The sequence below is a fragment of the Bufo bufo genome, chromosome 1, assembly GCF_905171765.1.
Source record: "Bufo bufo chromosome 1, aBufBuf1.1, whole genome shotgun sequence".
NCBI lineage: Eukaryota > Metazoa > Chordata > Amphibia > Anura > Bufonidae > Bufo > Bufo bufo.
Genome location: NC_053389.1, coordinates 290012956 through 290085044, shown reverse-complemented (window position 1 = coordinate 290085044; position 72089 = coordinate 290012956). Strand labels below are relative to the sequence as shown.

At 45.4% G+C, this 72089-nt stretch overlaps 1 protein-coding gene across 1 annotated transcript; it reads right to left on the bottom strand.

Annotated features, from left to right (window-relative positions):
- Window positions 1-12783: 12783 nt before the first annotated feature.
- Window positions 12784-59258, bottom strand: LOC121005388 (zona pellucida sperm-binding protein 4-like). The gene is made up of 14 exons (XM_040438153.1): window positions 59249-59258; window positions 50288-50409; window positions 49000-49093; window positions 46066-46218; window positions 44668-44849; window positions 44341-44438; window positions 41549-41676; window positions 23162-23351; window positions 22932-23082; window positions 22480-22558; window positions 22292-22405; window positions 22003-22131; window positions 21751-21881; window positions 12784-12933 (listed from the first exon to the last, which is right to left on the bottom strand). Exons 1-14 carry the CDS (start codon window positions 59256-59258, stop codon window positions 12784-12786), a joined length of 1731 nt encoding a protein of 576 aa, XP_040294087.1.
- Between the last annotated feature and the right edge of the window lie 12831 nt (window positions 59259-72089).

Below are 72089 nucleotides of genomic sequence, written 5' to 3'. Positions count from 1 at the left end.
TCATCTGCTCTATGAACCTGGAGCTTGCAGGAAAGGACGTCTGCTTAGTAGCTCTAAAACTGTGGCAGGAATTTGGCTTCTGCACATCTTTCTATCTTCTGCTTTATGGGGACTGACTAGCTGAGGAGGAATTTGGCTTCTCCTGGGTCTCAGGGAATGCTTTCTTCCTGGAACTGGAGGTTGTCTGCTGTCTTGTCATCCAGCTGAGGCTGCAGGGCACAGGCTGGGGGTTGTGATCAATGTCTCAGCCGAGACAAGATCCTGGCTTTCTTCCCTATATCATGCAGCTCCTAACTCATGCAGCTCCTAACACACACCCTTCCCCTGGGCTACACTCCTCACTAACTTCCTTCTCCACCCAGGGTGTAGGTTGTGGGAATAGTCCACACCTCCAAAGAGGGGGAGCTAAGCTGGAAGGAACCATTCCAGCTTAGAAATACTAAACTGTAGCTAACTCCTTACCAATCCATTGCTGCCACCTGCTGGTGAACATGGAAATTACAATAATACTTGTATTTAACATGGTTTATGCACATTTGTGAGTGACAATGTAAAATATCAGATGACAAGGTAAAGGCTCTTAACAGATTGTAGCGGGGTAGAAGAGTTTCGTAACACAACTCTGGGGTGTTACAGAATAATTAAGGGATTGAATAAAGTATAGAACTTTAGGGTTTTTGGCACCCGGACCCGAACCCTAACATTTACGTAAAAGTTCGGGTTCGGGTTCGGTGTTCGGCGATTTTTATGGCGCTTTTTGAAAGGCTGCACAGCAGCCAATCAACAAGCGTCATACTACTTGCCCCAAAAGGCCATCACAGCCATGCCTACTATTGGCATGGCTGTGATTGGCCAACTGCAGCATGTGACCCAGCCTCTATTTAAGCTGGAGTCACGTAGCGCCGCCCGTCACTCTGCTCGGATTAGTGTAGGGAGAGGCTGCAGCTGCTGTGAGGGAGAGATCAGAGAAAAATCTTATCAAGAACTGTTTTTTGTACTCAGCGATCTACAAAAGTGTTTTGTGGATGCAGTGCACAATTTTTTTAAAGGGTTGCTATCACTTCGTTTCACATATTTAGCTGTCAGACACTAGCGATCCGCTAGTGTCTGCTCTGCCAAACCATCCTAATATAATTGCTTTTGGTGCAGCCGTTTTGCTAAAAAAAGAACTTTTATTAATATGCTAATGAGCTTCTAGGTGCTATGGGGGCGTCATTAGCACCTAGAGGCTCCGTCTACCTTCACAAACTGCTGCCGCCCAGCGCGTCCCTCCAGCCCGCCCATCTCCTCCTGAATGCGATCCTCCCTGTGAGCGTATGTATTCGGCGCATGCGCGGTGAATGTCTGACCGCTTCCCTGCTCAGACATCTCCACTGCGCCTGCGCTGATGACATCATAGTGCTCCGAGGAACAGGCGCAGTGGAGATGTCTGAGCAGGGAAGCGGTCAGACATTCACTGCGCATGCGCCGAATACAGGCGCTCACAGGGAGGATCGCATTCAGGAGGAGATGGGCGGGCTGGAGGGACGCGCTGGGCGGCGGCAGTTTGTGAAGGTAGACGGAGCCTCTAGGTGCTAATGACGCCCCCATAGCACCTAGAGGCTCATTAGCATATTAATAAAAGTTATTTTTTTAGCAAAACGGCTGCCCCAAAAGCAATTATATTAGGATGGTTTGGCAGAGCAGACACTAGCGGATCGCTAGTGTCTGACAGCTAAATATGTGAAACGAAGTGATAGAAACCCTTTAAGCCTGCCCTGAGCCAACTACTGCTGAAAACGAACTTTTTTTTCTTCAGTTAGTCAATATCAACACATGATCGGCAGCCATTTTATGCAACGATAGTGCACCAGCAAAGGCTATTTGCAAGTCCAGAAATACAGCTTTGGCATACTGGGGTGAAAAAAGCCTCTGATATACTGCACATCTGGGATTAGACAAGCATAAGTGACTGTCACATTTAGGACAGAAATAAAGCTTTCTGGTTAGGGTGAAAAAACCCTCTAATATACTGCACAACTGGGATTACACGTGCATAAGTGACTGTCACATTTAGGCCATAAATACGGCTTTGGCATACTGGGGTGAAAAAAGCCTCTTATATACTGCACATCTGGGATTACACGTGCATAAGTGAATGTCACATTTAGGACAGAAATACAGCTTTTTGGTTAGGGTGAAAATACCCTCTAATATTCTGCACATCTGGGATTACACGTGCATAAGTGACTGTCACATTTAGGCCATAGATACGGCTTTGGCATACTGGGGTGAAAAAAGCCTCTGATATACTGCACATCTGGGATTAGACAAACATAAGTGACTGTCACATTTAGGACAGAAATACAGATTTTTGGTTAGGGTGAAAAAACCCTCTAATATACTGCACATCTGGGATTAGACAAGCATAAGTGACTGTCACATTTAGGACAGAAATACAGCTTTTTGGTTTGGGGAAAAAATCCCCCTAATATACTGCACATCTGGGATTAGACAAGCATAAGTGACTGTCACATTTAGGACAGAGATACAGCTTTTTGGTTAGGGTGAAAAAACCCTCTAATATACTGCACATCTGGGATTAGACAAGCATAAGTGACTGTCAAATTTAGGCCACAAATACAGCTTTTTGATTGGGGTGAAAAAACTCTCTAATATACTGCACATCTGGGATTACACGTGCATAAGTGACTGTCACATTTAGGCCAGAAATACGGCTTTTTGGTTACTGGGGAGAAAAAACCCTCTAATATACTGCACATCTGGGATTACACGTGCATAAGTGACTGTCACATTTAGGCCATAAATACGGCTTTGGCATACTGGGGTGAAAAAAGCCTCTCAAATACTGCACATCTGGGATTACACGTGCATAAGTGACTGTCACATTTAGGACAGAAATACAGCTTTTTGGTTAGGGTGAAAAAACCCTCTAATATACTGCACATCTGCGATTACACGTGCATAAGTGACTGTCACATTTAGGCCATAAATACGGCTTTGGCATACTGGGTGAAAAAAGCCTCTGATATACTGCACATCTAGGATTAGACAAACATAAGTGACTGTCACATTTAGGACAGAAATACCGATTTTTGGTTAGGGTGAAAAAACCCTCTAATATACTGCACATCTGGGATTAGACAAGCATAAGTGACTGTCACATTTAGGACAGAAATACAGCTTTTTGATTAGGGTGAAAAAAACCCTAATCAAAAAGCAGTGCATAAGTGACTGTCACATTTAGGCCATAAATACAGCTTTGGCATACTGGGGTGAAAAAAGCCTCTGATATACTGCACATCTGCGATTACACGTGCATAAGTGACTGTCACATTTAGGCCATAAATACGGCTTTGGCATACTGGGTGAAAAAAGCCTCTGATATACTGCACATTTAGGACAGAAATACAGATTTTTGGTTAGGGTGAAAAAACCCTCTAATATACTGCACATCTGGGATAAGACAAGCATAAGTGACTGTCACATTTAGGCCATAAATACGGCTTTTTGGTTACTGGGGTGAAAAAAGCCTCTAATATATATTGCACATCTGGGATTAGACAAGCATAAGTGACTGTCACATTTAGGACAAAAATACAGCTTTTTGGTTAGGGTAAAAAATCCCTCTAATATACTGCACATCTGGGATTAGACAAGCATAAGTGACTGTCACATTTAGGACAGAGATACAGCTTTTTGGTTAGGGTGAAAAAACCCTCTAATATACTGCACATCTGGGATTAGACAAGCATAAGTGACTGTCACATTTAGGCCATAAATACGGCTTTGGCATACTGGGGTGAAAAAAGCCTCTCATATACTGCACATCTGGGATTGCACGTGCATAAGTGACTGTCACATTTAGGACAGAAATACAGCTTTTTGATTAGGGTGAAAAAACCTTCTAATATACTGCACATCTGCGATTACACGTGCATAAGTGACTGTCACATTTAGGCCATAAATACATCCTTGGCATACTGGGGTGAAAAAAGCCTCTGATATACTGCACATCTGGGATTACACGTGCATAATTGACTGTCACATTTAGGACAGAAATACAGCTTTTTGGTTAGGGTTAAAAAAAAACCTCTAATATACTGTACATCTGGGATTAGACAAGCATAAGTGACTGTCACATTTAGGATAGAAATACAGCTTTTTGGTTAGGGTGAAAAAAACATCTAATATACTGCACATCTGGGATTAGACAAGCATAAGTGACTGTCACATTTAGGACAGAAATACAGCTTTTTGGTTACTGGGGTGAAAAAAGCCTCTAATATATTGCACATCTGGGATTACACATGCATAAGTGACTGTCACATTTAGGACAGAAATACAGCTTTTTGGTTACGGTGAAAAAAACCTTTAATATACTGCACATCTGGGATTACACGTGCATAAGTGACTGTCACATTTAAGCCAGAAATACGGCTTTGGCATACTGGGGTGAAAAAAGCCTCTCATATACTGCACATCTGGGATTACACGTGCATAAGTGACTGTCACATTTAGGCCAGAAATACGGCTTTTTGGTTACTGGGGTGAAAAAACCCTCTAATATACTGCACATCTGGAATTAGACGTGCATAAGTGACTGTCACATTTAGGCCACAAATAAGGCTTATAGGATACTGTGGTGAAAAAACCCTCTGATATAGTGCACATCTGTGATTACACGTGCATAGGTGACTGTCACATTTAGGCCACAAATACGGCTATTAGGTTACTGTTGTTAAAAAAAAACTTTTTTTTCATATACTGCACATCTGTGATTACACGTGCATAGGTGACTGTCACATCTAGGCCACAAATAAGGCTTTTAGGATACTGTGGTGAAAAATCCCCCTGATATACTGCACATCTGGGATTACACTTGCATAGGTGACTGTCACATTTAGGCCACAAATTCCGCTGTTATATAGAGTTTAAAAACAAAATAGAGTGCAATACCCTACATCAGGGTTTATATTGGTGGTTAATTACTTTTAACATACTTAACCACTTTTTACTTTGCTTTGTGAACGCTAACTATGAGGCAAACATCTAATAAGGGACGTGGTCATGGTCGTGGTGGTGGTGTTGGTGGATAGACATGATTTACAACATATATAAGTGAATAAGCAGGGACTGAACACAATCATGCACCACCCTACTGTCACCCCTATCACAGTGATGATAATAAATATACCCCTAATGATCAGTAAAAGATGGAACCAATATCCTAATAGATGTAATCAATCAGAGCGGTATAAAGTGTGTATACAATATACAAATACAAGCGTGCCCCCTATGAGTAACGGCAACACTACCAAGGCTCAAAACAGACAGGTCTAATGGCCAAGAGGTGCACTGAATAGTAGGGCAACATACCAGTATTGAAGGGGCTGACACCAGGGCGGAGGTGCTCCTCGACGTGCGTTTCGCGTATAGTTCGCTTCCTCAGGAGGAGTTAATGGCCAGGGGAAGGGGGCGAGTTTAAAAAGTGCCGCTTACCAATCAGGAGTCCCGATATAGATCATGTGATATATCACATGGCTACACATCACTGGAACGGCGCATGGCCAATCTGCGCCCGCCACGTCAGACAACTTCCGCCCTTCCCCTGAGGCCTATGGCGGAGAGGGCGGTCAAACAGCGATGATGCTGATCGCCGTCGCCACCATCAGACCTGCACAGGAGAGAAAGGGCGGAAGCGGACGCACGGGCCGAGCGGAGATGCGCACAAGTGACACCGGTAAATCACGGCAGTTAAAAACTTTTTAAAAGTTAATCTGTGCCACTTAGTTGTATCTCTATATATCCAATGCGGAGGTCCCTTCCATAGCAAACTGTTGGATCATCATCAGTTTAAAATAGCATACCGATTGTTATTAAAGTGCAATAAGAAAGTGCAAGTGCAATATAATAGTGCCAAAACAATTAATTTAAAATTTTGTCCATAAGGTGTTTGGACATTATTATTCACAATTCATAGATAATAAATAAGGTGATTCTTACATAATAATTTTTTAATGCAAAACTTAATTAAATACAGTGATAAACATGGGTTCCTGATTGTGCTAATTACATATATCACAATTGTGATGCATGATTATACAGTGCATAATATTATAATATAAAAACCTAACAAATGAAGTGTAACCTCACTTTTGAAGATAATTCATGAATAGTATATATTATTCGTATGCTATTAATTACTAAATACATATTTAAAAAAGACCCCAGCATAAGGCCATGGAAACTGGCTCCTCAGATAATATATAGAGTTCCTAGTGACGATAGATCATGGAGGGTATCAAAATTCATGGTAAGTCGGCAGACTAGAAAGATATAAAGAAAAATATATTAGTATACATGTATACATGTCAATCGCATCCCAAAAGTAATAGATATTAAAAATGGGTATTAGCCCCATTGTACCCCTAAAATAATGCCACTTGCTCAGAGAAAGGAGCCGAAACCAAAGCTTTCATTTAATCCTTTGGAGTCAGGGTCTTGAGTCTAAATATCCATCTGGTCTCAATCTGGGCCAGAATTTGACTATAGTTACCACCTCTGATCCCCAAATGTACTTTGTCAATGCCTCTGAACCGTAGCCCACTTGGATTACTTTGATGGTGAATTTTGAAGTGTTTCGGGAGAGTTTTGAGATCATTTAGGTCCAGGATATCTTTAGCCTTTTCAATGTCTCGCACATGTTCTCGTACCCTTTTGCAAAACTCCCTTGTAGTCAGACCAATGTAAATTTTATCACATGGACAAACAGCGTAGTATATGATCCCAGTCGACAAGTAGAGCCGGACTGGGGGCGGTAGCCTTTAGGGGAGGCGACCATGACGGGGGGGTGGTTAGCGAGACCCCCCCTCCTTTCCTTCTCCCCCGGGGTGGGGATTGGTGAGTTTGAGCTAGTGGGGGTGGCTAAGGGGTTAAGGGAGCCGAGCAGCAGACGGTCAGGGGCCATTTTGTCTGAAAAACGGGACGAGCGCCAGGTCCAGACTCACAGGCATGGAGGCTTTGATCCAAGAGCTGCGGAGGGTGGCGGAGGAGAGAGGAGAAGAGTGGCTGCAGGAGCGGGTGCAGCAGCTGTTGCAAGGGGAGGCGGAGGTTCCAGCTGTTCCTCCGCCTGTGGCATCCCGGCCGGCGCGCCCCAGCCCTGACATGGCGTCCCCTCGGGCTCAGCGCCGAAAACGGAGCCCCACCAGGGACCCTTCATGCTGATACTGTTCCTCCTTGTACCCCCGGGCGTGGGAGGAATCAGAGGATGCGGCGGAGCCCACCTGCAGGCCAGGCCAGATCTGCCCGGCGGTTGACCCGGCGTTTGGATTCCGGACCGGGTTCGGCGGCCCCAGCCCGCGGATCGGTGGCTGGGGGCCCCCTGCAGGGAAAGGTTGGAGGTCTGAACGGGGCTGCTGCGGGTGTGGAGGCCGCCTCCAGCAGGCCCTCGGCGGGAACAGGGAGAGAGGAGGAGGGTGGCTCCGCCTCCTCTGAAGATGGACGAGTGCGGTCTGCCAGCTACGTCCCTGGCTCCAGCGTGGTCAGGGGACACCTGGCTGAAGAGGATCCGAGGAGGCCAGAACGTCAGGATTCAGGATCTGCGGCTGGTGGGGTCACAGCACCCACGCAGCCAGGTGAGGCATCCTGGGGTTCTTTAGTACAGTTGGGGGTTGAGTTAGCTGGCAGGGATGGGGGGTCCCAGTCGGTTGTAGGTGGAGGGTCCCAGCTGGATTTAGGTAGGGGTTTGGGTCAGTTGCTGGGTGGCTTGGCGGGTTTGGTTGTGGGGTTAGGTAGGGGGGGGCTGTCCCCGTTACCGGCTTGGGGTGTTGGGGGCCTCGGCGGAGTGTGGGGCTGTCGGATCGGGGGCTCCAGATGCGCGGGCGAGTTCGGTCTCGGTGCAAACGCAGGCGGGGGGCGCCGGGGAGGAAGAGGTGGCAAGGTTGGATGACAGGGCTAAGGGGGAGGTGTATGTCTGTTTTGAGGGACCGTTGGGCGCTCATTTAAAACAGGAGTTGAGGGAAAAAATATGGAAAGGGGAGTATGTGGATATTTTTTCCCTGCTTCCCTTGGAGAAATTTAATCTGGATAGGGCGAAGCGGGATGAGGGCAAGAAGGAGGAAGAGGAGAGGCGGAGACACAGGCTGATTCCGCGGACGTTTGCCAATGGGTTGCAGGCGTTCGCGATTTTAGCCAGCGTTATCGGGGAAAAAGAGCCGGAGTGCTGCTCCGCACTTTTTTGTTATCTGGATGCGATAGGTGAGGCGTATAGGGTGTATGGGGGGATTGCGTGGCTGCGGTACGACGAGCAGTTCAGGCAGCGGAAGGCAGTGCGTCCAGGGATCAAATGGGACCACAAAGATATTGCTTTGTGGTCGAAGGTGACAGCGCCAGCTAGGGCCGGGCAGTACTTTCGGGGGGAATCTAGTGGTGGGGGGCAGTCCGGATTCGCGGTGGCATCCGCAAAGGGGCTGTGCTTCCTTTTTAAGGAAGGGAGCTGCAAGTTTGGGGCAAAGTGCAAGTTTAAGCACGAATGCTCTACTTGCGGCGGGTCACACGGAGCCTTGCGTTGTTTCCGGGGAGGTAGGCAGAGAGGGGGGGATGGTTTTGGAAAAGGGGGTGACGCCAGTGCGGCTGGAAAGGATGCGGCCTTACCTCGATAGGTACCCGGATAGGCAGGCGGCGGTTTTGTTGGAAGCGGGGTTTGCTTCAGGTTTTCGGATACCGTTTGTTCAGTCAGGGGTTCGTTTAGTTAAAAAGAATTTGCGTTCGGCATTGGAGCATCCGGGTGTTGTTACGGATAAGTTGTGGAAGGAGGTTAAGTTAGGAAGGATGGCCGGCCCCTTTTCGGTGCCACCTCTAGCGGACCTGCGTCTGTCTCCGCTGGGGGTGGTCCCGAAGAAGGAGCCCAATAAATTCTGGCTGATTCACCACCTGTCCTTCCCTAGGGGAACGTCGGTCAATGATGGCATAGACCCGGCTTTGTGTTCCGTGGTTTATACGTCGTTTGATGCCGCAGTGGCATTGGTGAAGAGGCTTGGGAAAGGGGCGCTTATGGCTAAGACAGATATTGAGGCAGCATTCCGTCTGTTGCCGGTGCATCCGGATTGTTTGCATTTGTTGGGGTGTTTTGGATGGGTTTTTTCTTTGTGGACCGTTGTTTGCCGATGGGTTGCTCCCTGTCTTGTGCGTATTTCGAGGCCTTTAGTTCTTTCTTGGAATGGGCGGTTAGGGATGCGGCAGGTGGTGACTCCGTCATCCATTACCTGGATGACTTCCTTTGTGTGGGCCCAGCGGGTGTGAGGGTTTGTTCAGTTTTGCTGAATACGCTGTGCGGGGTGTTTGGGCGGTTTGGAGTTTCGTTGGCAGGGGAGAAGACGGTGGGGCCTACAACTGAATTGAGTTTTTTGGGGATCGTGATTGATTCAGAGCGGATGGAGTGTAGGCTGCCATTGGATAAATTGGAGGATTTGAGGGAGGAGGTGGCTAGGGCGGGGAGGTTGGAGAAGATAAAGCTTAGGGAACTTCAGTCGCTCCTTGGTAAGCTGAACTTCGCCTGCAGGATCATGCCTATGGGCAGGATCTTTTGCAGGCGATTGGCTGGGGCAACATCAGGGGTGCGGGCCCCACATCATTTCATTAGGTTGGGGCGGGAGTTGAAGGCGGATCTAGCGGTTTGGGGTTCGTTTTTAGATAAGTATAACGGGAGGTCTTTGTTTATGGGGGAGGTTGTTGATGCGGTAGATTTAGAGTTATTTTCGGATGCGGCTGGTGGTTGCGGGTTCGGCGTGTATTGTGGAGGGCAGTGGTGCGCAGGAGAGTGGCCGGATAGGTGGGTGCACAGGGGTTGGGTACGGAACTTGGCCTTATTGGAACTTTTCCCGATTGTAGCGGCGGTAATGTTGTGGGGCGAGTGTTTTAGGGACAAGAAAGTCAGTTTTCATTGTGACAACTTGGGGGTAGTTCAGGCGATTAACGGTTTGTCGGCCTCATTGCCGTTGGTGGTTCGGTTGTTGCAGAGGTTGGTGTTGGAGTGCCTTGTACTCAATGCTTGGGTGGTGGCTGTGCACGTGCCTGGGGTTGACAACTGTATTGCTGATGCCCTCTCTCGTTCACAGTGGGACCGTTTTTCGTCAGCTAGCTCCTGGTGCGGCGGAGGTGGGGGTGGAGTGTCCAGCCTTGCTGTGGAACGTTCTGGAGTAGCAGTGGCAGGCCTGATTCGTTCGTCTCTGGCACCTGGTACGTGGGAGCGGTATGCAAAGGCCTGGGAGTGTTGGGAGCAGTGGAAGGGGAGTTTGGGGGTGGGCAATGAGGATTTGGAGATACCGATGTTGTTGTTCATTGGGCATTGCAGGGACGAGGGTTGGTCCGTTTCTAGGTTGTTTGGCGGGTCTGGCTTTTGGTTTTAGGCTCAGGAAGTTGACGGACGTGACTAAATCGTTTTTGGTGGCGCGCGCCATGAGGGGGTTGGCGGCGGGAGAAGGCAGGGGTGGACTCTCGGCGGCCGGTGTCATTTACGTTGCTGGTTACAATGGGGGAGCAGTTGGGGAAGGTGTGCAGGTCAGGGGGGGAAGTAAAGTTATTCAGGTTGGCGTTTTCATAGTTTTTTTTCTGGGGCGTTGCGGCTGGGAGAATTGGTTAGCCCGACAGTGAGTAGAAAAGGGGGGTTATTTAGAGATGACGTTGATGTGTGGCCAGATAGGGTTGAATTCGTGATCAGGCGATCCAAGACGGATATGGAAGGAAAAGGGCGGCGGGTGGTTTTGTTTGCAATTCCGGGTTGCTTGATGTGCCCGGTGCGTTGCGCGGGGAATTTCATGGGGGACAAGGTGGGTGAGGGGTTCAATCCGTTATTAGTTCATGATGATGGTTCTTTTCTTTCTCGATTTCAGTTTGTGGCAGTTTTTAGGAGGTGTTTGGCGGGGTTGGGTGTGAGGGAGTTAGGTTTTTCCAGCCACTCGTTTAGAATTGGGGCGGCAACGGAGGCAGCTAAGATGGGGGTTGGGGGATGAAGTCATAAAAAGGATCGGTAGGTGGGAATCGATTCGTTTTAGGTCATATGTAAAACCTGAGGGTGTGATTGGATGAGGGGGATTAGTGGTTTAGTGGTGGCTTGGTTTGCTTCTTGTTTTTCTTGTGTTTTTCTTTGTCGTTGCAGGTTCGGACCCAGCGTTGGTTTGGCTGTTGGGTCACTCGTATGTGTGGTGGGGAGCTGCCAGGGCTGCGGTTAGGCCGGACGGTTTACAGCTCGGGTTGGCTCGTGAGGTGGCGGTGGTAAGGTGGATTGGCAGGAGGGAGATGATGTGGAGTGGGGTTCTTCCGGAGTTCAATAGATTTGTCAGGCAAGACAGGGCACCTGATGTGTTGGTGCTGCATGTAGGAGGGAATGATTTGGGAGCTCGGCCCTTTAGGGAGTTGGTGAGAGACGTTAAATCGGATTTGTTAAAGTTATGGGTGTTGTATCCGGGAATGATCACGGTATGGTCCGATATTGTGCCGCGGTCGGTCTGGCGAGGAGCTCGGTCGGTGGAGAGTTTGAACAAGGCCCGGGTGAAGGTTAATAGGGCTATTGGGAGGTTTATGGTGAGGAATGGGGGATTTAGAAGGAGGTGTTGGGGGATTTTGGCGGAGTGACGGGGTGCACCTAAATGCCCTGGGTTTGGATATGTGGAGCTTGGCGATACAGGAGGGCATGGAGATTGCGGTACAGGTGTGGAGGGACGCACGGGCTTGAGGGAAGTCAAGCCTGTGCGTTTGTGGCGGTGGGAGGTCCTTGGAGTCGGTGTGATTTGATGGTAATGAGGATGGGAGGGCCCTACAGGTGGGGCTGGACTCCCAGGATTGTTGGGTGGATGTGGCGGAACTGTCAGGGTGAGCCATCAGGGGTGCCTCCGAGCTAGTGGTCAACGGCTGGGGGTAAGTTGGCTCACAGTTTTGGGTTTAGGGCTTCAAGGACCTCCCCCTTCGGAAAAAAGGGACATGTGTTTTTGTTGGCATTTATGAGGTTACAGTGTTATAATATTTGATATAATATTTTATGTATGTTTGTAATAAATAGGCTGCTGTGGCCAAAATTAATCCAATAAAGCAGTGTCAGTGTCTTTATTGGGGTAGGGAGAGCTGAGGGAGGCAGATGGTTAGAGGTGGGTTGGAGGTATGTTTATAGGGGCCGAGTGGTATTAACCAGTACCTCCGTCATGCAGGAGATATATTCTCTAATCTCATAGAGTTTACTTTTGTCAGAATCTGTGAACTGGGTGGACCTATCAATGTTGGCGCATGCCTTGCATGCGCCACAAGGGTAACATCCTTTGATCACTGTTTGACAATCCGTTTTTGCCCCAGGTACATAATGGCTGCGAACTAGTAAATCTTTTAGATTCTTAGAACACCTGGCAGTCAATTGTGGTTTTTCTTGAGAATACTCCAATGCCTATTTAAGATCTCATATAGGTTTTTCCACTGGTTGTTTTAATTAGTGATGAACCTGATGTCCTGGTTCATGGTGGATGTAGTTTTTTCTGTCTTATTCCCCTCATTTGGGCATAGTAATTTTTCCCTTTTGCGTGTTTTCGCTAATTGGATACCCTTTTTTATCTGCCTGTTGCTGTACCCTCTTTCTTTAAACCGATTTTTTTATTTTTCGGATTGCTCGAGGTAGTTCGTTTCACTAGAACATATTCTTTTAAGTCGTATGAACTGACCTTTCGGAATTACGTCAATTGTTGATCTTGGATGCGCGGAGTTGGCATGCAGAAGAGAATTTACAGCAGTTGTTTTTCTTTAAGTCTCGGTCAGCAATTTTTCTTCATCGTCTGCTTTGATCTTTATATCTAAAAAATCGATTTCGCATCCCGCTTTAAAGGAGAGCTTGATATTAGATGTATTGTTGTTTAATATACTCATAAATTTATTGAGATCTTCCATGGTGCCCTAACATATGAACAATATATCATTGATATATTGAATCCAATTGTTGACTATATCGATACCACCTTCAAAACCAAGAAAGGGCTCAGGCCCCTCCTGCTTCCTTTTCTGCTGCTGCCTCGGCCTCTTCCTCCGCCTCTGGAGGAATGTTGGCACCTGCCACCCAGCAAACAGAGGATGTGCCACCAACAACACCACCTCCGTCACCAAGCATCTCCACCATGTCACACGGAAGCGTTCAGCTCTCCATCTCACAAACCTTTGAGAGAAAGCGCAAATTCCCACCTAGCCACCCTCGATCCCTGGCCCTGAATGCCAGCATTTCTAAACTGCTAGCCTTTAAAATGCTGTCATTCAGGCTGGTGGAGACGGACAGCTTCAAACAGCTCATGTCGCTTGCTGTCCCACAGTACGTCGTTCCCAGCCGCCACTACTTCTGCAGGAGAGCCCTGCCCTCCCTGCACAACCAAGTAGCGGATAAAATCAAGTGTGCAATGCGCAACGCCATCTGTGGCAAGGTCCACCTAACCACAGATACGTGGACCAGTAAGCACAGCCAGGGACGCTATATCTCCCTAACTGCACACAAAAAAAAAAAAAAAAAAAAAAAAAAAAAAAAAAAAAAATTGTTGGCTACCTCCTCCTCCTCCATTGCAGCCTCCACCTACAATACCACATTCACTGCCTCCTCAACCTCCGACTCCATATCCACCTCCTTCTCTGAGTTGCAGGTTAATAATTTGTAATTTTTAGTTATTTTATTTCATTTTATTTCTCTATCCACATTTGTTTGCAGAGCAGTTGCCATGCTCTTAAGCACATTTTACTGCCTTTTACATCCCTCTAGCCTTTTCAAGGACTATTTTAGAGTCATTTTAATTCAAATAAAAAGTGCCAATTTTAGTGCCCTAAATTGAAAAAATTCTTATTTTCAATTGTCAGGTGACATTTTACCATTTTTGACGTATACAAACCCCTGCTGTGCCTGGGTGACAGGGGCCTAAATCTCTCAAAATCCTCTGTTGTATTGCTGGGTGACATGAACCCCCTTTTACCATGAATGAACCCCTGCTGTGCCTGGGTGACAGGGGCCTAAATCTCTCAAAATCCTCTGTTCTATTGCTGGGTGACATGATCCCCCTTTTGCCGTGAATGAACCCCTGCTGTGCCTGGGTGACAGGGGCCTAAATCTCTCAAAATCCTCTGTTCTATTGTTGGGTAACAACAACCCCCTTTTGCCGTGAATGAACCCCTGCTCTGCATTGCTGACAGGGGCCTAAATCTCTCAAAATCGTCTGTTCTATTGCTGGGTGACAAGAACCCCCTTTTGCCGTGAATGAACCCCTGCTGTGCCTGGGTGACAGGGGCCTAAATCTCTCAAAATCGTCTGTTTTATTGCTGGGTGACATGAACCCCCTTTTGCCGTGAATGAACCCCTGCTGTGCCTGGGTGACAGGGGCCTAAATCTCTCAAAATCCTCTGTTCTATTGCCTGGTGACATGAACCCCCTTTTGCCGTGAATGAACTCCTGCTGTGCCTGGGTGACAGGGGCCTAAATCTCTCAAAATGCTCTGTTGTATTGCTGGGTGACATGAACCCCCTTTTACCATGAATGAACCCCTGCTCTGCATTGCTGACAGGGACCTAAATCTCTCAAAATCCTCTGTTCTATTCAGGGCTGTGGAGTCGGAGTCGAGTCGTCGGAGTTGGGGGAAATTTTGGGTACCTGGAGTCGGAGTCGGCAAACAATGCACCGACTCTGACTTCTACTAAATTTAGATTGGAATAAAAAAAAAAAAGCAAGTTTAAATGTCCCAATTCACAAAAAGTTATAATTAATGACTTCTCTACTGTAAGAATAAAGACCAATGCATGCAGTGCCTCACGTAACCGCAAAACGAACACGTTAAGTGACCGTGAAGAAGCATGCTTTTCATGTGCTTCACTATATGGCACGCAACGCACAATTAGGAGCTGCAATACTTATACTTTCCATAGTGTTGGGTAAAAAAATAAAGTCTGACTTAAGAGCCTCTATGAAAGAGGATCTGGCAGAGGCAATTCTCTTCCTTAGAACTCTACATTGAATTGATTTGCATTTGCTAAGCCTATAACTACATTTCAAGATTAATATAAACCATTTCTAGGTTTTACAGATTTTGTTTTTGGTTCATTATAGATAAGCTTTGTTTTTATTCTAAAAAAACCAGATAATGTGGTTTGTATTTTTGAACTGGTAAAGATCCTGTTCCTGATGTTTATGCCTGCTGCTACTATCCAGCCACTTGATTAATTAAAAAAAACAAAAAAACAAAAAAAAAAAACTTTGTTTTCATTGTGTTTGTCTTTTGCTTAAACTGTGCAATACAGTAGACTGTTGGCTTCCCAGCCAGTAGTCCTGTGGTAGGTTGCGTTTCTTTCCCTCAAGGAATGTATAAAATACATTTGCATATTAATACAGAGGAGTCGAAGTCGGGGAGTCGGAATCGGAAGTACATAAAACTGAGGAGTCGGAACATTTATCTACCGACTCCACAGCCCTGGTTCTATTGCTGGGTGACATGAACCCCCCTTTGCCGTGAATGAACCCCTGCTCTGCATTGCTGACAGGGAACTAAATTTAGTGAAAACATCTGTTACTGATCGGAAGATGCGCGACTACAAGCGCATGCTGATGATAGCCCCTGACAGTGGGGGCACAGTGGAAGCACAAGGCGAAGGCAGAGGAGGAGGAAGAGGTCACCAACGCAGCTGGGGCATCACCAGCACCTGAGAAGGCAGGGTTAGCATAGCCAAAATGTGGAAAAGCTTTGTCAGCCTTGGAGGTGCTGACCTGCCCTGCAGCCAGTGTATAGTGTGAACGTGTGTTTAGTACGACAGAGAGCATTATTACAGGCCGCAGCCAATGTGGACAAGCTTACGTTTATTAAAAGGAACCAGGCATGGATCCCACAGGACTTGTCCGTACCTTGTGCAGAATAGACATTTATACCAGCCTCAACCATCCATTCTTGTACTCAAGTGCACTTATTCTTTGTTTTATTTTGTTATATGTCCCAATATTTTGGGGGATACCCCAATTTAAAAATAAAAAATAACACAAATCAGTGTTGGCTACCTATTCCTCCTTCACCGCCGCTTCCACCTACACCGCCGCATCCACCGCTTCCTCAACCTCCTACTCCTAGATCCAGATTGTTATTTTAAATTTTTCTGTATTTTATGTTATTTTAGGTCATTTCCCTATCCACATTTGTTTGCAGAACAGTTGTCATGCTCTTAAGCACATTTTGATGCCTTTTGCAGCCCTCTAGCCCTTTCCAGGACTATTTTAGAGCCATTTTAGTGCCCAAAAGTTCTGGTCCCCATTGACTTCAATGGGGTTTGGGGTCAAGTTCGGGTCCCGAACACGAACTTTTTTTCCAAGTTCGGCCGAACCCAAACATCCAGGTGTCCGCTCAACTCTAGTCCAGACCTTAAATAAAGTTGAACAGCAATTTTACTTTGCATGAACGTTCATCAGAAACGGTCTTCAAGTTTGATCTTGGTCCCAGCACGCTTTACCATTACACTTGGCAGGCAAACGCATCTCTACTAGAGCTGTTTCTCCCTTGCTCCGCTGTACTAACAGGCTAACTGTATGCTGCCCTTCTCTTTGTATGGTCTGTCTCTAGATTGGGCCAGGGAATTTTCCTCCTGGCTCTGGAGGCTTGAAGCTTGAGCCTCTATGGCCAGCAGAGTTGAGAGTGCTCTGGCTGGCATGGGCACATCCAGCAGAGACGTGCCCTGCACATCTGTCCCCTAGCAGGGGATAAGCTAGACTGACTCACTAATCCCCACCCCCTCCGGCAGGAAGCCAGTGTATTTTTTTTTTATTGCACAACCAGGTTAGAGTACTTTCACACTTGCGGCAGAGGATTCTGGCAGGCAGTTCGTCACTGGAACCAGCAATCCAGACGCAAACTGATCAGTCTGACAAACGCATTGAAATACCGGATCCATCTCTCCAGTGTCATCTGGAAAAACAGATACAGTATTAATTTTTCATGCACAGACCGGAAAGACAGATCCTTTTTGTTGGAACACTTATGCAGGATCCGGCACTAATACATTTCAATGTAAATTAATGCCGGATCCAGCATTCCGGCAAGTGATCAGTATTTTTGGCCGGAGAGAAGACTGCAACATGCTACAGTATTTTCTCTGTCCAAAAAAACATTAAGAGGGACTGAACTGATGCATCCTAAATGGAATGCTCTCCATTCAGAATGCATTAGAATAAAACTGATCAGTTTTTTTTTTCCAGTATTGAGCTTGTGACGGAAACTCAATACCAGAAAACAAAAACGCTAGTGTGAAAGTACCTTTAATGATGTACACCATCCAGGAAGCATGTGTTATTTCCCCCCAGGCTCAGGGCAGCCACAATGTTGCACCCATTATAGCAGATGACCTTGCCCAGGTGGAGTTGGCAGGGTGACAGCCAGCAGGATGTTTTCTGCTTGCTGTGGTAAATTTGTGTCAAGAGCATGGTTCTGGTGCTGTATTTAGTGAACTTGGTTCTGGTGCTGTATTTGACTCGCGGGTTCCAGCGGTGTATTTGTGTGTTAACATTGAGACTTTAAGGCCCCTTTCACACGAGCGAGTATTCCGCACGGATGCGATGCGGGAGGTGAACGCATTGCACCCGCACTGAATACCGACCCATTCATTTCTATGGGGCTGTGCACACGAGCGGTGATTTTCACGCATCACTTTTGCGTTGCGTGAAAATCGCAGCATGCTCCTCTTTGTGCGTTTTTCACGTAACGCAGGCCCCATAGAAATGAATGGGGTTGCGTGAAAATCGCAAGCAAGTGCGGATGCGGTGCGATTTTCACGCACGGTTGCTAGGAGACGATCGGGATGGAGACCCGATCATTATTATTTTCCATTATAACATGGTTATAAGGTAAAATAGCATTCTGAATACAGAATGCATAGTAAAAACAGCGCTGGAGGGGTTAAAAAAAATTAAAAATAATTTAACTCACCTTATTCCACTTGCTTGCGTAGCCCGGCATCTCCGTCTGTCTCTTTTACTGTATAGGACCTGTGGTGAGCATTAACTATAGTTCAAGGACCTGGGATGACATCACTCCGGTCATCACATGGTACGTCCCATGATCTTTTACCATGGTGAATCCACAAAATACAAAATACAATCCACAAAACACCGATCCCAAGCCCGAACTTCTGTGAAGAAGTTCGGGTTTGGGTACCAAACACTCATGATTTTTCTCACGCGAGTGCAAAACGCATTACAATGTTTTGCACTCGTGCGGAAAAATCGCGGGTGTTCCCGCAACGCACCCGCACATTTTTCCGCAACGCCCGTGTGAAAGAGGCCTAAAGAGGCTCCGTCACCCGGTTCAAGCCTACCCTACCAGACATAGAGCCTGGTAGGGCTGATGACAGACAAAAACCATACCTTTATTTCTCATGTAGTAGGTCCGGTATGGCTGAAAAAGCAACTTAAAAAAAATTAGCAAATTAGGAATTCAAGCACTTATGCCTTCCGAGCACCGCTTCTGCGACGCCTGTTACTTGCAAATGCCAGACTTCTGCACCTAATCTCACCCCCATGTCCTTTGACAGCGGCGATATCCCCCACCTGCACACTCTTCAATGATGGCACGTGCGCACTGGGCATACACAGAAGCCGGGAAGGAAAAGATCCAGTGAGCAAGCGCTGGCACGGATGAGAGTGCGCAGGTGTGGGATATCAGCACTAGACTGGTAGGTCTAGCTCTGTCAAAGGACATGGGGGCATGATTAGGTGCAGAAGGCCAGCATTAGCAAGGAACGGGGGGGGGGGGGGGGGCGTTGCAGAAGCAATGCTCGGAAGGCATAAGCCCACTTCTGAGTGCTCAACTTCCTCATTTGCATATTTTTATAAGTTGCTTATTCGGCCATACACGAGAAATAAAAAAGGTATGGTTTGTCTATCATCAGCCCTACCAGGCTATATGCCTGGTAGGGTAGGCTTGAACTGGGTGACAGCCTCTTTAAAGATGGCGCCCACTTGCATTTTAAAACAGGCACCTGGAGTTAATGTATGCAATTGATTGCACACATTTAACCATACCGCCCATCTTCTGAAAAGCACAAAGAGGGACCATGTGTGGCACGCGTGGCTATTTTTTCCTACTAGGCCACGCCTGTAACTCCATCCATACCATAACTATGCACCCAATCCTACCCAGTACTCTTAATGCCCACACATAGTAATTATTCCTCTTTATGCCACCACAGTATAGTTATGGCCAGATATGTGCCCCTTCACAGGAAGTAAAAAATACTAAGTTACTCCGATGGTACAGGATACATATCACACTGCTGGGCTGAGTAGCAGCAGCACAGGCTAACCCTCAGCCTTCCCGCTGCTCCTACACAGGCCAGCAGTGTAGAGCACAGACAGCAATGCTGAATGGTGAAAGGATGGCTCCTTGCTTCACCACTACAATCAGCTGTCTCTGCATCCTATGGCCCTGCACCACTTGGGGAGCACAGTACTGGGGCCACTATAGGGGGAATAATTATTGCTGAGGCACTATAGGTGCATTATTACTGGGTCACCTGCAGGAGGTTATTACTACCAGGGCACTATTTTGTCTGCAGTATAGTATTTGGTGTCACACCAAGCACAGTATTGGGGTGGCAGGATGGGGAGTGTGCGTTAAGGTAGGGAAGATGGGAAGATGAGGAATCCAAGATTTGTGTGTGGTAAGCTCCAGAGATGAGACAAAGCTGAAAAAAAAAGTCATCCTGGCAAGAGATGACAAAAAAAACAAAAAAACAAAACATACACTCACCTAAAGAATTATTAGGAACACCATACTAATACGGTGTTGGACCCCCTTTTGTCTTCAGAACTGCCTTAATTCTATGTGGCATTGATTCAACAAGGTGCTGATAGCATTCTTTAGAAACGTTGGCCCATGTTGATAGGATAGCATGTTGCAGTTGATTGAGATTTGAGGGATGCACATCCAGGGCACGAAGCTCCCGTTCCACCACATCCCAAAGATGCTCTATTGGGTTGAGATCTGGTGACTGTGGGGGCCATTTTAGTACAGTGAACTCATTGTCATGTTCAAGAAACCAATTTGAAATGATTCGAGCTTTGTGACATGGTGCATTATCCTGCTGGAAGTAGCCATCAGAGGATGGATACATGTTCTCATTCTGTTTACGCCAAAATCGGACTCTACCATTTGAATGTCTCAACAGAAATCGAGACTCATCAGAGCAGGCAACATTTTTCCAGTCTTCAACAGTCCAATTTTGGTGAGCTCGTGCAAATTGTAACCTCTTTTTCCTATTTGTAGTGGAGATGAGTGGTACCCGGTGGGGTCTTCTGCTGTTGTAGCCTATCCGCCTCAAGGTTGTGCGTGTTGTGGCTTCACAAATGCTTTGCTGCATACCTCGGTTGTAACAAGTGGTTATTTCAGTCAACGTTGCTCTTCTATCAGCTTGAATCAGTCGGCCCATTCTCCTCTGACCTCTAGCATCCACAAGGCATTTTTGCCCACAGGACTGCCGCATACTGGATGTTTTTCCCTTTTCACACCATTCTTTGTAAACCCTAGAAATTGTTGTGCGTGAAAATCCCAGTAACTGAGCAGATTGTGAAATACTCAGACCGGCCAGTCTGGCACCAACAACCATGCCACGCTCAAAATTGCTTAAATCACCTTTCTTTCCCATTCTGACATTCAGTTTGGAGTTCAGGAGATTGTCTTGACCAGGACCACATTCCTAAATGCATTGAAGCAACTGCCATGTGATTGGTTGACTAGATAATTGCATTAATGAGAAATAGAACAGGTGTTCCTAATAATTCTTTAGGTGAGTGTATATAAAGAATATTTACATCAGAGGACACATTGCTGGATGTAATAGATATGTAGTGATTCATTATCCTGTATGTTTGGTAGTGCTGAAAGACTAGGCAGAATGGTGAAGGCAGGGCTAGCTTCGTGATGTGGTCCATGTCTCACTTCCTCAGCCCCTTGCTCTGTATCTTAGAGGCAACTGGAGAAGGTTGAGGAAGACAGAAGGGCAGCTTCCAAGGGATTTAGTGCTGTACTGTGGTACTTGTTCTGCTGGGGAGTGCCCTACTAATAGCCTCTACTACTTGTGTTGTCTCCACCTACAACATGGCACTACTTTGTTTGTTTTTCCCAGGGCCACTTTAAGTTCCCTCAAGTCAGCACCTAGCTAAAGTGGATCCATTACCTCTGAAGATATAGATTGTTAGAAATCAAGTCAGGAGTGAAATCAGTTAAGGGTCCATTCACACGTCCGTTGTGTATTGCGGATCCTCAATACACCAGGCCAGCACCCCTATAGAAATGCCTATCCTTGTCAGTTATTGCGGACAAGAATAGGGCATGGTCTATTTTTTTTCGGGAGCCGCACACCAGAAATGCGGATGCAGACAGCACACTGCTGTCTGCATCTCTTACGGCCCCATTAAAAATTTATTAGTCCGAATCCGGACCCATTCTACGGACGTGTGAATGGACCATAAACCTGTTTTTTACTTTCAGCTGCATTCTCTGCCATCCTGATTTCTAACAGCTATAACTTCTGATGTAATGGATATAATGCCGTGACTTGGAACAAACCCCACAAGCTGATCTAGTATGTATGTTCAGAATGTTTGCAATTTGCTGTGGGGCAATGCTGTTCTACTGGTGAAAATGACACGAGATTCCCTTTAATGCAGAATATGAGTCAAATCTATGTTGGATATTATTTTATTCATATTCTTACAGAGTACATGGTAGGGGTCCGACTCCTATGACACCGCCGGAGACCAAGTAATGCAACGATTACAGCAAGGAACCCTCCTCCTACAGCTGCTGCTCTGAGCCACATCAGGGTGGATGAATCTGGATCAAAACCTGAAAAAAATTAATTATAGAAAAAAATTAACGAAAATTATATATCATTTTATACATATAATACGTAAAACAGCACACATCCAAGGTCAGGAAACAAGAATCCATGCATTGCCACCATTACCTTTGACTCTCCTGGGAAAATTCTTGCCCATGCCAATTAAACCCCCATCCATAGGGTCTTCCTTTTCAGCACCAACAAAGTCTGGTTCAGATGTCTCATTTTGCGTGTTGTAATCCCACATGTCCCCAGCTGGAATTTATATACCATATATAACTGGTTAGGAATCATGGGCGTGGCAGCTCTATAGATGACTATAGCTCTTATTCCCCAAAAACATAATACATCAGTCTATTAAGGATACATACAAGAATCCTCTAGCACATTAACAGGTTAGGTAACAAAGTTGTACCTTGAGTGCTAAGAGACAGGTCATTTCTCATGTGTGATGGCATTTCCAAGTCAATGAAGTTAACAGGACCTTTGCTTACAGTGATCTTCTCACCACTTTTCTTGATGTCTCGCTCTGTAGGTAGATAACATTGAGATCTATTAAGCTTGGCCAGTCGATAAACAGAGACTATTAAACAAAGACCTTACTTTTTCTTTGATCACAGAAAGTACTGCAGGATTCTGTAGCAGATGGGCCACATACAACAGCACTGCAGTGAATGTACACCTGGAGTAGAGTAAAATGTTAAAGTCTGTATGATAATGGAAACTATGCATAGACCACAGCATTGCTTACATGTAGACAAAACCATATACCAGAACTCATGGCAGTCGCTTAGTGCATGTTGTGGGCATCAGGGAACCCAGTAAACTGCTACATAATTACTCAATACTCTATTTGTATAATAACACTCCATTACCACTAAGTTCATTCTTAGCCCTACTGTACATGTTGGGCCATCAAATATGGTCCTACCTATGTTGCTTTTAACACTTTTAAACCAAGTTTTCACCATGCTCTTCCACAGTGATTGTTCACAGCATTTGTCAACTTAATACCACTAGTCAGACTTATGCAATAAAGATTATAGCAGCTTTACCAGTCCGCCAAGAGAATGTTGGTCATTTGGATCCACAAATGTGAAGGTGCTTATAACAAAACGCCGATAGTGTGTTGGGTACGGTACCGACTGTGAGGGAACTCCAATTTGGAGTAGCCCAGTCATATAGTTGTCTCCACGAAGGGCACATCTGAAATCATTTATTTAAAAAATTTAATAATTTAACTGTTGGGTTACTATTCATATATGAAACCATTTTCTAACCTTACCCATTTATAAGTATAGGCCACTGGACTTGTTGCGTGGGATCTGGAGTGGAAGTGGCCCAACAGTCATCCAACATTAGGACCAGGCTTGGATCTGTTCTGTTAATTATACGGACCTCCAAGAAGACAGGATCTTGAAGAATTTTTGTCACAGGATACTCATTCTCCGTGTAGTATTTTGCATAGTCCACATCTAAATGGAAATTTTTTTGAAAACCAAGATATGATAAGCCACATTAATAAATGTATTGTGAAGCTCAGCATCATGTGTTCTTGAGAATGTGTCTATGTGAAGACTGTGGAAACTGCAGGAGGTAATGTAATGACTACTGGTACAATTAGTTTTATACACGCTACCAAAAACAGCAGTAGTCTTTCAAGGTGGACATGACTTAACAGTTTTTGCAAGTTACCATAATTTAGAACTATGGTACAGAACTTTAAAGCCCCTTTCACATGAGCTAGTTTTCCGCGCGGGTGCAATGCGTGACATGAAACCATAGCACCCGCACTGAATCCTGACCCATTCATTGCAATGTGTGTGTACATGAGCTTTAATTTTCCCTCACGCATCTGATCTGCGTTGCGTGAAAAACGCAGCTTGTTCTATTCTGTGTTTTCCACACAGCCCTGGCCCCAAAGAAGTGAACGGGGATTCAGTGGAAAAAAAACGCATTGCATCTGGAAGTGAGGATGCAATGAATTTTTTTACTGATGGTTGCTAAGAGATGTTGTTAAGTTTTTTTTATCACGCACATTAAAAACGCATTAAAACGCATTGCACGCGCACGGAAAAAAATTAAAATTAACGCAATCGCAGACAAAACAGACTGAACTTGCAAAATGGTGCGAGTTTCACTGAACGCACCCTGAGCCAATCCGTCACGCTCGTGTGATAGGCCTAAGGGAATCAAGTCAACAGAAAAAAAAAAAACCTGTTCAAAAGGTTGCCCCTTAAATATTCAGCACCTGGATCTGAAAAATGTAAGAAATGCACGCAAATCAAAATGTAGTATACAATGGCGATCAAAATTACAGAACAATTTGTGAACACTTGATTTTTTCAGAAATAATGCAATCTACATTGATCATTTGAAGGATTTCTTGTAAAAGGGGTACACCATGCCATTAGAATAGTGTTTTCCAAAATAACCAAAGTATATCAACATAAAACTTTTATTTTTCAAAAAACCTGATGATCATAATTAGAGAACAGCAATGACTGTAGCACAGATAAAGATTCTAACTAAATTTTCTGAAGGTTACACCAGTCACCAATCAGTAGAAGTGTACAGGCCCTTGCTTTGAATGACTTTAGCACATCTGCGGCCACAGGACATCACTAGTCTCTCACACTGCTCTGGTGTGATTTTGGTCCACTCTTCTTCCAGTCTCAGTTCTGCAACTGTTGCGGGTTTCTTGACCATAACTTTGTCACCAAGGATTTTCCAGAGGTTTTCTATTGGGTTTAGATCAGGACTCTAGGCTGGCCATTTCATAGGTTTCAGTTTTAAGTAACAGCTTCACCCGTTTTGCTGTGTCACAGGGGCATTGTCCTGCATGAAAATTGACCCAAAACACAGCAAAAAAAAAACAAAACACGGTATAACGCTGTCCGTTAAAGCATCAATAATACACCCAAAACTAAACAGGACAGCAATTGTATGACAAAAGGTAACAATTTTATTGAACTAATTGTTTTAAAATGGAAGCACATCTATATTAGCAGCATTACATTCACAGGAAAAATACCCACAGGACTACCATTCATGATACATCTAAATAACAGTTGCTCCCATAGGCTAAGGGTGTCAGTAAACCTCAGCCATAAATAAAGTGCACAGTGCCACAAAATGGATCAATACATATAGGAGATAATGCAGTAAAGTATACAGACCAAAGCAGTCCTGAATCCTGACACTTGTTTTGGTCGCTTTCTCAAGGGATACATGCTTGAAAATTGCTGGATGAGTGATGAATGCAAGGAAGGAACCATGTGTTGAAGGTTCCGATACACACTTGCATTCACTCTGCCATGTAGCTGTATGAGAGGTCCAACTCCTGCTGCAGAAAACATTCCGCAAAGGGTCCATTCACACCTCCGCATCCGTTACGCACCCATTCATTTTCAAACGGGTTAGGAATGGATGTGGAGAGCAAAATATGTGCTCTCAGCATTTCCGGAGCGCGGCTCCAAACTCCTGGGCGGCGGCTCCGCAAAAAAATAAAAAAAATAGAACGTGTCCTAGTCTTGTCTGCAACTGCAGACAATAGGCAGTTCTACGGGGGTGTCGGTCGGGTGTATTGCAGATCCGCAATACACAACAAACGTGTGAATGGACCCAAACCATGACACTTCCTCCTCCTCCTCCTCCACCTTTCACTGACTTCTTTACACACTTTGGATTCAGTCTTTCCCCAGTTTGTCGATGAACATAATGTTTCCCATCAGACCCAAATAAATTAAACTTGCTTTAATCACTAAAATGACCTCTGGACCCCTTCCTCTGTCCACACCAGGGGCGTTGCTAGGTCAAAACATTCGGGGCCTGGGCCCCTAATGTTTTGTCCCAGGCCCCCCAATGTCCTGCCTGCGTGTTAGATATAACTATTACCTTCCTCAGGACAGCAATACAATGGAATCTAATGCACTGCAACAGCTGAAGGACCTGTGATGACCTCACAGGTCATGTGATTAGTTCTAAATGCAATAGCAAAAAAAATAAAAAATAATATCAGTCTCACAAATGTATTGCAATACCGGATCCATCTCTCCGGTTGTCATCCGGAAAAAACGGATCCGGTATTTATCTCTCACAAAACTGAATCAGTTTATTCCAGAACACTTAGGACCTGATCAGGCATTAATGCATTTCAATGTAAAATAATGCTGGATCTGGTATTCCTGCAAGTGTTCCGGAATTTTGGACGGAGAAAATACTGCAGCATGCGGATTGTTTTCCATTCAGAATGTATTAGGATAAAACTGATCAGCTTTTTCCGGTATTGAGCCCCTAGGACGGAACTCAATACTGGAAAAGTAAAATGCTAGTGTAAAAGTACCCTTAACTAAGACTGTATGTTGAAGGGAGGGAAGTTATTTACATGGGACTGAAATTTGGAAGTGGCTGGGGTAGGGTGATGAACTGTGTACATAAACTGTATGTTGAGGGGTAATGTTATTTATATGGGACTGCATGTTGAAGGCAGCTGTGGGAGGGAGTGATGTTATTTATATGGACTGAATATTGAGGTGATGTTATTTACATGGGACTGCATGTTGAAAGGGGCAGGAGAGATGGTGTGATGTTAATTACATGGGACTGTATTTTGGAGGGGGCTGGAGAGTGTGATGGTATTTATATGGGACTATGGCGGAGGGAGGGAAATAGTGTTATTTACATGGGACTGTATGGCTGAGGAATTATAATTTCTGAGGACACTAAACGGAGAAATACAACTACAGGGGGCACTGCAGGCAGCATTATAAATATTGGGGGCTCTTCAGGGTGAGCATTATAAACAGTAAGGGCAGTATAAATACTGGGGGCACATTAGGAGTTACTACTGGGGGCTCTATAGGAGGGATCTGCATTATTTCTACTAAGAGCACTATGGGGGCCTTACTACTGAGGGGTCTGTAGAAGGCATTATTAATACTGGAGGGCTCTTCTAATGGAGGCACTCTTGTGGAGAATTATTAGTTCGGGTACACTGTAGGGGCAGTATTACTAATGAGGACATTCTAGAAGGGAATTACTATTGGTGGGACTATGAGGAGTACTGAAATTATGGGGGGGCACTCATTTTTCTTCAGGATAGTATTTTGGGGCACAGAAAAGTAAGTAAGCTAAGATGTCTGTGCATCACACTGCAGAGACGAGGTGGCTGAGAGAAGTGTCCTGACCGAATGGAGAAGATGACAGAAGATCTACACGAGAGGAGACGTCACCTGGATGTGAGAGTATGTGCTGCTGTATAGCAAGTACAGCAAAATGGCAGCGTCCCACTCGTTTGTGGGCACTGCAAAAGCTTATGTCATATGTTATATCATGCTGTATTTCATTCTTATGTAGAATCCCTGTTACCAGGCTGTTAGGTGCATTACACCACTAGATGGGGATAGCACCACAGTAAATATCTATACACACACACACACACACAACAGTTCAGGCCTAGTGAAGTTGGTTGGAGTTAGCGTGTGGAAGCAGGAGGAGATTGAGTAAGGAGCAGACCCCCTCCTCTCAGCTCTCTTGGGCTCCACGGTCCAGAGGAGCCAATTCATGGTCTCAGTGTCAAGCCAGGAAAATAGGCAGAGGTGAAGTCTGTATTCTACAGTCTACTCTTCCAGAGTGTCAAGTGGATTTTACTAAGTTTATTGTGGAAAGACAAAGGAAGGATAATAGCCATTATTCTAGGCTTTAGGCGTCTTTGTAATAAGGTGAAGGTTTATTAGCTTCCGGCAGCCTCACTGTTACTTTAAGGACAGATAGGCCATCTGTTACATCACTTGTGTAGAAGATAGGGACTTGAACCACCTTTACTGAGATTGGAGAAAGGCAAAGAGCTGAATATCAGCGAGTACACAACTTCCTATGGTAGCCTGGGATATAGCCACATATACAGCCTGTTACTGGGATTTGCCACACCCAACCTACATGTTCATAAGAGACTTTTATAACTGGATGTAAATTGCTGTCAAGATCCCCGTTACAGAAATGTCCTGAGTTGGATTCAAACCCTGCCTCATTTTTCTATCTCCATACTACAACCACTCATCATTCTGCACCACCAAGGTGCTGGCGTCACGACTACCTTAATTCAGGGGCCCAGCCGCACAAGCACCCAGAAAATCCAACCACCATCAAGGGCACCTCGATCACCATCTGGCCGGTGTCCCCTGTAATAGAGTGTGCCCCAGAGAATCTAGTGCTGTTCTCCCCTTCACTGCACTACTGGCCCAGGGAGGCATCTACTAACCGTGAGTACCCGATGAACTATTGTACCCTTCGGCCCACCGTGAACCTCACGTGTTCTCCCCTGTGGACCGGCATGTTGCAAAATTTCTTCAGTGCTAGTGTTTGCAAGGGGGGGGGAGAATGCGGTTGTTCAACTTAGCGAATTGGGCCATATGCATTGGTGCTTGGACCCCGGATCTTTTGAGACCCTAGCAACGCCCCTGGTCCACACAACATACAAAGGTGTGCTGCGACGCAGTTAAATCTATATAGTTTAATTCTTATGATATTCTATTTGGTATATGCTCCCATCTAGTGGCAATATTTGGTATTGCACTTGTTTTTCTTGTTCGCAATATCTGATCATTTCCTTGCTCCACCCATTCTTCTGTGTACTTCACTTCCTCTATCTTCATTCTGCTCCAGCATATGTACAGGTACACATGTACGCTTATGAAAGCATCATTTGACCGCACAACACCGGAATCCCTCTGTTCTGCTGTACTCTGTTATCTGGCGTACAGAATAAAGCAACTTACACTGAAACTCAGTGTTGGCGAGTTCAAGCTATCTGATAAAAGGATTGCTCCAGTGATTATATCTGCTTATACAGGCCAGGCATAGGTCTCACTAGGGATAAAAATCGCTATTACAACAATCGGAGTCAGAATAGTCAAAAGATGCATAGAATTCCTACAGCCTGCTGTGTATGTGTGTGCCTAATCTGCAAATCAAGCTCAGTACCATCCGCCATCTTGTGAAAGCACGTGGTCAAACAAGCTTACTGCACTTCAAGTGAATGTTGAAAACAGTTTCTCTACATTGCACTGTGTTACCTCACCTGTCTAAGCCGCTGTTTTCTTAAAGAGACAGTAGCATTTTTTTCAAAACAGTAAAAAAAATAAAAAAAATAAAAAAACGACTAGACTAGGCTCTAAACGCTTATTTATGACTGAACCAACGCAGATACATCATGCCTCTGAACCCGCAGACGTACAGGGAGCAAATTCTGCAAATATTACCGAACAGAGTAATACTGAAACGTACAGTAAAACCAACACAAACTCAGAAAACTATCCAGCCACTAGAGATGAGTTCTCCAGTAATTTGTCAGACCTCTGGGACAGAACCTCACACTGCATGTCAGTTTTGTCACCAATAAACCAGCTGAAATAAGAGACTCTATAAAATCACCTACTTGCTGTGTATGTACGCTACCAGCAGCTGTCTGCAAAATACTTAGCCTTCTTGCAGGACTCTAAGAGGATTCTTCAGCAGAACTGACCAGGACTAATGCACTGAACCAAAGGGATCTCACAGTGCAAATTGCCAAGTTTAAGGCAGAACTTTGCAATACTCAACTGCAGGAGACCAGATCTCACAGATCCACCACAACCAAGTGCACTGTACTTTCTTCCAGATACTCTTGTTCCAGAAGATAGACATTAAGCGACAAGTTAGAGGCCCAACGCTGATGCAGAATCAAAACAAAAAGAAAAAGGGCAAAGCTCCTTTACCTGAAAGCAGAGATGGAAGCTCAAACGACAGCTTAACAAGCAGAGATGGCAGCTCATCAAGCCAAGATGGAAGCTCAAAGCAAGGCTCTCCAAGCAGAGGCAGATTCACAAATACAGATTCTGCAAATGGAAAGGGAGAAAGCAGCTTCCCTAGCAAGGCTGAAAGTCCTTGAACAAGCAGTGGGTCAAAGTACTAATTCAGACTGCCTTATCCCAGCAGAACTGGAAGATCCAGCTGAATGTACCAGTGAATATGTTCTGAAGCATAACATCTGCAAAGATAGAGTCATCTCCTGTACCTCCTACTAACACTGTTCTGACTCCCAACGCAGAGACCTCTCAGCTCTGTCTGAGCCTTTTCAAGTCTACAACACAAGTACATCTATGCAGAAAACCGGATCAACTCATGTCAACAAGGTGAATTACGGTGATAAGCCGCAGCTCAAACCAAAGCCAGCACAAGCCTTCGAGACTACACCACAGTTAACGCTCATGCAACATCGTTTTATCCTGGTAAACCTCAGAACTTTCACACCTAAGGGGTTCCACAAGTTACTTTGACACCAAGGAGTCAGAGAGACCAGACATTAATGACTGCCAGATACATGGTATTCCGTGAGCTCATTAACACTAGCCGCTCAAGGTTTGATGACTGTCCAGAGCTACAGGGCCTGGAGATCAACCTTCAAGGCTACTATTGCCAATCTCAACCTTGCTGCTAAGGAAAAACTTGATTTGCTCATAAAAGTGGCTGGAACCAGAATCTGCAGGTCATGTTAAAAAAGACTCAGAACAGTACATGTTGACCACCCAGATGCAGGTCTTGTCGCTGCATGGGCAAGACTTGAGCAAGCCTATGGTAGCTCTGAAGCCATAGAAAGCGCTCTATTCAAGAGACTGCAAAACTTTCCAAAATAGGGAACAAAGACTACCGCAAGCTCCAAGATTTAAGTGACCTCCTCATGGAGCTAGAGTTGACAAAGACTGACCCACGTCTACCTGGACTAAGCTTTCTGGACACCGCCCATGGTGTCAACCCAGTGGTGTCCACACAGCCTACAAGAGAAATGGGCACAACAGGGCTCAAGATACAAAAGGAGACTAATGTATCCTTTCCTCCATTCTCATACTTCTGCAGGTTCATTAGTGATCAAGCCTGGATGAGAAACGATCCCAGCTTCAGTGAACCCAACCTGCCTGCTTCATCCTCACCGTCAAAGGTATGATAATACAGCAGCTAAACTTAGAGACTTAAATAGAGCAATATCTGTTAAAAGGACCGACATCTCACCCTTCGCAACCTCACCTACTGATCAGGGCATTGTGGATGACAGAGATAAAGACCCTAATCGTCAGTGTCCTATTCACAAGAAGCCTCACCCTCTTAAGAAATGTCGTGGGCTTAGGTCAAGGACTTTACAAGAGTGCAGGGAGATTCTCCGGAAACTTGGCATATACTACATTTGCTGTGCTTCTTATAGCCATCTTGCTAAAGACTGTAAAGTGGTCATCAAGTGCACAGAATGCGGTAGCGACAGAAATGTTACAGCCATGCATCGTACTCCACTTCCAGACAACCCACAGAAGCCGCCTACCTCCACTCTCGTCTCAAATCATGGCGGGGAGCAACAAGGTGATGCTCCAAAGATAATGTCTCTTCATGTACAGAAGTCTGTGGAGAAGGCAAGAACCACAAATGCTGTGCCAAGATATGCCTAGTCAAGATATACCCAAAGAGTCATCCTGAGAAAGCCGCTAGGATGTATGCCATAATAGATGAACAGAGTAACAGATCCCTGGTTAAGCCCAAATTCTTTGAGATGTTTGGCATAGAGGGTCACGCAACACCATATAATCTGAGAACCTTTTCTGGTTCTGTAGAGACCTTCGGCAGAAGGGTTGATGGGTAGAGTTGAGCCAACACCTGGATGTTCGGGTTCGAGAAGTTCGGCCGAACTTCCCGGAAATGTTTGGGTTCGGGATCCGAACCCGACCTTCGTCCCGAACCCCATTGAAGTCAATGGGGACCCAAACTTTTCGGCACTAAAAAGGCTGTAAAACAGCCCGGGAAAGAGCTAGAGGGCTGCAAAAGGCAGCAACATGTAGGTAAATCCCCTGCAAACAAATGTGGATAGGGAAATGAATAAAAATAAAAATTAACCAAATATCAATTGGACAGAGGTCCCATAGCAGAGAATCTGGCTTCACGTCAGCAGAGAATCAGTCTTCATGTCATAGCAGAGAATCAGGCTTCACGTCACCCACCACTGGAACAGGCCACTGTCACATATTTAGGCCCAGGCATCCAGGCAGAGGAGAGAGGTCCCGTAACAGAGAATCTGGCTTCATGTCAGCAGAGAATCAGTCTTCATGTTATAGCAGAGAATCAGGCTTCACGTCACCCACCACTGGAACAGGCCACTGTCACATATTTAGGCCCCGGCACCCAGACAGAGGAGAGGTTCATTCAACTTTGGGTTGCCCTGCAATATAATGGTAAAATGAAAATAAAAATAGGATTGAATGAGGAAGTGCCCTGGAGTACAATAATATATTGTTAAGGGGAGGTAGTTAATGTTTAATCTGCACAAGGGATGGACAGGTCCTGTGGGATCCATGCCTGGTTCATTTTTATGAACGTCAGCTTGTCCAAATTGGCTGTAGACAGGCGGCTGCGTTTGTCTGTAATGACGCCCTCTGCCGTGCTGAATACACGTTCAGACAAAACGCTGGCTGCCGAACAGGCCTGCACCTCCAAGGCATAAAAGGCTAGCTCTGGCCACGTGGACAATTTGGAGACCCAGAAGTTGAATGGGGCCGAACCATCAGTCAGTACGTGGAGGGGTGTGCACAGGTACTGTTCCACCATGTTATTGAAATGTTGCCTCCTGCTAACACGTTCCGTATCAGGTGGTGGTGCAGTTAGCTGTGGCGTGGTGACAAAACTTTTCCACATCTCTGCCATGCTAACCCTGCCCTCAGAGGAGCTGGCCGTGACACAGCTGCGTTGGCGACCTCTTGCTCCTCCTCTGCCTTCGCCTTGGGCTTCCACTGGTTCCCCTGTGACATTTGGGAATGCTCTCAGTAGCGCGTCTACCAACGTGCGCTTGTACTCGTGCATCTTCCTATCACGCTCCAGTGTAGGAAGTAAGGTGGGCACATGGTCTTTGTACCGGGGATCCAGCAGAGTGGCAACCCAGTAGTCCGCACACGTTAAAATGTGGGCAACTCTGCTGTCGTTGCGCAGGCACTGCAGCATGTAGTCGCTCATGTGTGCCAGGCTGCCCAGAGGTAAGGACAAGCTGTCCTCTGTGGGAGGCGTATCGTCATCGTCCTGTGTTTCCCCCCCAGCCACGCACCAGTGATGGGCCCGAGCTGCGTTGGGTGCCAGCCCGCTGTGAACCTGCTTCATCCTCATCCTCCACCTCATCCTCGTCCTCCAGTAGTGGGCCCTGTCTGGCCACATTTGTACCTGGCCTCTGCTGTTGCAAAAAACCTCCCTCTGAGTCACTTCGAAGAGACTGGCCTGAAAGTGCTAAAAATGACCCCTCTTCCTCCTGGGCAACCTCCTCTTCCATCATCGCCCTAAGTGTTTTCTCAAGGAGACATAGAAGTGGTATTGTAACGCTGATAACGGCGTCATCGCCACTGGCCATGTTGGTGGAGTACTCGAAACAGCGCAACAGGGCACACAGGTCTCACATGGAGGCCCAGTCATTGGTGGTGAAGTGGGGCTGATCCGCAGTGCGACTGACCCGTGCGTGCTGCAGCTGAAACTCCACTATGGCCTGCTGCTGCTCGCACAGTCTGTCCAGCATGTGCAAGGTGGAGTTCCACCTGGTGGGCACGTCGCATATGAGGCGGTGAGCGGGAAGGCCGAAGTTACGCTGTAGCGCAGACAGGCGAGCAGCGGCAGGGTGTGAATGCCGGAAGCGCGAACAGACGGCCTGCACTTTATGCAGCAGCTCTGACATGTCAGGGTAGTTGTGAATGAACTTCTGCACCACCAAATTCAGCACATGCGCCAGGCAAGGGATGTGCGTCAAACCGGCTAGTCCCAGACCTGCAACGAGATTTCGCCCATTATCGCACACCACCAGGCCGGGCTTGAGGCTCACCGGCAGCAACCACTCGTCGGTCTGTTGTTCTATACCCCCCCCACAACTCCTGTGCGGTGTGGGGCCTGTCCCCCAAACATATGAGTTTCAGAACGGCCTGCTGACGTTTACCCCGGGCTGTGCTGAAGTTGGTGGTGAAGGTGTGTGGCTGACTGGATGAGCAGGTGGAAGAAGAGGAGGAAGCTGAGTAGGAGGAGGAGGAGACAGGAGGCAAAGAATGTTGCCCTGCGATCCTTGGCGGCGGAAGGACGTGCGCCAAACAGCTCTCCGCCTGGGGCCCAGCCGCCACTACATTTACCCAGTGTGCAGTTAGGGAGATATAGCGTCCCTGGCCGTGCTTACTGGTCCACGTATCTGTGGTTAGGTGGACCTTGCCACAGATGGCGTTGCGCAGTGCACACTTGATTTCATCGGATACTTGGTTGTGCAGGGAAGGCATGGCTCTCTTGGAGAAGTAGTGCCGGCTGGGAACAACATACTGTGGGACAGCAAGCGACATGAGCTGTTTGAAGCTGTCTGTGTCCACCAGCCTAAATGACAGCATTTCATAGGCCAGCAGTTTAGAAATGCTGGCATTCAGGGCTAGGGATCGAGGGTGGCTAGGTGGGAATTTACGCTTTCTCTCAAATGTTTGTGAGATGGAGAGCTGAACGCTGCCATGTGACATCGTTGAGATGCTTGGTGACGCAGGTGGTGGTGTTGGTACATCCCATGTTTGCTGGGCGGCAAGTGCCAACGTCCCTCCAGAGGCGGAGGAAGAGGCCGAGGCGGCGGCAGCAGCAGAAGAGGCCGAGGCGGCAGCAGCAGAAGAGGTAGCAGGGGGAGCCTGAGTGACTTCCTTGTTTTTAAGGTGTTTACTACACTGCAGTTCATGCTTTGCATACAGGTGCCTGGTCATGCAGGTTGTGCTAAGGTTCAGAACGTTAATGCCTCGCTTCAGGCTCTGATGGCACAGCGTGCAAACCACTCGGGTCTTGTCGTCAGCACATTGTTTGAAGAAGTGCCATGCCAGGGAACTCCTTGAAGCTGCCTTTGGGGTGCTCGGTCCCAGATGGCGGGTGTTCTGATTTTGCCCACTGCTCCCTCTTTTGCTATGCTGTTGGCTCGGTCTCACCACTGCCTCTTCCTCTAAACTGTGAAAGTCAGTGGCACGACCTTCATTCCATGTGGGGTCTAGGACCTCATCGTCCCCTGCATCGTCTTCCACCCAGTCTTGATCCCTGACCTCCTGTTCAGTCTTCACACTGCAGAAAGACGCAGCAGTTGGCACCTGTATTTCGTCATCAGAGACGTGCTGGAGGTGGTATTCCCATGTCATCATCAGGAAACATAAGTGGTTGTGCGTTAGTGCATTCCATCTCTTCCACCCCTGGGGAAGGGCTAGGTGGATGCCCTTGGGAAACCCTGCCAGCAGAGTCTTCAAACAGCATAAGAGACTGCTGCATAACTTGAGGCTCAGTTTCCCTGATATGCATGGGGGTGATGTGATAGACTGATGGGCTTTGTTTTCATGCGCCATCTGTGCGCTTTCTGCAGAAGACTGGGTGGGAGATCATGTGAACGTGCTGGATGCACTGTTGGCCACCCAATTGACTAATGCCTGTACCTGCTCAGGCCTTACCATCCTTAGAACGGCATTGGGCCCCACCAAATATCCCTGTAAATTCTGGCAGCTACTGGGACCTGAGGTAGTTGGTACACTAGGACGTGTGGCTGTGGCAGAACGGCCACGTCCTCTCCCAGCACCAGAGGGTCCACTAACACCACCACGACCATGTCCACGTCCGCGTCCGTTACTAGATGTTTTCCTCATTGTTACAGTTCACCACAATAAGAAAAATATTATTCGGGCCAATGTATTGAATTAAAATTCATTTATTTTTATTTTTTTTACAGACACCTAACACTATCTGGCTATCTATTTAGGTACCGTATTACACTAATACAGGCACACCAGTAATGACAGATTTAGCTGAATGACCCTATCAGCACCTTGAATCTAATATACCCTTTTAGGGATGGATTTAAAGTAGGCCTGATACAGCAGAAACCACTAATTTTGAGAATTGCAAATTTGGGAATTGTTTTTCAACCCAGAACAAAAACTGCTTTGACGGTCACAAAAAATAACTTGACCAGCTAAAACAGTACAGATTTGGATGAATATAAATGTGAGGCCTATTTTTTAGGCGCTGGGTGACAGGCTCAACTTGCCCCTGATGTAGTACATGTCCAAAAAATAACCACACTATTGATGGTTAAATGCACTTGATGAAAGCTTGACCCTGATGTAGGATATAGCAAAAAATAACCACACTATTGATGGTTAAATGTACTTGGTGGTAGCTTGTGCTGGCGCACCACAAGCCACAAAATGGCCGCCGATCACCCCAGAAAAAAAAGTGATATAAAAACGCTCTGGGCAGCCTAAAAACAGTGAGCAATTGAATATCAGCACTTCAATGATCCACAGCTGTAGATCGATCACTGAATGAAGTCTTTTGGAGGAGTTAATCTGCCTAATCTCGCCCTAACGTCGCAGCTGCAACCTCTCCCTATGCTTGAATCAGCAGAGTGACGTGCAGCGCTACGTGACCCAAGCTTATATAGAGGCTGGGTCACATGCTGCACTGGCCAATCACAGCCATGCCAATAGTAGGCATGGCTGTGATGGCCTCTTGGGGCAAGTAGTATGATGCTTGTTGATTGGCTGCTTTGCAGCCTTTCAAAAAGCACCAAGAAAGCGCCGAACACCGAACTTTTCCGAAAATGTTCGGGTCAGTGTCACGGACACCCCAAAATTCGGTACGAACCCGAACTATACAGTTCGGGTTCGCTCATCCCTATTGATGGGTTTATGGTCTCATATCAACAAGGGAGAGGGCATACCCCTACCAACGTTAGTCGAGTGCAACCAGATACCAGACAAAAGGGAAGAGATTCCCACTCCAGAAGCTGCATACCACCATTCTCATTTAAGGCACATTGTTGATGAGATTCCTGCAATGGACAAGAGTGCTGAAATCTTAGTCCTGTTAGGAAGGGACATTCTCAGAGTACATAAAGTACGCGATAAGTGCGATGGGCCTGACAATGCCCCTTATGCACAAAGACTTGACCTAGGCTGGGTAATAGTGGGCGATGTATGCTTGGACAGGATGTGTACGCTATCTGAGATCCACTCCTTCAAGACTTGCATCCCACTTCAAACAGTGCCCTCACCATTATGAAGTAAAGGAGAAGCTTCTTGTCATCCAAGTACCTGATGTTACTCCTGTCCTTTGTGATGACAACCTAGGTACCACAGTGTTTTGTACTACAAGTGAGAACAACAAAATAGCCTTGTCAGTTAAAGACAGAATTAATCAAAATAATGGATAAGGAATTCTTTCTGGATGAGTCTAACAGCTGGGTTGCACCATTACCTCTTCGTGCTACAAGGGCCAAACTCACAACCAATCGTGAACAGGCTTTATCCAGATTCAACTCACTTCAAAGAAAACTAAGGAACAGGCCTGAAATGAAGGACCATTTCATCACCTTTATGAAGGCGTGACAACGATCACGCCGAACCAGCGCCACCACTTCAAAGACACGATGAGTGCTGGTATCTGCCTTTCTTCTGAGTGCATCATCCACATAAGCCAGAACAAATCAGGATAGTAATCGATTTCAGTGCCAAGCATCATGGTGTATCCCTAAACGATGATGTTCTTCTCACTGGCCCGAATCTAACCAACAACCTTGTAGGCATACTTATGGAGATTAAGAGAACCAGTTGCCATAACTGCTGATATTGAACAAATGTTTCATTGCTTCATTGTACGTGTAACATCCTGAAGTATGTCACTAAACTTCTGTGTCCCCGCTACAACATGTTAGGTGTGTATGTATTTCCATCTGGTGTAATTTAACTGTGCATTTCCATTATGTGTATTTTCCAGGCCTGTATTCTGTATATACACAGTGTATGCTATATGTGTATAACAAACATATTTCACATGAAAACTTACAATTACTTGGCTTGGCCCTTGGGGATCTCGGACGCCACTTCAACACTTTGGCCGGGGGCTCGGCGGAGCTGATGTTGTGTTTTATCCTAATGAGAAGGATTTCATAATAAGGATTTGGAGAAGGGGCAGAGGGATAGCAGAGCAGGGAGAGGATGGTGCTGCTACTAGGGGGGTCATTTCATGGGGGAGTAATAAAGCCCCCCCAGTAGAAATAATTCTCCTCATAATGTGACAGTGCAAAAAATACCCCCTTATAATGCCCCCAGTTGAGCTAATGTCCCCATAATGTCCCAGTATAAAATACCCCTATATAGTGCCCCCAGTAAATGCCCCCATAGTGCTCCACACCCTCCTTCCTCCTAGTGTCCCCCATAATGTACCAGTATAAAATGCTCCAGTAGATGCCCTCAGTGTCCCCCATAATTTGCAAGTATAAAATACACCTTTTTAGTGCCCCCCGTAGATGATCCCATAGTACTCCTCCCCCCTTCCCCATAGTACCCACCATAATGTGTCCCATTATAAAATGGTCCTGTACAGAGTGCCCATATAAAATACCCCTTCTTTGTGGCCTCAGTAGATGCCCCTATACAGCCCCCCATGTGCCAGTATTAATAACAGCCCCCCATGTGCCAGTATTAATAACAGTATTGTATATATAAAAAAAAAACAAAAAAAAAAAAAAAAAAACACACACTTACCTCCATGTCAGCGATGCAGGCCTCTTCTGGCCTGTGTCCTGCGCTGTATGGCTCAGGCGGCGCGATGACGTCATCGCGCCGGCCTCTGATAAGCTGCAGGCACTAGGCCGGCAGCCTATCAGAGGAAGGGAAAGGGACACGCCTCTCCCTCCCCTGCCGCAGCACAGGCATCTGAGACTATCGTTGTCCTGAGGACGGCGATACAGATGACTGGAGATGAGCGCTTCCACAATGGAAGCGCTCATCTCCCTGTGCTCCGCCGCCAGCTCGGTAGGGGGGCCAATTGCCCCGTTGCCCCCCCCTGGATCCACTACTGCTTTCAAAGTGGGAGTCTTGGAAGTAATCTCTACATGCCTTAGATGGAATCCATATACCACACTGCTACACCTCAGCTTCCCTTGCTACGAGCCAGAGAAAAGAGTTTCACATCTTCTCAGACGCATCTACTGAGGCCATAGCGGCTGTTGCCTACCTCAAGGTGAGAGACTCTAACCAAACCCACATAGGGTTTCTGTTTTGGAAAGCCAAGTTAGCACCTAAGTCTGAGCGCACAATTCCTAGGTTTGAACTTTGTGGGACTGTGCTAGCTGTAGAAAATCGCAGATTTCTTATTACGCGAGCTAGACATTTAGATAGATGACACCAAATTCTACACAGACAGTAAGGTTGTTCTGGGCTACAAGTACAACCAGACTAAACGTTTCTATGTCTATGTCAGCAACAGTGTAGAAAGAATCAGGAAATCTAAACCTGAACAATGGCATTATATCCCATCTGAAATAAATCCTGCAGATCATGCTACTAGGCCAGTGTTTGCAAGTGTATTTGCAAATTCTTCCTGGTTAACAGGTCCTGAATTCCTGCTGGATCACACAGAAGAGACCATGGCTGACGTCTTCGGGCTTCTGTCTTCTAGAACCTGACAAGGATCCAGAGAACCCAACTATCCTCAACCCAGCTTACCCAGAAGCTTGGCTCAGTTCCTGTTACACCTGGAAACTTTAAAGACGGAAATCTGTGCTATGATCAATGGAAGAGAGTACAAAACCTTGCCAACTGCTTCTGGAATCGTTGGAAGATGGAGTATCTTTCCACTCTGCAAGGACGCAGGAAATGGCAACTACAGTGCCCTAACATACAAGTTAGAGATCTTTCTGCTCAAAGACCAGCAAGCCGAAAGAATCGAGTGGCCTATGGGACTTCTTGTCAAGAGTGTTCCTAGTGATGACGGTAAGGTACGCAAGGTGGAGGTGAAAGTTGCAAGACAATGGACTGTAAAGACTTTCATCAGGCCCATCACAGAACTTATTCTGCTCTTGCCCGTTGGAGAATAAACTTATTGCCTATGCTGCTGAATTATGCCTCAAACTTCAAGCAAGAAGTGTTTGAACTTTAATTGATACACTTGAAACCTTACATTTTAGTTGTTGCATTATATGCCTGTTCCCTTTATGTTTTTCAGGTCCTCGGACATCAAGCAAATTGCACTATTGTTTATTTGCAATTATATTTTTACATCAAATCATTTTAAACTGGGTCCAATGTCTGGTAGGTCTAGCTCAGCTGGATATAACTATACATTTCACTTTGATGCATTGAATCTATGAGAGAAGCAATGAAGAGGAAAAAAAAAAAAAAGCCTTTTTTTATTTTTCGGCTGATGTTCTGCAGGGGCTTTTTTTGCAGGAAGAGTTGACTTTTTTATTGGTACCATATTTGGGTGCATATGATTTTTTGATCACTCAATATTACACTATGGGGCAAGGGGACCAAAAAATTTGTTTTGGCACAGTTTTTAATGGTCTTCACCTGAGGTGTTAGGTCATGGGAAATTTTTATAGAGCAGGTAGTTACGGATGTGGCAATACCCAATATGTATATATTTATTTATTTAAGTTTTACACAATAAAAAGAATTAAAATAAAAAAAATTATGTTTTAATGTCTCCATATTCAAAGAGCCATAGTTTAAAATTTTGAGCGATTGTCTTATGTAGGGGCTCATTTTTTGCAGGAGGAGACTGTTTGATTGGTACGGTACCATTTTGGGGTGCATATGGCTTTTTGATCTCTTAGTATTACACTTTGATTAAAGGTGACAAACAAGCAATTTTTACGGCGTTTGATGGGGTAGATTGTGATATTTATAGAGCCGTTAAGGACGCAGCGTTACCAATGTGGTTTTTTTTCTATTTCTATTTAAAAAAAAAAAAAAAAAAAAAAGTGGAAACTTACTTGGAACTTTGTTTTTTTAAAGCACTTTTCCTCATTTCTGTCCCACTCTGAGACTTCAACTTTTGGGGGTCTGATCCCCTCTGCAATGCCTTACAATACATCTGTACACTGAGTAATACACTAACAGTTGCCTAGGAGACCCAGCCTGGGGCTGGATCTGCAAGGCTTCTGTAGAAGGCAGGTCCCTATGCCTCAGCAAGGCATCAGGCTTCCTTCTCACCCATTGGGTCCCCATCACTGCAGCACGAGGACCCGATGGTGATCACCCCCTGCAAACACCTAAGCCGCAGGCAGCGCTGAATGCGGCATAGAAGGGTTGATCCGCCGGCATCGGCTTTTACAGCAATGCTTCTAGATACAGCAGGGGCCCAGCTATCAGTGACTGCCGGGCCCCTTCACTGATCAGGCGGGCACCAGAGCAGTGCCCGGCCGATCAGCATGATGTAATAGTACATCAAATTGCAGGAAGTCACCTCCCGCTATGATGTACTATTACAACATTGGTCAGGAAAGGGATAAGATATAAAATATATTTATTCCAAACAGCAAAACAGAAAAGTCAAACTGGCCGATTCACTGTTTTTGGTCACTTCGCCTACCACAAAAAAGTTAGTGATCAAAAAGTCAAACACTTCAAAATGGTATCAATGAAACACAGATCGCCCACCAAAAAAAAAAAAAAAAAAAAACTCCATTCGGAATTTTTTTCCCACTACATTGTATGTAACCATGAATTGTGCCATTATAAAATAGTTTGTCTCTCAAAAAACAAACCTTCATATGGCTATGTGAACAGAACAAAAAAAAAAAAAAAAAAAAATTGTGTTATGTTAACCACTCAATCATTACCTTTAGCTATTCTCATCTCCAGCTGCAGAGGTCCAGTAGTAGATACAGGATGGGGTGGTTGCAGTGTGAGCACTTCAACTTTGAATGGGACATTACTGGTCTGTGAATAGCTACAGCGAACAGTCAACCTAAGAGAAAGGTAAAGATTTTAAAAGGGTTGTCCAGCATTAGAAAAGCATGGTTGCCTTCTTCCAAAACAGCACCACTTCTGTCAACAGGTCATGTGCAGTATTGCAGCTTAGCCCCATTAACTCCAGTCCAGATAACCTTTGGACAGGTGTGATGCTGTTTTTTTTTTTTTTCCAACCCTAAACAACTTTGAGAGGACTGAAAGGGATTTTTCATAATTTTACTATTGATACATCACAGATTATACAAGGTCTACAAGCTTCATCTCTTGTGGAAAACTGTACCCCGAATTAGCACATCTCACACCCTTTGCAAGTTGAACACAATAGCACCTTCCTCCCTTAACATAAGGCTATTCACATCTCACATACAATGACAGCAACCTATGACAAGTCATTCAACTTATTAGCATTTAGATTAACCTTGGTCAATAAGTAAAATAACCCTTTCCTGTATTGTAGAGGTGCAGCGTACTCAAGTTGTGTGCAATAGGTGTTTCTGGGTGATGTAGTGCAATATACACTAACCTGGTACAGCTGACTCTCTGCAAGGGCAGGTATAGGTAGAAATAGTTCGTGACGCCAGTGCCAAGTAAACGGTGGCACGCCGTTTGCGGATGCAGGAATAAATTGAGGAAACGTAGTATTAAAACAGAACTCCAACTTTAGTAATTTTCAAGCAGAGACAATGTTGGAATCGCAGTTCCTTGGCATACAGTCGATTTTGCAATTCGGTCGATGCAGGCAATTCAGTTACAGCAAGGTGATTACAGAGTGTTGAACACAGGACTTGCAGCACAGGAGCTTGCACTCTAATTCTGTCTGATCCTGGAATATAGCATATCTTCACCAAGGCCCATTAACCTAGTTCTGGCTTTATATCCTTGGCTATAGCTTTAATAAGTACCTCCTCTGTCTTTCTGAGTACCTCTTGCTTTCCTGATCTTTGCTTCTCTGTCTCTCAACTTCTGGACACTTCCTCAGGCTCTAGAAACTTCTGAGCTGTGGTCTAGACTGACTTTTGCTTCTCTGTCTGGGCCTTATATAAACTAGGGCTCCCTAGCTCCCTCTATTGACTAGAAGCTGGAATGACACCCCTAGCAGGCCTGTACATGCAAGTTTCAGTAACAGGAAAATACATACATTACATGACATTTTATAAAACTGACATAACAACTTCCCCATAATTAGGAGGGATGACAGCACACCAAGTGACACTTTGGTAGTGACGGGTATTACAGTTCCCGTACACTACATATAGCCAGACACTATGTTCCCACCTCCAAAGCCCTATAAGTATGTACTGTGGAATAAAGCTTTTAGATATTGACAACCTAAGTTCAGTCTGCGCTGTTTTTTTTTTTTATCTCCCGGCCAGTGCAAATCGGATATTCATTGCACAAGGAAATATTCACGGTTTGGAGGTCTGATGCCCCATCATATAACCATCATACACCTGCCTGGGAAAAAAAAAAACACTAACAAGGACCTTTCAACACTCCTGAGAATAACCTATAAATACCTGGCAGGGTGGGGTATATTAATGTTATATCGCTTTTTTTTCTGGCGTCTGCTCCGGTCCCCCGGGCCCCGCCCTGTATGTAAATCCATACCATTGGTACAGGGAGGAAGAGATGGCTCTGTTTCCTAAACCAGTCTCACCTCCCATTTTCATAAAATCATACATTTTCTTTTTCACAGGTGCTGCAATGTTAAAGGGGTTATCGAGTGTCTCCAACAGCCCCCTTCCCCAATGTGCTGGGCTCCTCACAGGTAATATATTTACCCTGCACCGCTTCTCCCTGAACACATCAAGTGTCGGGGGAGCAGCCAATGGCAGACGACCCTAGGAAGGCTCGTCCCCCATTTGCTGCTCCACCCCCGACACTGGATGTTTTCACCCATGTACAGGGAGAAACAGCAGCAGTGCTGAGACCAGAAGCGGCACAGGGCGCAGGGTAAGTAGATTACCTGTGAGGAGCCCAACACATGGGCGGGGGGGGGAAAATCGGACTACAGAGAAAAAAAAAAAAAAAAGTAGTTCCACGCAGTCTCTACTTATGGTTAGTCAGCCATTGCATGTGATGTGCAATCTCACAGAAAACCTTCCTCATATACATCTGAGATTGCGCAGTTTTTCTTTAGCCCTCGGGGTACTTCAGATCCAAATGTTATAGCCTTTCCTCAATGCTGAGTGATCCTCTAGGAGTTCAATACTTTTCTTCACTTAAGCAAGAGGTCAAGATTTAAGACTTGCTTCATTCACATAAAATTTCATGAACTCATAGCCCGACCCGGGTTTCGCACCGCTTCATCAGGAGCATGTCACATGGGGGGGGGGGGGGGGAGCCAGGACTGGAGACATTGGATAACACATTTAAAAAAAAAAAAAAAAGGTACGTAGGTTCAAATATGCAGCAACCAACTCCAGTAGTCTAGTCTGTCCCGAGTTTTGCGCATCTGTCATAGCCAGATGCTGCTGCACACTGCCAGCTCCCCATTGACTAATGTGATCTGGCTTTCAGGTGGGCAAATACTGCTCCATGCTACCAGAGTTGGTTGCCACATATGTGAACTTACCTCAAGAGAATCCAGAGGCCTTGTGCATGGGCCACCTCTAGGGTACATACACCCTCGCCTACTGTGTTTCAGATTTAATCTTACCTCATTGTACTGTCTCTTGTGAATGAGGAGCCTTGCCATGTTTTAACACCCATAGTTGCTTCAACTGTGTTTTCATATATAGTAGAGGTACCAGAAACCTGCCAATGGACATAAAAATGCAACAGATAATGACAATACTCATCACAAGTTACTGAAAATGTGTAATTACTATGGAAAATTCCCATGTCTAGCTGAAAGTGTATAGGCCAACTATTGGAGAGGCGCAAGTCAAATATTCAGAACTCTGCCATTCCACTTCATGTAAAGTTGGTGGTGCATATCTGGTGGTGTGAAAGCTGTGGATACATAAGGTTACAGCAGTCTTACCCGACTCCCTCCACCACAAGATAGAGGAAATTGAACAATTATAAAAGCGGAATTGTTTGAAGTTTTCATCTGGGGGCATGAGGAATCCACACCAAGAACAGATTCCAAGATAAACGATGGCTGCATCAGCTCCTTAGAGAGGACAATCAGAACCTGACCCTCATCAGTACAGCGTGCGGTCACTGAAGAGGAGTAAAAATAGTAAATAATTCATGACTTGGAGGCTCCAGTGAACAGATCTGCAGAAGCTTAAAATGGATTAGAAGTTAGAAAAGCATGGCTGCCTTCCAAAAATAATTACCACACATGTATAGGACATTCAAGCTTGAGGACTGGGCAATTTTCACGTTTTCCACTCCCCGCCTTCCCCAAGTCATAACTTTCTGTTCACATAGCCTTATGAGGGCTTATTTTTTTGCGGGACAGTTGTACTTTCTAATGGCACCATTTACAGTTGCATACAATGTAGTGGGAAGCTGGGGGGTTAAGGAAACCTGCCACAATTTATTTTTAAAGCATTCACTATGCGGTAAAAGTGACTTGTTAACTTCAATCTCCAGGTCAGTACAATTACAACAATACCACACTTGTAGTTTTTGTATACAGAGCTTTCTGAGGGCTAATTTTTTGCAGGGCGATCTGTACTTTTCAGGGATATTATTTTGAGGTGTGTGACTGATCACTTTTTATAACTTTTTTGAGGCGTTGAAGTAACAAAAATGGGGAATCAGCTATTTTTCCCCAGGTACGCTATTCACCGTATGGGATTAATATTGTTATATTTTAATATTACGGGTGTTTCTGCACATGGCGATGCCAATGTGTATTTTTTTATTTGTTAAGGGAGGGGGGAGTTGAACTTTTAATAAAAAAATAAATAAAAAAATTCCACCCTGGGTGACTAACTGGCAATCATTAGATTGCCCGTAGCGTTCTTTGAGGGCTATATATCCATCATTGAACACTTAATTTTCAATTTAACAATATAGTGCTGCCACCTAGTGGCCAGTATTGGTATATTCCACCAATTGCTGCCAATGCCTGCTTGAGGCTTAATGCAGTGTAACAGGTTCCCTGATCTCAGCCGGGGAACACAGCTATGGAAACGAGAGTGCACGGCTTCTGGCCTGCTAAGACGCTGTGGTCACATGTGATCACGGCATCTGAGGGGAAATGGTAGCCACGAGGCTGATTTCATATGTGTGCCGTGGGTCTCTGCAGCTATGGCACTGGCTGCACGTGCCTTGTTTAGAGTCCTGGCCTGCACCATACATGTACAGTGCTGGTTGGGAAGGGGTTAATGGAGATGAAAAATACCAGACAACTCACGGACAGATGTGGAGGCATGTTTAGAAGAAAGCAGCCATGTTTTTCTAACACTGGACAGCTTAAACTTACATTTGTTTCCATAATAACAATGAGGCAGGTCTCCAGGAGAGAAGCAGCATCCTAGTTGTCCACAGACGTCCTGAGGGACAGAGGAATTGGCACATTCTATACGATCACTTCTCTGAACAGCAGCACAGTCACTAGAGCTTGGAGCATCCAAAGCTGTGAAAGATTAATTCAGAGCTTACCTCAGTATAACAAATTAACATCTATGCTAACAATAAAGGTTTAAGACTTACCCCCTCCCAAGAGATTTTTTGGTTTTCTGTACATAAATCTCAAATTAGTTATGAGCGAATCGAAGTTGACAAAGTGGAATTAGATCCAAATTTCAGGAAAAATTTCGATTCGCACTGAAGTCATTGTAACGAATCGCATTTTTTCCTAAAATTGCTGTTTTACATGCAAGGCTACTTTCACACGAGCGTTCGGGTGTCCGCTCGTGCGCTCCGTTTGAAGGGGCTCACGAGCGGCCCTGAACGCATCCGTCTGGCCCTAATGCATTCTCAGTGGAGGCGGATCCACTGAGAATGCATCCGCCTGCCAGCGCTCAGCCTCCGCTCCGTGAGCGGACACCTGAACGCTGCTTGCAGCGTTCGGGTGTCCGCCTGGCCGTGCGGAGGCGAGCGGATCCGTCCAGACTTATAATGGAAGTCAATGGGGACGGATCCGCTTGAAGATGACACCATATGGCTCAATCTTCAAGCGGATCCGTTCCCCATTGACTTTCAATGTAAAGTCTGAACGGATCCGCTCAGGCTACTTTCACACTTAGAAGATTTTCTAAGTAATAATGCAGACAGATCCGTTCTGAACGGATGCAAACGTCTGCATTATCGGAGCGGATCCGTCTGATGAAACAGACGGATCCGCTCCGAACGCTCGTGTGAAAGTAGCCTTAGGACATGGAGCAAGGAACTCTGGGAAGGTGAGATGCCATGCATGCAGCCAATCAGCAGCCAGCCCTGTGATGTCACAGCCCTATAAATAGCCTCAGCCATCTTGGATTCTGCCATTTACCAGTGTACTTAGTGCAGGGAGAGACGTCAGTAGGCGCTAGGGACAGTGCTAGGAAAGACTTCATTGTGCTAAAAGATTTACAAGTGCAGGGAAAGATTATTCAAGGTGTAGGGAAAGGATAGGGAGGAATCATTCCACAGCATTTATGTAGAACAGGGTTCAGTAGGGGAGGTTACAGCCTCGGTAATAGGAACAATCCTATTACACCTTGCTGCACTGACTGGGGATCCAAATTGCTATTATTCAGCTCTGTAATTCCAGCAAAACGTTCTTATTAGGGTGCAAGTGCTGTTTGATACAGGCATTAATAGGGTTTATTACAAGGAAATATTTCTAGAGTACCTCTTATTTGCCCTTGTGCGGTGCAGTTATATGTTCTAAAGCATTTTTTTGGCTTGTATTAGTGGGGGAAAAAGGGCTTATTAGCCGTTGTGTGGTGAAGTGCTAAAATTACAGCCTTTTTGTTGTGCATTAGTGGCAAAAGTGACATATTTGCAGTTCAGCGGTGCAGTTATATGTTCTAACGTCCTTGAAGGCGGATGCTCAGACAATCAGTTTTTTGGGGGTTATTGTTCTGACGGATCAGAGGAAGGGCAAAATAATCAGCGACGTCAACACAAACGTACTGCCGACACCCTCTCCATTCTGTTGGTGGGGGGGGGGGGGGGCTCCACTTGTATAATCATTTAATAGAACAGGTTCTGTAAACATCTATGTGGAATCAGCCGACGACGGTGTAAAAGGAGTGCGCTTCTTGGCACCAACATAAGGCTGAGTTTATACTACAGTTACTTGGTCAGTTTTGGCCCCGTGACTGCCCAAATAAGTGAAGTGTGCAGTGATTCTAAGAGCGACGCCTGTCATCTGCATGTCATACGGACTCACAGTATTATTTCACCACCAGAGCAGGCTCCCTATGCGTGTTACTGCAAGGCACAGTGTTTTACACCACTATAAAGGCTCTCTGTAGCCAGGAAATAGCAGTTTAATGCAATTTGCCGTGAATAAATTCGGATCAAAGCGAATTTTTCAAAAAATTCCGCGAACCGTCTGAAATTATTATGATTAGTTGTGCAGCTTCCGGTTACTCCGCCTAAAGGGGTTATCCAATGTCTAAAACATGCCCGCCAATGCCCAGGCCCCTCAGATTATACTACTGTCGCTCCTGATCCCTCGAGGGTGATGTTAGGCAGGCTCATCCCAGTTGCCGCATGCTATTGGATGCTCCAGCAAGTCTTTGTACTACATAGGCAGCCATAATAGTTCATTGATTTCTTGTTTAAAAAGTGTTTTATATAGTCACTAAGATTTGGAATACTTGACTCAGTCAATGACCTTGAAGTTGATAGCAGAATTATGTAGTCAGCAGGGTGGAGATACATAGTCGAGCTGGCTGCCAGGAAACTAACTTTACCCGACACCCATCCCCAACCATTAAACAGACATAATAATTAATGTATAGGCAGCAAGTAGAAATTGTATGGATGCCACTTTAAAATTCGACTTTTGGAAGTATAGTTACATATCAAAGGGGAGCAAGAAGCTTTATGTGGGGCATTTATGGCCAAACTAGTGTGGGCTCAGTGTTGACCGAGCATAATACAAAATCGTTACAGATCACATGACTAGTGTTGAGCCACGAATATTTGAATCGCGAATATCACCATTTTGAGAATTCGTGAATATATTATATATTTTCGCGTATAGTGTAGAATATTCTAACCGCGAATATATTACATTGCCGATTTTTCACAATCAAGTAAACAATGACTGGAGATCACATTCTCGAATTTGCTGCGAATATTCAGCCAAAAATTCACGAAATATTGCGAATTCAAATATTGCCTATGCCGCTCATCACTACAGATGTTAACCCTCCCTTTACAGCCAGAGGAACAATAGAATGGATATATGAATAGTTACCTGGTAAGGCAGGGCACTTTATATCCTTTTTATGATGTTCCACTTGACCATTCTTAATATGCTCCACAATAACAGTCATCACGTAATCTCCATGCTGGACATAAAACCAACAAACATGTTAAATGTGTCTATCATACTTCATTTATGAACCAAGGATACAACAGAGCAGTATGATAATCTACAAGCACTAAACCGTGAAGAAAAAAAAAAAAATATATATATTTACTTTAGCATTATAGGATTGTCCAGGTTTTTACTAGTGATGGCCTATCCTCAGGACAGACCAACACTATCTAAACACCAGAGGTCTGATACCTTGCACCACACCAGCTATTCTGCAGGATAGTGGATGGAGCCGACTACTGTGGTGCTTCTCCCATCGAGTGCATGAACACAGGGTCATAAAAAAGTAAACTGTCAGCAAAAAGTTGCAGAGTTTGGTGCACACCATGCTTTTATGACTTTGAATGTATGTGCTCTGCTCATCCATTTTCTTGTGTGCGGTGAGGGCCCAGCACTGCCAGGAAACCTGCCATAGATTATGCCAGCTGGCACAGATTTCACTTTTGGCGCCACAGCCAACAGGTGTACGCCTTGTAATTGTGGAATAGCTTTGGGGGAGGGGGGGTTATTAATTAAAACCTGTACGCCAAAATTCTGGCTTTGAAAAGTTGTTAAATAGGGCTTTGCGACTTATAGGACTATTTGCTCAAAGATTTACCAACATTTTGTATTTTTATACTACTCTAGCTTTGAAAAGTAGGTGTGGTTAGTCATGTTAAAGTCAGATTTATCACTGCAACTTTTAATAAAAAGTCTAATAAAATATTATTCAAGTAAGGAGGTAGCATAGAAAGTTGAGTAACATCAAGACAAAAGAACGTTTTAAGAACAGTTAAAGATGCACTAAGTTTATCAACATAAAACATTTGAAAATATGTTTGGTCATTGAAAAGACACCTTCATAAATTACCCACTAAGACTGGAGTACAAAATGCTGGTCTTCATAAATGCCCGTCACAGTTCTTACAGACTAATCTAGATTGCTTTCAAAATACCATATTGTAGTGAACCAGGCTGCTTTCAGATCTGCTTAGTTGATCTTAGTCTAGAAGCCATGGAGATCCTAGTTCAGTTGTGCATTGCATTAATTACTATTGGCGATTGTGAATGACTATTACAGCCATGTAAAACCAGATTTAGATACAAAACTTTAAACCCCATGCTCCCCAAATGGTTGCTATGGACAGCACCATAACTTTCCATTCAGATTGAATGCTTGGCTTACCTCTTCTCTGACATAACATCCATCATAGGCAGCACCAATGGTCATTGAGCCATCTAGATTTCGTTCTATCCAGAATCCACAATCAGAGTCATTACGCAGATTTTGTGACTTCCCTTTGTAGTCTGGAAGAAAAAAAAACAAAAACACTGAACTTACACACAAATACAGTGAATAACTGCCATCAGAGGTGTAGCTATAGGGGAAGCAGCTGCTTCAAGGACAAGGATTAAAAGATTTTATTGTCGGGGCCCCCTCAACAGTATTGTACAACAACATTATATACAGAGACACTGTAGGAAACAGTCAGAGCCGTGTCACTTTATGTGGTAATAGCTTTAGAACACTTATCCAAGCCATTCTGAGATTGTACTTCATGATTAAACAAACGTGAGTCAATATATTTCACCTTTGTGGAAAAAAAAAAAAAAAATCCCAAATTTACCAAAAATGTTGAATTCCCAAATTTCAATTTCTCTTTTATAATAGATAGGGATACCTCCTATAATAGTTATTACTTTACATTTCCCATATGTCTACTTCATGTTTGGATAATTTTTTTAAAAAGGACTTATTTATTGGGACCTTAGAATGCTTAGAAGTTTTGAAGCAAATCTTGAAATTTTTCAAAAAAAATCTCCAAAACCCACTTTTTAAGGACCAGTTCAGGTCTGAAGTCACTATGTGAGACTTACATAATAGAAACCACCAAAAAATGACCCAATTTTAGAAAATACACCCCTCAAGGTATACAAAACAGATTTTACGAACTTTGTTAACCCTTTAGGTGTTCCACAAGAATTAAATGGAAAAAAAAAAAAAGAAAATTTCAGAATTTCACTTTGGCAGATTTTACATTTTAACCCCTTTTTTCCAGTAACAAAGCAAGGGTTAACAGCCAAATAAAACTCAATATTTATTACCCTGATTCTGCAGTTTACAGAAACACCCCACATGTGATCGTAAACTGCTGTACAGGCACATGGCAGGGCGCAGTAGGAAAGGAACGCCATATGGTTTTTGGAAGGCAGATTTAGCTGAACTGGTTTTTAGATGCCATGTCCCATTTGCAGCCCCTGTGATGCAGTCCTACAGTAGAAACTCAAAAAAGTGACCACATTTTGGAAACTACAAGATAAGTTGCCAGTTTTATTGATACTAATTTTGGAGTGCATATGATTTAATTGCTCCATTATGTTTTTTGTAAGGCAAGGTACGAAAAATATAGCGAAAATGTGGGTTACCTTTAAAATATAACTTTTAATGATATATTTATAAAATAAAATGCCCATAAGTGATAAGTGCAATTAAATGAGCAGGATGTAAATGCAGGATGTACTGCCATACGTGGGATCCAGCTGTCAGGCCAGCAGGGAACAGGAAGCAGGCCTGGTATCTTGGGAACAAGTCCACTGATTGTTTTCTCCCAAAGATAAGTAACCTCTTTGTTCTGACCCCCCGATGTAGTTGTGGCTTATGATATACTGCCAATACACTGGGAGGTTATGAAGTTTAACTAATATTGAAACAGTTCTCGCTATTGATTGCTGCATGGTTTGTTGTGAAATCTATACTGACCCGCCTCCACCAGAGGGTGAGTCGAGTATATTGGTGCTGACATCAATGTGTTAAGGCCCCTGATGAACTGATAAATACCAGAGAAACGCGTCGGGCTGCCAACGGTGTCTCGTCTAGCATTATTTCTACAGTAATCTCACAGTATGTCTGCCAGGTGTTTCACGGACCGTGACGCCTGAACAGTTTGTGATGCAGGACGCAGGGTATTACTATCCAAGCGCTGCATAGACTAGTTGTGCCCCAGGGACCTGGGAGCATAACTTAGTGTGTAGATAGGTTTGTTAACTAGGGATCCCTCCCCTTTCTTCCCTTCCCCTTCAGGACGAAACTGGGCAGTCAGTGCACTGTCTAGGGAAGGATATAGGGACGGTATAGGAGGTGTGTGGTTGACCAGGATAAGGGCTCTTTAACCAGGGTGTGTAGTAGGGGCAGAGACCCAGCAGCCCCTTCCCCCCCCCCCCCCCCCCCTTCACATACCACTTACCTACCCCACATCGGGGTGCATTTATATCCCGCTCATTTAATTGCACTTATCACTTATGGGCATTTATTTTATAAAATATATCATTAAAAGTTATAATTTAAAAGGTAACCCACATTTTCGCTATATTTTTCGTGACTCAATTTCAGGGTACCTCATACTGATATTATAGAACATCAGCTAGTTTAAAGGTGTAAGGCAAGGTAACTAAAAATAAAATTGATGTTTTGGTATAGTTTTTATTTTTTACTTTTAACAACATTTATCTGACAGGTTTGATCATGCGTTATTTTATAGAGCAGGTTGTTACGGACGCAAGGATATCAAATATGTCTACTTTCTATGATGTTTGTTTCAGTTTTACATAATAAAAGCATTTTTGAAAACCAAAATTAGGCTTTTGTATCTCCATTTTCTGAACGCCCTATTTTTTTTTTTCTGCCGATAGTCTTGTGCAGGGGCTCGTTTTTTTGCAGGAAGAGTTGACTTTTTGGCACCATTTTGTGGATACATATGATTTTTTGATAATTCATTACTTTATAGGGCAAGGTGACCAAAAATAAAATAAAAAATTGGTTGCTTTGACAGCGTTTACCTGAGGGATTAGGTCATGTGACTTATAGAGCAGATAGTTACGGACGTGGCAATACCCAATAGGTCTACTTTCTTATTTATGTTTTACACAATAGCATTTTGAAACTGAAATGATATTTTAGTGTATCCATAGTCTGAGGCGACGTCTCTTTTGCGGGATGAGGCGACGTCTCTTTTGCGGGATGAGGCGACGTCTCTTTTGCGGGATGAGGCGACGTCTCTTTTGCGGGATGAGGCGACGTCTCTTTTGCGGGATGAGGCGACGTCTCTTTTGCGGGATGAGGCGACGTCTCTTTTGCGGGATGAGGCGACGTCTCTTTTGCGGGATGAGGCGACGTCTCTTTTGCGGGATGAGGCGACGTCTCTTTTGCGGGATGAGGCGACGTCTCTTTTGCGGGATGAGGCGACGTCTCTTTTGCGGGATGAGGCGACGTCTCTTTTGCGGGATGAGGCGACGTCTCTTTTGCGGGATGAGGCGACGTCTCTTTTGCGGGATGAGGCGACGTCTCTTTTGCGGGATGAGGCGACGTCTCTTTTGCGGGATGAGGCGACGTCTCTTTTGCGGGATGAGGCGACGTCTCTTTTGCGGGATGAGGCGACGTCTCTTTTGCGGGATGAGGCGACGTCTCTTTTGCGGGATGAGGCGACGTCTCTTTTGCGGGATGAGGTGACTGTTTGGTACTATTTTTATCGCTTGGTGTTGCAATTTTTGTGATGCTTTTTTACGGTGTTGACCTGAGGGGTTAGGTCATGTGATATTTTTATAGAGCTGGTTGTTACAGACGTGGCAATAATTTTTCTCTTCTTTTATGTATTTCACTTTAGCACAATAGCAGTTTTGAAACCATGGAGACACTATTTTAGTGTCTCCATGTTCTGAGAGCTATAGTTTTTTATTTTTTGGGCAATTGCATTATGTGGGGGCTCATTCTTTGCGAGATTAGGTGACGGTTTTATTGATACCATTTTGATCGCTTGGTGTTGCACTTTTTGTGATGTAAGGTGACAAATGTTCTCTTTATGGTGTATCATGCGATATATTTATAGAGCAGTGATTCCGGACATGGTGATACCGTGTGTGTGTGTGTGTGTGTGTGTGTGTGGGGTTCTTCTGCTGTTCATTATAAAAAGGGAAAGGGGGTGTTTTTTTCCTTTTACTTTATTAATTTGAGTAAAACCACATTTTTTTTACTTTTTCTTCTTTACTTTTATTGCTGATGTTCACTTTTTGGGGTCTGATCCCCTCTGCAATGCATTACATCTGTATTGTAATGCATTGCCTATTCATGTACTACGCGAGTAGTGCACTAACAGGTTGCCCCTAGGAGACCCAGCCTGAGGCTGGATCTCCTCAGCACCCGTAGAAGGCAGGTCCCGATGCCGTGCAAGGCATCGGGCTGCCTTCTGACACAGAGTCCCCACTACAGCAGCACAGGGACTTGATGCGCTCCCTCACTCTACACAAACCCCTTCTATGTTGCAGTCAGCGCGGACCACGGCATAGAAGGGGTTAATCCACCGGAATTGCTGTAAACAGCGATGCCGGCAGGTGCCCGGCTACCAGGGACTGCCGGACCCCTGCAGTAATCGTGCACACACCGCTCCGGTACCCGCCTGATCACCATGACGTACTATTATATCAAATTGTGGGAAGGCAGTGGTTTCCATGACATAGTAGTAAGTCATGTGTCGGGAAGGGGTTAAAGAGTTGGGGACACAGATGTTACCTGTGTTTAGTTTTTCAGATCCTTTAAATTGCCCAAAAAGTAGGTTTATGATTTGCTTACGATCAGTCGCAAGTGCCCAAGTTCCCCTGCCTCACTTGTGCCTAGCTCCGCCCCTCAGTAAACACTAGCCAGCCCTGTGGCTCTGACATATTTCCCTATAGCCAGTTTGCGCATCACTGCCGGGCCCGAACATGCGCAGTGTTCTGCCCACTGTGGGCAGAGGCACAGAGATATGTATTGTGCATGCGCCAGTTACTGCTGTGAAATTGATGCATGCGCACTGCATATCTCTTCTCCTCTGCCCACAGTGGGCAGAACACTGCGCATGCCTGGGCCCAGCACTGATGCGCGAACGAGCTATAGGGAAATATGATGTCAGAGCTGGCTGGAGTTTCTGAGGGGTGGAGTTAGGTGCGAGTGAGGGAGGGGAACTTGGGCACTTTCAGCAGACTCTCCGCCCCTGGGCACTTGCGACGGCTCATTAGCATATGATAAGCGACTTTGGGAGATTTGAAAGATCTGAAAAACTAAAACACAGGTAACATCTGTGTCATGTCTGTGTCCCACTGAACAATGTGATCTGTTTAAAACCAGTCAGGTAGGTGACAGACTCCCTTTAATACTGTTTAACTGCATTTTATATATTGTGATAGAGGTCCTGTTCATTAACACCATTTGCAAGGCTGTGTGGGAAGGGTTAATGAACAGAGACTGCTAGGACTTTGAATGAGAAGCTGGTAATTTTTCACAGCTGCCATAGAGTTTAAAGAAGACCATGTTTTGTAGGGAAAAAGCCACACGTTTACACTAAGATCAGACAGACTGATCTTGTGACTGTCTCGAAACTTGTTTTTGTCTTGAAAAACTGCTGTGTCATTGCCATCAAGTATAATTGAAGCTCTAATGCAAGTCTATGACAGAGTTACAATGTACCTGTTTGTGCCAAGTTTCTCCACCCCTTCCACTAGAAGGTTCTAGTCTAGCTGTATATAAAGAAGAGCAGTCAGAGCTCCTGGTGTTTTGCAGTTAGGGACCAGTTCTTGGAGGGGAGACTCATGCCAGTTTGCATAAGTGACCAGAAGAAAACGCAGAGATAGGGCTGCTGAGCCACAGACCATGGGTCACTAGCCCTGTGAACAAGGGGCCACCCAGACTACTGAGCTACAGACCGTGGGCCCTTGACCAGGATGCCAGCCAGCTCAGGCCTTTCCTCAGCATCAAACCCTTTTTCTGCTAGGGAGGAGACTGGAGAAGCCAGCCCAATGCCTTGCCTATATTGTTTTGTACCCTGGTTAATTTCAGACCCTGACTCTCTGGACTTATTTCCCATTGGGGTGCACCATGCCTTTCCATCCCTTCTGGAGAGCAGCAACACATGGCGACACCTAAACGGTGTCCAGCGTAGTGTTGGGCCACTGCACAGTCATTTCTAGTTACACCTCTGAGCGCCATGATTGATGGACTCTAGCACAGAGTTGTACTGTACAGCATCCTAGGTGGCATTATTTGGGGCAACATAGGATAGAGAAATATGCCAAGTAGTTTTATATCTGTTGTGTTAGAAGCTTTTGTCACCAAGGTACAGACTCCTATATTGAGCCCAGTTTTGACTGGTAGTGATTACTAGATTTCCTTGTACGAGTTCATATGCAATTGTCACACAGGGGCACATTAGGCACGGAAAAACCAACGTCTGGGACCAGCACAACTCTTCTATAGGTCTGGTATTAAAGTTCATGCGAATGAGGCTGGGCCATACCACATACATTGGTTGGTGGCTGTGCGAGAGTCTACTTAATATGTTCGGTAGCCATAGGTTACAAGAAGAGTGAAGTCATTTTATAGTCACACTCCATAAAAATTGATTATGTTAAATGGTTTTCTGATTTTAAGCAAATAACAGTTGAATCCCCATATAAGTGAGAAGGTCTATAACTACTGTAATACACAGAGGCCCTAATTTATTAACAGAGGGCAATATGAAGCTTGTCTACACATGTGTAATGCAGCGGTCTGGGACACAAATTTATAAATGTGGGGCACAGCACTTATTGAAATTAGCACAGCCCAAACTATTACATTCTGACCTGTTTTCACCTCCCACAGCAGATCAGGAGAGGAGAGCAGCTGAGACTTTTCTTTGGGGCATTACCAACGATAAATAACACCAAAAACCCAATGTACTCCACAAGAACGCCCACAAACCATTGGATTTCTGAAGCCGACTTAGGCAACATTTACACGAATGTGTACTTTTATGGGCTGCAAAGTGTGGGCACCAGCCATATACACGCCACATTGCAGTGCGGACCCATTGATTTCAATGGGTCCATGAGCCACAAGATGTTGCCTTCAGGGTGATGGATCATGGTGATGGATCATGTGATGAACGCAGTGACGTCAAAAGGTCCTATTGCTCACAGTTAGACAGAAGAGATGCCGGCTGCGCGAACAAGTGGATTAAGGGGAGTTAAATTATTATTTTTTTTTTTTTAACCGCTCCAGCCCTATTTTACTATGCATTCTGTATTCAGAATGCTATTATTTCCCCTTATAACCATGTTATAAGGGGAAATAATACAATCTACACTACAACTAACCCAAACCTGAACTTCTGTAAAGAAGTTCAGGTCTGGGTACCACAGTCGATTTTTTATCACTCGCGTGCAAAACACATTGCACCCGCGCGATAAAAACTGAACATCGGAACGCAATCGCAGTCAAAACTGACTGAAATTGCGTTCCTACTCGCGCGGGTTTGCCGCAATGCACCAGGACGCATCCGGACACGCCCGTGGGAAAGAGGCCTTAGTGTGTATTTTGTGTTCTGTATGTCCGCTCCAAAAAATAATTTTAGTACCGAACTCTGGCTTGGTTTCAAGGTACCAGTAGGAACTTAACCAGAGTTCGGGATCAAGGTTTTTACAGTAATAATGAATTCCCAAAGTTATTAAACAAAGTCCCTTATGAAATAATAACGTCAGCTCATCGGAGGCAATATATTCTAATACTGTACAGAGCGGGAACGCCGTACAGTATTACAACAGTTTTTTGCGATTCGCTCAAGCCCAATCAGCAGCACAAGAGTCACTGATAGTTTGATACAATGTATCAGTCTGAGAAAAGAGAAGAGTGTTTAGACTGGACACAATCATATCCATTTCTTAGTGAATAACATAACTGGTTATTTACAAGTCCAAACTCTTACAAGAGTGGTCTCATTCATTGATAGCAAGCAAATGAATATTGAAAACCACCAGGAAGTGAAACAAAAGTATATAAAAGCTGTTCACATCATGTTTAAGGCTCCATTCACACGTCCGCAAAATGGGTCTGCATCCGTTCCGCAATTTTGTGGAACGGGTGCGGACCCATTCATTCTCTATGGGGACGGAATGGATGCGGACAGCACACCGTGTGCTGTCTACAGACGCAATTGCGGAGCGCGGCCCCGATCTTCGAGTGCGCAGCTCCGCAAAAGATAGAACATGTCCTATTCTTGTCCGCAACTTGCGGACAAGAATAGGCATTTCTATGGGGGTGCCAGGCAGGTGTGTGGCGGATCCGCAATTTGCGGGTCCGCAACACACCACGGACGTGTGAATGGAGCCTAAAGGGGACTTCCTATTTAGGATCTATCCTCAGGATAGGTAATCAATATCAGATCAGCAGGAATCTGACACCCAGCACCACTGCTGATCAGCTGTATGAGACAGCACGTGCAGTGTGCACCTACCGTCTCCCTTCTCACCGCTGCTTCGCCATATACAGCAGCGTTGAGCAGGAGTAGACAGGAGACCGCACGAGCGCAGTGCACGCACTGTCCTCATACAGCAGATTGGCAGGTGTCCTGAAGAAAGGTCATCAATATTAAAAGCCCGGACAACCCCTTTAGCTCTGTCGAGCTTTCCATCAGAAGGATGGATTTGAATACCATTTAAGCCTCATACACACAACCATATGCACACACTTTTTTCAATGGGTCAGTGGTCCACATTCTGCAGAAAAAGACATATGGATGCAGAAAGCACATAGGTGATCCATGTACTTGCCACATCCATATGTCCACAAGGAGAGAGCACACTTGGCCACGAAAGGTCAATTGGTCTGCAAAGAAATGCAGATGGTGTCCATATTTTGCAGACCACAAAACACATACTGTACACAAGGCATTAGACTGTATTCAGACTCGTCCCTCAGCAGATTCACGCCAGGCATTAGACTGTAGTCAGACTCGTCCCTCAGCAGATCCACTCACTTTCAACATAGCAAATTGAGTTGATGCTAAACTTTGGACTTCATTTGACATCTTATTTATTGTCCAGTGAGCTTTAGTATGCCATATAAAGACGATAAAACCAATGTTGCCCACACCACCACATGCTAATTAATAAACAGGACAATTCTACTCACCCAACACAGTCAAAGCAGAAGCAAACTCTTCATGCTCAGATGGAACAGAAAACCTCAGATCACTAGGCCCACACTGCACATTAGTTCCAGCTAAAAAATCCTCTATGCCAGAAACGAAATGTTGAAACCTAAACCAGTAAACCAATACCAGCAGCTCCAGAACCCACTTACTCCAGCCCATTGTGGCTCACAGTAACCGGAGGCCTGTCCGTTATATCATGAAGAGTAGGGCAGGGCTTCATCATGATTGGGTGGGAATGAAAGCACCTACAGGTGTATATTATCAAGGTAAAATACAGCTCCATTCATCCTGGTTTAAAACATGTCCATTCATAGTTCCCCTTCATTGACCCTGAGCGATGCATTAAAGGGGTTATCCAGTAACTTATATTGATGACTTATCATCAATATAAAATTGGTGGGGCTCTGACACCTGGGATCAGTTGTTAGGAGAGGCCAGCACTCTGTGAGCACCGCAGCCTCTTCCTAGGCCATGTGTCTGATGTAAGGTGACATCTAGGGTGGCCACTCAGACCACCCTCAAAAGCCAGACATTGCAAACCTGCCCCCAACTCTGCTAAGCCACGCCCCTCCCTGTCCGCAGCCAACAGAGATTGAAAAAAATGACACGCAGAACGAACTTCAGGTCAGCTGCGGGAGACCGGAGAGAGAGTGACTTTATCCCAGCAGCTTACGCTCAGACAGCACAGAGATGTAAAAAAGGTCATTACTGCGTCTGTCCGGGCCCTGAGCCGGCCAAAGGACAGGGGGTCAGAAAAACGGCCAAAAACGGGACCTCTAGCCACCCTCGTGACATCACATTGATGTGAATAGGGCTGCGCTGCAATACCAATGTATGACGCTGTGCTTGGAAAGCTGATCGTGGGGGTGCTAGGACTCAGACCCCTGCGGATAGATCATCATTATCATTTGCTGGATAACCCCTTTAAGGGTCCATTCACACGTCCGTTGTTTCTTTCCTGAACTGTTCCGTTTTTATGCGGAACAGATCTGGACCAGTTCTGTACCCATTCATTTTCAATGGGTCCTGAAAAAAAATCTGACATTGAGCTGTCCGATTTTTTTCAGGACCCATTGAAAATGAATGGGTCCAGATCTGGTCCAGATCTGTTCCGCAAAAATCGGAACAGATCAGGAAAGAAACAACGGATGTGTGAATGGACCCTAAGGCTTGGGCTACACAGAAATTTTGGAAGTCACATGACCAAGGATCACCGTGTAGCACTGCAGCCATAGAAATAAATGCCTAGTTCACGCGTCAGTGTTTTGGTCAGTGATTTCCATCAGTGATTGTGAGTGGAGCCTCCACAGAGATAAGTTATGAGGGCTTATGCACACAAACCTATTTTTTTCCCGTGTCCATTCAGTTTTTTGTTTTTTTTGCAGATTGTATGCACAACCATTCACTCCGCAAAAAAATGGAAATTACTCCGTGTGCATTCCATTTTTGTATGTCCGTTCCGCAAAAAAAAATAGAACATTATGGACGAGGATAGGACGGTTCTATTAGGCGCCAGCTGTTCTGTTCCGCAAAATATGGAATGCACACGTCCGGTATCCGTGTTTTGAATATCCGCAATTTATGGACCACAAAACATCCAACGGTCATGTACATGAGCCCTAAGGGAAAGATCTGCACCTGCTCTGTGTTTAGACCCACTCCTGGCTTTGGCCTGGGCCTCGTCCACATTTCCGTGTCAGTGTCACGTCTATGAAAAAAAGTGTACATGTTTTATCCATGAAGATGTCCGTGAAGGATCCGTGGTTGGTCCGTGCTTCCATTTTTACCCTCCATGTGTCATCCGTAAATTCACGAAAGTTGCTTTGCTGAAAATGAATTTCCAAAGAATCTCCTATCAGTCTTGAGTGAAAAACGGACGCAACACAGACAGAATAGGGTTCAATCCTTGTTGTGTCTGTGGTTTTCATAGACCCATAGACTTCAATGGGTGTGCTTGGTCCGCATCATGGATCAAAGTAATGCATGTCCCCGTGATTTTTTTTACTGGCCAGTCAGTAAAAAATACTGAAATGTGAACAGGCACATTTAAATCAATGGGTACGTGTGGATGAGGTCTGACTGTGTGAATAAGGCTATATGAACACGACCGTGCCGTTTTTTGCGTTCCACAAACCGCGGATCCGCAAAAAACTGAAGCCCGTGTGCCTTTCGCAATTTGCAGAACAGAACTGGCGGCCCATTGTAGAAATGCCTATTCTTGTCCGCAAAACGGACAAGAATAGGACATGCAAATTATTATTTTTTTGCGGGGCCATGGAACGGTGCAACGGATGCAGACAGCACACGGAGTGCTGTCCGCATCTTTTGCGGCCCCATTGAAGTAAATTGGTCCGCACCCGAGCCGCAAAAAATGCGGCTCGGATGCGGACCACAACAACGGTCATGTGCATGAGGCCTAAGGCATGTTTGGCAAACCTGCGATCCCAGAATCGCAAAAAAATCCAGCAGGGTTGTATTTTTGGCGATTCTGGGGTTGCGATCATGCCAAACGTGCTGCAACCCTGGCTTTCTAGCCAGGTAAAAATTATACAAAAAAAAACACTTAGGGGGTCATTTATTTATTATTACTATTAATATTCATAAAGCCTTGCACTGGCGGTGTATCAGCCACAGTTAGGGCTCATGCACATGAACGTATTTTATTTCCGTGTCCGTTCCATTTTTTTTTGCGGACCGTATGTGGAACCATTCATTTCAATGGGTCTGCAAAAAACCGGAAGTTAGGCCTCATGCACACGACTGGTTTTTTTTGCGGTCCATGACCGTTTTTTCGTCCGTGGGTCTTCCTTGATTTTTGGAGGATCCACGGACATGAAAAAAAAGTAGTTTTGGTGTCCGCCTGGCCGTGCGGAGCCAAACGGATCCGTCCCCATTGACTTGCATTGTAATCCAGGACGGATCCGTTTGACGTTGACACAACATGGTGCAATTGCAAACGGATCCGTCCCCCATTGACTTTCAATGTAAAGTCAGGAGTTAATATACCATAAGATCAGAGTTTTCTCCAATCCAATGGTATATTTTAACTTGAAGCGTCCCCATCACCATGGGAACGCCTCTATGTTAGAATATACCATCGGATTTCAGTTACATCGTGAAACTCAGATTCGACAGTATATTCTAACACAGAGGCGTTCCCATAGTGATGGGGACGCTTCTAGTTAGAATATACTACGAACTGTGTACATGACTGCCCCCTCCTGCCTGGAAGCACCCGATCTCTTACAGGGGGCTGTGATCAGCACAATTAACCCTTCAGGTGCCGCACCTGAAGGGGTTAATTGTGCGTATCATAGCCCCCTGTAAGAGATCAGGGGCTGCCAGGCAGCAGGGGGAAGACCCCCCTCCCTCCCCAGTTTTAATATCATTGGTGGCCAGTGTGCGGCCTCCGTCAGCCCCCCTCCCTCCCTTTATTGTAATATCATTGGTGGCCAGTGTGCGGCCTTCCCTCTCCCCCCCCCGCCCGATCATTGGTGGCAGCGGAGAGTTCCGATCGGAGTCCCAGTTTAATCGCTTGGGCTCCGATCGGTAACCATGGCAACCAGGACGCTACTGCAGGCCTGGTTGCCATGGTTACGTAGCAATATTACAATATTAGAAGCATCATACTTACCTGCTGCGCTGTCTGTGACCGGCCGGGAGCTCCTCCTACTGGTAAGTGACAGGTCTGTGCGGCGCATTGCTTAATGATCTGTCACTTACCAGTAGGAGGAGCTCCCAATGATAATACAATAGAGGGAGGGAGGGGGGGCCGCACACTGGCCACCAATGATATTACAATAGAGGGAGGGGAGGGGGGGGGGGGGGGAGGCCGCACACTGGCCACCAATGATATTCAAACGGGGGAGGGAGGGGGGTCTGCCCCCTGCTGCCTGGCAGCCCCTGATCTCTTATAGGGGGCTATGATATGCACAATTAATTGCGGATCACAGCCCCCTGTAAGAGATTGGGTGCTGCCAGGCAGCAGGGGGCAGTCATGTACATAGTTCGTACTATATTCTAACTAGAAGCGTCCCCATCACTATGGGAACGCCTCTGTGTTAGAATATACTGTCGGATATGAGTTTTCACGAAGTGAAAACTCATCTCTGAAAAAGCTTTTATGCAGACGGATCTTCGGATCCGTCTGTATGAAAGTAGCCTACGGCCACGGATCACGGACGCGGATGCCAATCTTGTGTGCATCCGTGTTCTTTCACGGACCCATTGACTTGAATGGGTCCGTGAACCGTTGTCCGTCAAAAAAATAGGACAGGTCATATTTTTTGGACGGACAGGAAACACGGATGACGGATGCGGCTGCAAAACTGTGCATTTTCCGATTTTTCCACGGACCCATTGAAAGTCAATGGGTCAGCGAAAAAAAACGGAAAACGGCACAACGGCCACCCACGGATGCACACAACGGTCGTGTGCATGAGGCCTTACTCTGTGTGCATTCCGTTTCCGTATATGTCCATTCCGAAAAAAAATCTGCATTGCAGACAAGGATAGGACTGTTCTATTAGGAACCAGCTACAAAATACGGAATGCACACGGACGTCATCCGCATTTTTTGCGGACTGCAAAATACATATAGTCGTGAACATGAGCCCTTACGTAGAGGCCGGAACAGCCTGATGTGGAACAAACCTTATGCCCATTTGTCATCTGTCTAATGTTTGAGCCATTTCCATCTGAGATCCATTTTTTTAGCAGAAAAGGACTCATGCACAGGACTGTAGCAGGTCCATGCACGAATTGCGGCCCGCACGTCACTTGAATGGGTCCTCAATCTGGAATATACAGTGCGGTGTGGAGGCATGGATCAGAAGCCAACGGAAGCACTCCATAGTGCTTCTGTGGGCTTCTGATCCATGCCTCCTTTCATGCACTACTTTTTTGCGGTGCGGACTGTCGGGTGCTGATCGCGGACCCCATTCAAGTGAATTTATCCGCGTCCACACACAGCGAGCACACGGTTGGTGCCCGTGCTGCAGACTGTAAATTGTGGTCCGCAATGCATGGGCATGGCCGGCACACAGTCCATCAGAAGTCAGACTAAGGCCTCATGCACACGACCGTTGTTTTATTCCGTGTCCGTTGTGCCGTTTTTCGTGATTTTCTGCGGACCCATTGACTTTCAATGGGTCCGTTGAAAACTCGGCTAATGCAGCGTTTGCAATCCGCGTCCTTGATCCGTGGTTCCAGTCTGTCAAAAAAATATAACCTGTCCTATTATTTTCGCGGAAAACGGTTTGCGGACCCATTCAAGTCAATGGGACTGTTAAAAAACGCGAAGGCACACAAGATTGTCATCCGTGTCCGCGCGTCCGTTTTTTTCCTATCATTTGCATGGCAAACCTGTCTTAGACTTTTTTTTACTTATGTCTGGTGGTCCTCCAAAAATAAAGGAAGACACACGGAAACAAAAACGGAAACGGATCACAGAACAACGGAACCCCATTTTGCGGAACGGAACACAACAACAGTCGTGTGCATGAGGCCTAATAGCAATACACCTAGTCTAATTCATCGGCTGTGCGACTTTTAATAAATGGCAAAAGAAAGACAGTAGAATGAAATTTGCTTGAGCTTGATAAATGTGCACAGAACAGGTACAAATCTTTCCTTCTACTCCAGCAACAGCATGTCATCAGAGACACTACAACGAATCGCTTACCTCAGTGGTGACATCAGTGGTATTTACATGTCACTAAAGCCAGTGATTGTTTGCAATGGTCACATGTCAGTGAGGGTCCAGGGAAGCACCGGAACAGGAGAGGCCCCCAGCTTTATGTCCCCCATGGTTTATATAATGCCCCCATAGTGTCCTGCAACCAAAAACAAAACAACAAACCCTCACCTTATCCACTTTCTCGCGCTGCAGCAGTCTCTTCTCTCTTCACAGAACGGGACCTGCCGAAGGTGCGCAATGACATCACTGCGCGCTCCCACGTGGTTACGTCACCACGCAGATCGCAGGTCCTTCGGCAGGTCCTGCTCAATGAAGAGAGAAGAGACTGCTGCACCGCGAGCAAGTGGATGAGGTGAGTTTTTTTTTTTTAACCCCTAATTGGCCTGTGTACCCGTTTTTAACGGCCGTTAGATGGTCAGTCCGGCCGTGAAAACGGCCAAAGATAGGACATGTCCTATTTTTGGACGGACGCTATTCACTGGCCGTTAAAAGAAGGGCCATGTGAATAGCCCCATAGACTTTCACTGCTGCTAAAAATGGTCGTGTGCATGAGGCCTTAGAGGAGCAGTGTTTGCTCTGGGAAAGGCTGCAGTTACATGGAGCGTGTATCCCAGACCAAACACATTCCTTTGAGATTAGTCTATAGATGTGACAACACGGAGCGGCTGTGCTGTGCTTGGGCTATGGCCGATACTTGGTTGCATTCCAAGGAGATAAAAGTATTTCATAAATTTTTTGCAGTTATGGCATAAAGGTAAAGTGGAGTGGATCACATCCCACCTTTCCTTTTTCCAGAGGTCCTTTAGAAAAGGAATGCAGTGGCCTAGTTTTCATTGGCAACTAATCCAATTTTCCTTTGAACCAGTTTTGATTAGTGTTGAGCGCGAATATTCGAATATCGAATTTTTTTAGCAAATATCGGCACTTCGCTAATTCGCGAATATTTCACATATAGTGCTATAAATTCGATATTTGGAATAATCTTTTTTTTTTTTTTTATTGTTATATTTTTTTCTTTCCCACTTCCCAAAAGTAGTTCTTACCTGTCCTTAGGATTCCTGGCTTCCTGGCTGCTCCAGTCAGTGCCCGTTGCCGCTTCTGACGACTTCCGTGCTCATGGAGCGTCCCCATCACCATGGGAACGTCTCCATACTAGAATGTACTGTCGGATTTGAGAATTACGTTGAAATCGCAATTCGATTATTTCAAGTTATAATAATCGAATTTCGATTTTAACTTAGCACTGCTACACTGCTCAAAAAAATAAAAGTAACACATCCTAGATCTGAGTTAATTAAATATTCTTCTGAAATACTTTGTTCTTTACATAGTTGAATGTGCTGACAACAAAATCACACAAAAAAAAAAAAATGGAAATCAATTTTTTTAACCCATGGAGGTCTGGATTTGGAGTCACACTCAAAATTAAAGTGGAAAAACACACTACAGGCTGATCCAACTTTGATGTAATGTCCTTAAAACAAGTCAAAATGAGGCTCAGTAGTGTGTGTGGCCTCCACGTGCCTGTATGACCTCCCTACAACACCTGTGCATGCTCCTGATAAGGTGGCAGACGGTCTCCTGAGGGATCTCCTCCCAGACCTGGACTAAAGCATCTGCCAACTCCTGGACAGTCTGTGGTGCAACGTGATGTTGGTGGATAGAGCGAGACATGATGTCCCAGATGTGCTCAATTGGATTCAGGTCTGGGGAACGGGCGGGCCAGTCCATAGCATCAATGCCTTTGTCTTGCAGGAACTGCTGACACACTCCAGCCACAAGAGGTCTAGCATTGTCTTGCATTAGGAGGAACCCAGGGCCAACCGCACCAGCATATGGTCTCACAAGGGGTCTGAGGATCTCATCTCGGTACCTAATGAAAGTCAGGCAATCTCTGGCGAGCACATGGAGGGCTGTGCGGCCCTCCAAAGAAATGCCACCCCACACCATTACTGACCCAATGCCAAACCGGTCATGCTGGAGGATGTTGCAGGCAGCAGAACGTTCTCCACGGCGTCTCAAGACTCTGTCACGTCTGTCACATGTGCTCAGTGTGAACCTGCTTTCATCTGTGAAGAGCACAGGGCGCCAGTGGCGAATTTGCCAATCTTGGTGTTCTCTGGCAAATGCCAAACGTCCTGCACGGTGTTGGGCTGTAAGCACAACCCCCACCTGTGGACGTCGGGCCCTCATATCACCCTCATGGAGTCTGTTTCTGACCGTTTGAGCAGACACATGCACATTTGTGGCCTGCTGGAGGTCATTTTGCAGGGCTCTGGCAGTGCTCCTCCTGTTCCTCCTTGCACAAAGGCGGAGGTAGCGGTCCTGCTGCTGGGTTGTTGCCCTCCTACGGCCTCCTCCACGTCTCCTGATGTACTGGCCTGTCTCCTGGTAGCGCCTCCATGCTCTGGACACTACGCTGACAGACACAGCAAACCTTCTTGCCACAGCTCGCATTGATGTGCCATCCTGGATAAGCTGCACTACCTGAGCCACTTGTGTGGGTTGTAGACTCCGTCTCATGCTACCACTAGAGTGAAAGCACCGCCAGCATTCAAAAGTGACCAAAACATCAGCCAGGAAGCATAGGAACTGAGAAGTGGTCTGTGGTCACCACCTGCAGAACCACTCCTTTATTAGGGGTGTCTTGCTAATTGCCTATAATTTCCACCTGTTGTCTATCCCATTTGCACAACAGCATGTGAAATTGATTGTCACTCAGTGTTGCTTCCTAAGTGGACAGTTTGATTTCACAGAAGTGTGATTGACTTGGAGTTACATTGTGTTGTTTAAGTGTTCCCTTTATTTTTTTGAGCAGTGTATATTCCATATTCGTTAATTCTAGCCTAATATGGACTATAGCAGTGCTAAGTTAAAATCGAAAGTCGATTATTATAACTTGAATTAATCGAATTGCGATTTCAACTTGAACCTGGTTTACTATGGTTGGCTTGGTAGAATTAGCGAATATGACGAATGTATTCGTCATATTCCTCAAAACGAAGATAACAAAGTATTCTGCATCTTCGTTTTAGCTCCATATTCGTCAACTTCGCTAATTCTAGCAATCAAATAGGAAGGTTGACTATAGAGACAGCTAAGTTTAATTCGCTATGCGATTATATTACTTTGCTTTTTTTTTTATAAATAGAATCATTATAATAATCAAGTATTTAACTATTATTTTTAAAAAAAAAAAAAGCAAAGTAATATAATCGCATAGCGAATTCAACACAGCTGTCTCTATAGTCAACCTTCCTATTTGATTGCTAGAATTAGCGAAGTTGACGAATATGGAGCTATAACGAAGATGTAGAATACTTCGTTATCTTCGTTTTGAGGAATATGACGAATACATTCGTCATATTCGTCATCTTCGCTAATTCTAGATATCAAACCAATAGGAAAGTAGCCTTAAGTTAAAATCGCAATACGCGATTATTTAAATCGCATAATAATCGCGATAACTAGAATAATGATGAATATTCGATTTTGACGAATATGAAACGAATATTCTATCGAATATTCGCGAATTTTGTCGAAATCGAATATGGCACCTGCCGCTCATCACTACTCTGCAGCAGATGGTCCATGTACAAAACACGTGTTGAATAAAGTATCACAAAATGGCGGTATGCATAAGATGGTGGTTCAACTGTTCAATCTTGTCATTCAACATAAAATGGTGGAAATATTTCTCTCAAATCTGTACTCTTACTTAGTTACTTAAGCACTTTATGATCTCTCTGAGAGCTATATCTGAGGTCTAACTAATAGTTCACTTGCTGAATTTGGTCACAATTTGCAGTTAGCATTAACGATTTTCAGATTGGTTGAGTAAGATCTGGTATGGTTGTATGCAATTTGGATTTACAATTGGTATTAAATTTGTAGTTTGCAACTGGTGGAACTGTAAGTAAACATGTATATAACTGGTCCACTATACAGCCAGGGCCGTTTCTTGGGGTGGGCTGGCCGGGCAGCCGCCCAGGGCGCTGTCAGAAGGGAGGCGCCGGCAGGGCACAGTAGGAGATGAGCACTGCGCTTCCATTGTGGAAGCGCTCACTCATCTCTATAGTCATCCATCTGTATCGCCGTCCTCAGGACGGCGATACAAATGTCTGTAATGCGGCAGGGCAGGGAGAGGTGTGTCCCCTCCCTGTTCCTCTGATAGGCTGCCAGCACTAGGCCGGCAGCCTATCAGAGGCCGGTGCAGGCGGCGCGATGACATCATCGCGCTGCCTGAGCCAGCGAGGGACACAGGCCGGAAGAGGCCTGCATCGCATCCTGGAGGAGGTAAGTATAAGTTTTATTTATTTTTTATATGTAAAAATGACAATCCTGGCACATAAGGGGGGCTGCTGGGATGGCACAGAAATAAGGGGGGCTGCTGCGCTGGCACAGACATAAGGGGGGATACTGGCTACTGGCACATAAGGGGGGCTGCTGGCACATAAGGGGGCTACTGGCACATAAGGGGGGCTGCTGGATCATAAGGGGGGCTGCTGGCGCAGACATAAGGGGGGCTGCTGGCGCAGACATAAGGGGGGCTGCTGGCGCAGACATAAGGGGGGCTGCTGGCGCAGACATAAGGGGGGCTGCTGGCACATAAGGGGGGCTGCTGGCACATAAGGGGGGCTACTGGCACATAAGGGGAGCTGCTGGCACATAAGGGGGGCTACTGGCACATAAGAGGGGCTACTGGCACTTGATAGGGGGGCTACTGGCACTTGATAGGGGGGCTAATGGCACATGATAGGGGGGCTACTGGCACATGATAGGGGGGCTACTGGCACATGATAGGGGGCACTCAGGCTACTGGCACATGATGGTGGGGGGCTCTTATTACTGGCACATGATTGGGGGGCATCTATGGAGGCACATCTTACTGGCACATTATTGGGTGGCACTATAGGGACATCTACAGAGGCTAAAAAGAAGGGGTATTTTATATGGGGGCTCTGTATAGGGGCATTTTATACTGGGACACATTATGGTGGGTACTATGGGGAAGGGGGAGAGGAGCACTATGGGGTCATCTACAGGGGCACTGAGAAGGGGTATTTTATATTGGCACATTATGGGAACATTTGCTCAACTGGGAGCATTACAAGGGGGTATGTTTTGCACATTATAAGGAGAATTATTACTACTGGGGGGGACTTATGGTGGGCTTTATTACTCCCCCATGGTATGACCCCCTAGTAGCAGCACCAGCCTCTCTCTGCTCTGCTATCCCTCTGCCCCTTAATCCTTATTCCTTATTATGAAATCTTTCTCATTAGGATAAAACACAACATCAGCTCCGCCGAGCCCCCGGCCAAAGTGTTGAAGTGGTGTCCGAGATCCCCAAGGGCCAAGCCAAGTAATTGTAAGTTTTCATGTGAAATATGTTTGTTATACACACATAGCATACATAACATACACTGTGCCACACAATATACAGTATACCTCTACACTGTGTAGGGGTTAGGCTCCATTCACACGTCCGCAAAATGGGTCTGCATCCGTTCCGCAATTTTGCAGAACGGTTGCGTACCCATTCATTCTCTATGGCGACGAAATGGATGCGGACAGCACACAGTGTTGCGGAGCGTGGCCCCGATCTTCGGGTCCGCAGCTCCGCAAAAGATAGAACATGTCCTATTCTTAATAGGAAAATGAGCGGGCACTCATACACTTGGCAACCAAATTGACATATGCAGAAAATATTTATTAAATCCCCTTAAAATACAAATAATAAAATTTATAAGAACAATGTAACAATAATATACAACATTACAATCACATATATTGTGGTAGATATAATCGATACTATATTCGATCAAAATATATTCGATAAAAATATTCGATAAATTGAATGGTAGAAAATTCAATGTTGCAATATTCGATAGAATATTCGATACTACTCAATAGTGTTGATAAATTCAATATTATATATCACACCAAAAAACTTCAAATATATGCTGTTATTTGGGAAAGAGGGGGTATTTTCTTCTAGAGCTCTATCCCAATTTGGGAAACTGAATGTCACTGAAAATGTTGTAGGTGTATTCACTGGGAGCGCAATATGTTCATAAAGTGTCCACAGGAATCCTGATAATATAAAAAGTCTCTTATAGCATATCCTTTTAAGGTCGATATAAACTTTAAATTGAAGAAGACTTTGAATTGATATTTGGCTTACCGTCTAGCGTCTGCTGTCTCCCTATTGCTTCAATGGAGCTTTAAATATTTGCCGGCTTATTCAGTCAATGTAATGTTGTATATTATTGTTACATTGTTCTTATAAATTTTATTATTTGTATTTTAAGGGGATTTAATAAATATTTTCTGCATATGTCAATTTGGTTGCCAAGTGTATGAGTGCCCGCTCATTTTCCTATTATTACATTTGCCTTTTAAGAGAGGGTGGGGTGATTCCCTCTATATGAGCTTGCAGCACCATACCGTAACTACTTGCTAGTGAGCCACCACAACCTACTACTATTTTTTGAATGTCCTATTGTCACGAACCGGCAGGACAGGTAGTGAATCCTCTGGACCAGAGAGGCGATGGCGCGGGTAGTACTAGAGGACCGGTTCTAAGCAGTTACTGGTCTTCACCAGAGCCCGCCGCAAGGCGGGATGCATTTGCCGCGGCGGTAACTACCAGGTCGTGTCCCCTAGTAACAACTGGACCTCTCTGGCAGCTGATAAGGCGTGGTACACAGGGAGAAGGTAAGAGCGTAGTCGGACGTAGCAGTGGTCAGGGCAGGCGGCAAAGGTTCAAAGGCGAGTGGACGGTAGCAACGGGTACGGCAACAGGTAAGGCAAACTAACATCGTAGGGAACGCTTTCTCTGAGGCACAAGGCACAAAGATCCGGCAGAAAGCTGTGGGAGGAGAAGGTATAAATGGGCAGTGCACAGGTGCAGCCTAATTAAGTCAGCACTACCTCTCACAACCTTAACCCTTAATAACCCCTTTGGACCAGGCACCAATCACTGGTGCACTGGTCCTTTGAATCTAAGAGTTCCGGCGCGCGCGCGCCCTAGAGAGCGAGGACGCACACGCCGAGACGCTGGAGTGCTGCCTGGGGGCATACGCTGTGAGCGCTCCGAGGCCAGCAGGGGACCCGGAGCGCTCAGCGTAACACCTATTCTTGTCCGCAGCTGCGGACAAGAATAGGCATTTCTATAGGGGTGCCGGGCGGGTGTGTTGTGGACCCGCAATTTGCATAAAAAAAATAAAATAAAAATATATATGGTGAGACGGTTGCAAGTACTCTTCTGATATGATTTTATCGAGCAG

Excerpts from the sequence above, each read along its gene's own strand:
- LOC121005388 (XM_040438153.1), bottom strand. Across the intron at positions 44,439-44,667 it reads CTTGTGGTGGAGGGAGTCGG|GTTTCTGGTACCTCTACTAT; the intron begins GTAAGACTGCTG and ends GTCCATTGGCAG. Across the intron at positions 22,559-22,931 it reads AACATTCTCTTGGCGGACTG|GTGTACATTCACTGCAGTGC; the intron begins GTAAAGCTGCTA and ends ACTCTACTCCAG.